Source organism: Mytilus trossulus, chromosome 2 (assembly GCF_036588685.1).
Source record: "Mytilus trossulus isolate FHL-02 chromosome 2, PNRI_Mtr1.1.1.hap1, whole genome shotgun sequence".
In the NCBI taxonomy this organism is placed as follows: domain Eukaryota; kingdom Metazoa; phylum Mollusca; class Bivalvia; order Mytilida; family Mytilidae; genus Mytilus; species Mytilus trossulus.
In genome coordinates, this window is record NC_086374.1 from 65497705 (window position 1) to 65553262 (window position 55558).

At 31.0% G+C, this 55558-nt stretch overlaps 2 protein-coding genes and 1 pseudogene across 4 annotated transcripts; 1 reads left to right on the top strand and 2 right to left on the bottom strand.

The window, feature by feature from the left end:
* Positions 1 to 1481: 1481 nt before the first annotated feature.
* LOC134707808 (uncharacterized) lies at positions 1482 to 17368 on the bottom strand. 3 transcript variants are annotated; one of them, XM_063567855.1, is made up of 17 exons: positions 17143 to 17368; positions 15136 to 15497; positions 13894 to 14126; positions 13208 to 13316; positions 12343 to 12575; positions 11786 to 11911; positions 10971 to 11132; positions 10118 to 10254; positions 9820 to 9925; positions 8910 to 8993; positions 8226 to 8406; positions 7444 to 7533; positions 6527 to 6622; positions 6246 to 6303; positions 5480 to 5509; positions 4954 to 5138; positions 1482 to 4550 (listed from the first exon to the last, which is right to left on the bottom strand). In XM_063567855.1, exons 2-17 carry the CDS (start codon positions 15395 to 15397, stop codon positions 3925 to 3927), a joined length of 2718 nt encoding a protein of 905 aa, XP_063423925.1. In that variant the 5' UTR covers positions 15398 to 15497; positions 17143 to 17368; the 3' UTR covers positions 1482 to 3924. The 3 variants fall into 3 exon arrangements, with proteins under 3 accessions (XP_063423925.1, XP_063423926.1, XP_063423924.1); XM_063567856.1 differs by having other exon boundaries at positions 16979 to 17368; XM_063567854.1 differs by having other exon boundaries at positions 15136 to 17368.
* Positions 17369 to 19334: 1966 nt separating this feature from the next.
* On the bottom strand, positions 19335 to 32983 carry LOC134707810 (uncharacterized). The gene is made up of 13 exons (XM_063567857.1): positions 32755 to 32983; positions 31642 to 31743; positions 30885 to 31022; positions 30344 to 30439; positions 28936 to 29079; positions 28045 to 28140; positions 26090 to 26238; positions 24958 to 25056; positions 23480 to 23607; positions 23196 to 23326; positions 22439 to 22486; positions 21333 to 21529; positions 19335 to 20204 (listed from the first exon to the last, which is right to left on the bottom strand). Exons 1-13 carry the CDS (start codon positions 32899 to 32901, stop codon positions 19970 to 19972), a joined length of 1710 nt encoding a protein of 569 aa, XP_063423927.1. The 5' UTR covers positions 32902 to 32983; the 3' UTR covers positions 19335 to 19969.
* Positions 32984 to 37607: 4624 nt separating this feature from the next.
* On the top strand, positions 37608 to 50986 carry LOC134707811 (nose resistant to fluoxetine protein 6-like; annotated as a pseudogene).
* Positions 50987 to 55558: the final 4572 nt, after the last annotated feature.

Here is a 55558-nt window from a genome sequence, read left to right on the forward strand (position 1 = left end):
CATGGTATTTTTTACCAATTTCTATGTATTGAGAATTTCTTTTCTCTGCCGGGGTATTTGTCATTAGGGAATTCCATGTGCCGGGGTATTTGCTAGCAAATACCATGGCAGATGGGGAATACCCTAGCAAATACCATGGCAGATGGGGAACACCGTGTCTAAAAATAACTCAATGAATTATTTCGATTCTAATATGCCAAATTCATGGTCATTTTAAATATACGGTTCCAGATGAAATATTTTAAGGATAAAAAACATCATTTGAAAGAGGTTGAACATTCGGTGGAATTAAACAATTATATCATGCTTACAAGGGGTATTTGCCAAAAATACGGTTTCGAGGTAATCAAATTTCACTCGCCTATCGGCTCTGGAAATTTGTACCTCTCAACCGGTATTTTTGGCAAATACCCCTTGTAAGCATGATATATTTGTATAATAACCTACTTTCATGAGACACAATTAAATGACAATTCGTCTATGAAATGTCTTTATACACACAAAATATAGCCTCCTTGCAACAGGACAAAGTTGATCTTATTCATAAGCTAAATATTGTCTTTATACATAGAAAATTCCACAATGAAATTTTGTCCTTCTCTGGACAAATGACTAGTAAAAATATTTCATGATACATAGTCAATATTATGGACAGTATTTGGCTTTATAATTTGTACTTGCAGATTAAGATATTTGAATGCACTCAGATAAGCATCAAAATCTGTTTACATGAAAGTCCTGTAGAGGTATATAACACATTGAAGGAAAAGTTCATTGTCATGTTACTTTGTACATCAACTTATTATATTTACTGAGTTCTGAACTTGTGGCCATGTAGGATGGCTTATCAGCATGAAGCAACAATTTATAGTTGGGAGTCAACCGAGTGTAAAGTCCCTTCTTACACGCCTTATAGAAATAATTTTCCAAACAGTTTCTGCCATGAATTTTTGTATCAGCGTCACTGATGAGTACAAGTCTTTTGTAGTCTGAAGACAAAATGCAAAATTTTTAATCCTGTACTTTATCATCCCGCAAATGTGCTGTGCCTTGATCATTTTTGCTAATGTGCATTGTCTATATGCCATTTTTTTCTTCCTTGTTTATTTTGATCATTTTTACCAATTATGTCTGATTTACACATTCTTGTCAATATAATGTAATTCTAAGGTACTGTCATTAAAGTAAGAGGTTAGACCATCTATAAAACCAGGTTTTATAATGTATCTCTCTCGTTGTAAGCAAGGAAAAGGAATGCCTGTACCCAGTTAGGAATTTGAGTTGTTTTCCATTAACTTGATGTGTTTTATCTTTTGATATTACAACCATTTGTAACTTTTAGTTGTTGAACTCGCAATATGATAGTTTCTAGGTGAATTTCAGACTTCCAGTAACTCAATTATGTACTACTCTTTTTTTCACTCACCTGACAGTTTTATACAACAAATCAAATCAAATCAAATCTATTTTATTGTCAATTAAAGACGCCCATAACAGGCAGAATAATCACAAGTTAAATTTGGTACAATGATAACAATTATTTGAATACAATTAAATCAATGATTACAATGAAAAGACAATTGAAAATGACAAGAAACACATACTAATGTGTATTTATAAAATGTATCATGTTTCAACTTTGACAAATACAGTGATCCTAAAAAATATAGGAGACTGAAATTCAATATTCTGTTTTTTTCCCCTGGTGCTTTCATGATCCTACATTTACAAAAAGAAGCTTTACAAATATCTTAATTTGTACAAATATATAAAATATATAAACTCATTAAGTTTCTAATAGTTGTTTTCGAACAACATTTAAATTATTAATTAAATTGCTTACTTGATTAAAAATGTGACTATCTTCATTGGACATAAGCCAAATAAATGGTGATTGATAATCTAAATCGTGAAAGTTTTTGTAACAAGAATAGAATAGAATATAATATTTTAATTTGCCAGATCACAGGGCCTGTTAAGGGTACAAGATTTTATAACAATTTATATATATTTGATAAATAATACAGCAATAAACATCACAGTGTACAAATGTAGAAGAATCAATTAAGAACTATCAACCAGGGACTTTCTATACTGACAGGACTCATCTCTATTGATTTTAATTAATAATAATAAAGCCACCAGTGTAAAGATACCACCAAATCATAAAATAAGTTTCAAATCTCTGATATATGAAGCTAAAAGTTATTTCAGTATTTCACTCAATTGAAATTATACTGGAGATTCATTTATTTTCCTGGGTACCAATTTTTGTGGATTGAGGAAAACTTGCATTTTCGTGGAGATTTGATATCATGGTTTTGACAAATTCTGTATATATTCCTATAGAAAATTCTTAATTCGTTGAACAATTTAATTCGTGGTGCCCCTCTACCCACGAAATCAACGAAAATTGGTATCAAACGAATAATAATGAATCCACAGTATATAACTTTTTTTTTGTTAAAACATAATCTGAATACAAGCCAATCATTATGACTAAAAAAATAAGATCTATCTTTAAAGGGACATTAGCTACGAGATAGATGAGAAATCTTAAGTATGATTTGTTTTTGTTCAATCAATAATAGAACTGAAAAAATTATTCGTTTTAAGGGTACCATACATTTACAGGAGAGGTAATGACGTTGCTAACATAAATTGTTAATTTCGCTACGTTAAACTATGACTTGTAGGGAAAAGATTCAATTTTTGACAGATTTTTATCATTCAAACTTATTTAACTTGAAAACAAGTTCATGCACTGTTTTAAAATGCCTATTTTCATGAAAATGTAAATAGTACTATTTTTATAAATTTAATAAATATATAGCAAGTTGTTATGTCTTTCTTTTAAAAGCAAAAATACGGCCACAAATCTGATTTTTGAGCAGATAAACAAAATTTCAACCTCATTTTACTCAAAAATTAGCGCATAACATTGTATTTTTCATTACATATTTGATTTAATCAGGTAAAAAATAGTCCATATGGATTTTTTTATTTATCAAAATGTAAATACATGATCATACAGGATCAAACCTGTATAAAATGAGTCAATTTTGACAAATGAAGCTAAATAACATTGATTATGAATTATTCACTTGCAATTTCCACCTCATTAAATCTATTCATGAGAACTTCAATTTAACCCCTAAACTAGTAATAGACAACACATGCATTGTATGTGTACTGGTTATTAAAAGGAAAAGAATGTCAACATTGAAAGTGAAACAAAGGTGAATCAATTGATGAGTGATTTGACCTACCATTTATTTTAAACAGGTAAAAATGATAAGAAAAATATATTTTTAATCTATATAATAAAATTAAACAGACCTTTAAAAATCTAAGAAAAAGAGTTGGCTTAATATATTTGTATCTATATTTATGTTAACATCGCTTATATGGTCATCTAAGGTCAACTTGATAGTTTATTAGATGTAGTCTTGACTAAGATATTCACAAAATTAAACTACACATTATTGACCCTATGCTCTGTAAAGTGTTGACTTAAAATTTTTGATAGTTTTGATAAATGAAGTACATTGTTATAAAAAAAATATGAGAATTTGAGTTAAATCGGTGACCATGAATTTGACAAACTCTTTAAAGTTTTTTCCAATAAATTCTTAAAAGGCTTATTCTCAATTTCAAAGTTAGACATCTTTAACAAATACTGTAGTTTATATATTTCTTTATTTAAACAATAATTTACAGACAAATAACTAATTCCTTTTTTCTTGAGTTTATCGTTTGATACTTCAGTTTATACCAAAATGTTAAATAACTTTCTCATATTGAACATTAGGTATCAGCTATGTTGAATCAATTAGCAAAAAATCTGTTGAAAATTATGAGTTTATAAAGCAAATTTTTAATTATATATCATAAACCAAAAAAAAAGGATTTAAAATGTACTTTTTAAGCTAATTCGGTCTCACAGTCACTCTCATCTTCACTGTCACTTTCTATATCACTGTCACTATCTCCATCTACTAATAAATCTTCAACAGATGCCAGGTAAGCCAACATTTCAGACATTTTTTTGTGGTCATCTGACATTACATTTTCTGTTAAAATTAAAGGTAGAGGAGTAAATGTATCCCCAATGTATTCTTGGAAAAGATTACTCAAATGAGTAATTAACATTTCCAAGTACATTCCTTCTCGTATAAGATGTGAGAAACTCCCAGAAGTATCAAGCTCTCCCAACCTTCTCCTTAATTTCACAAGTTGATCCTGGTACCAATTCAAAGTCGAGGACATTTCTTGTTTCAGGAGTTCTTTCTCTTCCTGACATCTGGTGACAAGGCATTTCAACTGGACAATTTCCTGTTTCAATACTGATGGTATCCTGGAGCTTCCTTCATTCTGTCCTAGGCAATTGAAAATCTCGCTCTCAACAGTATTTACATCATCAGAGCAAATAATCAGAGGCATGTTAAAACAGGGCTCTCCTATTTTGTTGTATCCGTCAATTGACTTCTTTTCTTTTTTAATGACACACTTAAGCTGTTTCGAAAGTCGATGGTAAATTGCTTGCCCCTCTAAATAAAAAAATAATAATTTAGTTAACAAGGATTAGAATGAAAATAGAAATGAAGATATTTAAACACTGCTTATTATGAGTTATTAAATCTCAATTATTGCCAAGTACAGTAAATATAAAAAAAAAAAATAAACACACTCTCTTTTAATATAATAATTATTAACTACAAGACATATATTTCTTTTAGCCTATTGCTTGAAAAGTAAAACATGATATATATGTTTTTTAGATACCAGTGGTGGGAAGGAACCAGTCATAATTAAATGTAGGATTTTCCTTTTTTAACAAATCTGTATACTAAATAGATTAAAATCAAATGCAAATGGGTTTAATAATTAGCACCTTTCAAAACCCCTTAAACAACGCTGCAATAGCCTAAACAACATTTAATTGATCCTTACTTGCATATTTCCTTATTAGTTTCAACAGATACTGTTTCTCTGAAACCTGCTGGCGAATTGTAGTCAGTGCTAGCTTCTTTTCCTTGGTCTTTGCTACTTTCAAACAAGATATGAAAGTCTCACCGTCTTTATCAATTCTTTTCATCTTGTTCTTATTTTCATAAGCAGATAACTTCTTTTCCAACCTGAAAAAATAGATTAATATTTCACATAAATCCTCTGTTCCATTAAAACATATATGGTACGCATGAAAGGCAATTTAAACCCCTAAATATATTCTTAAATCAAACAAACATACCATAAAGTTTAATTAGTAATGGTAATCAGAATTAATGTTTTAAATACATCAAAGTTATGTTTATTTCTGCTTCCGCTAAAATCGAAAAAAAAAGAACAAACTTTCGTTTTAATTAAAATATTTCTTTGATGAGTGAATTTAAAAAAAATATATGGTTGCGATTTTGTAGTATGTTTCCTATGTCTTTTTATAAAAAAAAACACAATTTACTATATTCAATTGCTATACCTTGAGAGATCTTCCTCATTTCCATCACATCTACAAATACAAAATAATTTTACTGAAGAGAATTTTCAGCTTAGCAAGAAGAGACTATAGCATGTTCACAAAGGAAAATACAAATTTACAAACAAAAACATGAAAAAAATATAGTATAAATTTTATCTGTTGCCAACACTTAAGTTTCCGCATTGAAAATAATGCCGAGGCTATGATTTCAAAATGTGCAGTTTTTTTATCAGAAAGTTCATATATATATACTGAAACATTACTTTCAACAACTTGCGATCTTGAGAAAACTCAAGATCATAAAATGTTCATATGTGAAGTCAATCTCTGTTTTGACAATATTAAATACAAAAAGAAACATCAATGTATTGCCACCATTTGTTTGGAAAATGGGATAAATAGGTGTCAGATCGCATATTTCTCTCTCCAATTTAGAACAAATGTAAAAGTAACCCTACTCTGACACAATATAGTGCTTTGATGTCATTGTTTACTTAAACTAACCAACAAATTTGCAGAAATGAAACTTTTGATGAAAGAGAAATATATTTATACCATGCGAGTTGGCTTTAGGGTTAATGCACTCCACAGTTTAAATAAATGAAGATTTAAAAAAAAAACAGACATTATTTTAGGAGTACATCTATTCCATGGTCAGTTTTATTTTTATTACAAACTATCCTATTTCCCTCAAGGACCACCCGAGAAAATGATATCAAGAACTCTCCTCTATGACAGTTCATGGTCCTTTATGTTATGATAGTACCTTATTCTATAATATTTCTGCAGATCCAAAGCATAAATATCTGTCTTGCTAAGAACATCTGAAAAAAAGAAACACTAGACTGAACATTCAATTTTTTAGTTGAATAAATGAAAGATCATATATATACTTTTTAGAAATCTCTTACAATCAACAAGATGTAAAAGTGAATTATAATCGTGTCTAAAAAAACATCTTTAACCCGTAACATTTTATTTTAAGGATGATATAATGAAACTGGTATTCACTAATAATTATCATTATATGAAAAATGGGATATTTACATTCAGATTCATTTGAACTGTTCTGCAATCTGGACAAGATAGATGTCTTTTCTTCATTCACCCATTCCTCAACTATGTCCATGTCAGCTTCACCATCTATAATAAGAAATTGCTTATATCAAGTTTAAAGAAACCACTTAGCACTATCACTATCTTAAAGGAACTTTTAAAATCAGGCCTAATGGAAGATGGTTTGCAATAGCCCTAAACGTCCAATCTTAAAAGAAAATATTTCTATGCATTTGATCTTTAATAATCTCATAATTGTCTTCATTTTTTCCCAACAACTTTAAAGAGTAAGTGGTAGATGGTGTTACTGATCCCCTGATTCAATGTGAAAAGTTGAATTGGGAAAGTTAATTTTATATTTTTTTTTAAAGCCAATGATATTATCATTACAGCAGCACAATAATTGAACAAAATCAATCAACAAAAAGATAAAGAATTTTTTTTTGGTTAAAACTGTTTTCCACTCCTGTTATCATATGAATACTACAATCTACTCCTAGAAAAGACTCTCATAAGCATAATTGTAAGCCAAAATGATGACTGGAACAAAATATGAAGAATGTACAAACTATTATTAACACATCATAATGACACAATTAAGTATTGATGCCATACATCCTTCAAAATAGCCAATTGCATGCTTCAATTAACTAAATATTCTTTTATCAAATAGTTTTTCATGGTTTAGAAATTTAAAAGGTTAATGCATGCACTCAATTTGACCATAACTAAAAATACATTTTCTGGGCCCATTATAGATAGCTGTTGGGTGCCTTAAAGTGTTGAAGATGTACTTTGACGTATTATGGTTTTCTCTTACAAATTGTGACTTGGATGGAGATTTGTCGAATTGGCACTCATACCACATCTTCTTATATCTAGATTAATCTTTTACCCATAAACTTTACCTGGAAATGAAGATAACATTTCTAGCAATGAAGTGTTACTGTTCTCCTCTAATTTTGATGCTCTTTTATACTTTGATACAAGAGTGTCACCTAAAAAACACAATATAAACAAGCATTCTGAGAAAACTGCATAGAAATACATAGTCCTGTGCCAGTTAAAAATTAATTGTATTGGAACACAACCTGATCTATTACTTGTATGGTTGAACTATTTCACAAAAATATAAAGTCAAGCCTTACAAAAAAGTGTGGAAAACTGATTACTTGCCTATATTTAAAATTTTGACAAAACATTGGGTTCTAACATTTACCTATTATGGTCCAATAATAACACAGTTAGATTTACCCATTATGGTCCAATAATAACACAGTTAGATTTAGCATATCACAGAAGTTAAGAATAAAAGACTTGTCAATGGACACAGATGATGACCACATTATAAAGGGACATGACTCAACAATGGTAAAAATGAGGCAACCAAAATACCAACGAATTCAATTTTTTTTTTAATCTGTATTAGTGGTCATGAGCATTATGTTAAAAAACTTTTGGTTGAGGCATACTAAAGTTTGGATGTACATAAAGACAAGGGTAACACTTAACGCCCTCTCCATTGCAGCATGGCTGTAAAAAAAACTGTACGAGTTTAATCACCTAACTAATTGCTGGGCACATACATACACCTTTCAGAAGCAACACATTACATGTTTTGCTTTTTTCCACATTTGAGTTTTAATGTTCTTTCGGTCTATCTGATTCGAGATCAACTATTAGAAATTACCTAACTTGTCTTTAATCTTCTGTCCATAATAAATCAAGCCATCTGTCAATAAATCAGTTCGGTTTTCTGGGGACATCTCTTTAGTTATAGATGAAAACTTGCCAAGATATGACCAAAGCCTCTCTATCCCTTCTCCATCTGTCAACCCAAGATTTTTAGTTCTTCTGGGTCCATACAAAATCTGTAAAAAAAAATGCATTTATCTAAATTATACTCTCGCTGGAATTCCCAAGTTTTATGATTTTTTTGGTCTGATAAACATAGGCCACAAGATCTACTGTTCATCTGTTGATATATTTGTTTAAAATATCTTTTATCCTCATCCCATTACTTTAATAATTGCTTCATCAGCATCCCTATTAATAGTTATTCTGTTAAGGGACCAAAATTAACATACAAATACAGTAATTAATCATAATTGAAGGAAATCAAGACCCTTTTTTTGCTGACAACAAACACCAGTAATTTTCATTTTTTTTTTATTGATTAATAACGATTGAACATGAAAATACAATTAGAACAGAATCATATTGAGTGAAATTTCTTCCAGATCAAACTTTATTGAAAATTTAAATTTGTTAAAAAGGAAAGACACCACAAATATTTTCTTTCTAAAACATTAAAGTGAATTTTTCATCTGCCTTTCTCACCTTGAAAATAGAAGTAAATGATATGACAAATTACCTGACATGGAACACCATGCCCATAACAGTGGAATATTGGTATAGAAAATGATACTTTCTTCAGAATATCTTCATGACCATTTTTCTGAAACACAAATTTAGTAAATAATTTGATTTGTTTTCCCCCCAACAACCTATTATAAAAAATAACATTGCATAATCACTACAAACAAAAGCATTTTTTTGAAGTAATATTAATTGTTCTTTTTTACTTGTAAAGTTTGAAAAAAAAACCTTGCAACTTTCAAAAACTACATGTATATTTAAAGGAGTAAATAAGGTGAAGTGCAACATTATATATAATAGAGCTCCTAGTCCATATTTGAGAATGTGAGCTGGAAAAGTAAATGCAGGCACATAGACCATAACAGAATGAACGCTTGCCATATTTTGGAATTTCTGGTTTTATCCATTTGAATGACTTGAATTTTTTTTAACTATTTTTCTTTTCATAAATCTTTAACATATATCTAATAATAAGTCATCTGTAAAAGTTATATAAAATCTTTGATTTTTTTTAATAGTTTTTGAGAACTTAAACTTCTAAATGTTAAAAGCTATGAATGATCAAGAGAGAACATTTTTACCCCCCCCCCCCCCCCCCCCCCCACAAAATTTCAATTTCATCTCAAAAACAAGAACATGTATATTTTTTTGCTCTCTTGGTTCCTTCGTTAATCACCTACCAATATCTAATAATGTTATGTAAAGCTTGTTATTTTGAAACTGAATAGCGATCGTTCTTAACAATTCTTTAAAATATTTCAGCATTGGTAATAATCTATGACCTATAATGGTATATTTTTTTTACACATTGTGACTTGGATAGAGAGATATCTCATTGGCACTTGTATCACATCTTCTTATACATGTATCTATAAGTTTCATACATGTTAATGGCTCAATATTACCTGCAAATGCTTCTTCAATAGGCAAGCTATATCATAGGAGACATGCATCTTCTGTCCATTGTTCTCACTGAGAAGCAACTTCATCAAATACACTGCATATCCAAGTCTAAAAAACAAAATACAAATATCTAAATACATATAACATATTGTCTGCAGCTCAAAACCTTATTAATGGTATTTTTTAAAGACAACTTATGTATAACTTTTCTACTTAGTGCATTAGCAAAGGTTTAAAAAATAAAATTGAAGACTTAAAAGTATAGATATGTAGGATAACTGAGAGATGATAGTTAAATACCGTTCTCCATGTTTTAGACTAAAGAACTTCTGTGGATAATCGTGTCTACATGTTGCTCCAAACACAGCTGTCTCTGAAAGCTTTTTATTCTTTGCTTTTGATCTAATGTTGCTTCCGGCTTGAAAATCACTGCAGTCCTAATGCCAAGAAATAAAAAATAATGAAAATAAAAATCCTTCTATATCAATTAAATTATCATCAAAAAGAGGCATAAGCTTCGATTTAATTCTTTTTTTTTCAAGTGTTAATAAAAGCTGATTTTTCCCCCATTTGGCACCCCAACCCTAAACATAAGTAAGGATTTACATATTGTTTTAACCTATATTATAAAAAAAAATAAGAGGGGAAAAATCCATTTGTGATTGCTTGAAATCTATTCTTATCTATACTTATGTTTACATTCAGATATATGACTGTCAGCAATCTTTAGAGGTTGTTCCATTGTTTAATAATTGTTTTTTTTTTCTAGACAAAAATACACATAAAATACTAATACTTATGCATTTTTAATTGTTACCTCCGACTCTTTTTAATTTGATTCACTTAGAATGTTGAGAATTTGAGTCAAATGGTGAACATGAACTTGACACCTAATTCCCTTTAATGTTATACTTCAAACAATAAAAAAAAGGAAAACAATCTTCACAACATCAGCAAATATATAATTTGCGGGTTTGAAAGTGAAGACATAAAGTTTGTATACCTACTTCTTGATTGTACATCAAGGAAAGCAATTTGATATTCTGGATGTCCAATATAAAAATTCATAATATGAACATTATGGAAATGCAAGCCACATATCTGACTTTTTGGTACACTGAACAATTGATATAAGGTTTACAGTTGTACTTACATTATCAACAGGTGAGTTGTTATATGTACACATAAAGCTGTCCACCTCTTTCTGGTCTAAAAAAAACCGCTCTTGGTGCTTTGGGGACAACCATTGCTGACCAGATGATGTCTTTCTTACCAATTGAAAGTCAGCATCAAAACAAAAGATCTTGGTCTCACACTAAAAATAAATACTACTGAAATCAATAATACAATTTTTGAAAAATAATTCATTTAAATTTTGGAATGCTGTGGTATACAAAAAAAAAATCCAAGATTTCCTTCAAAGGGCAGTAAAATGACAGACAAATATAGATTCTACCATTGCATCGAGTTTAATACGATATTTATCCACTGGAAACAGTTAAATTTTCAAATTTAAAACTCGAGGCTTGGCCAAGCGTTTTAATATTTATAATTTAACTGTCAAGAGTGGATAAATATGGTATTACACAAGATTTGGTGGTGGAATCTGTTTCTCTAATGAATTTCTAACATTATGCAGGCAAACTTATTTCTTCTTTATGAATTGTCTGGAAAAAAATGTGTTCTTTCTATGTGACGTCATCAAGCATGGTCACCTTTTTTGGTGCTGTCGCAATAGGAAATTCAAAAGAATGCAAGAAAATTCAACGTCATAATCAGATTTTAACTAATGAAGTACTGATATCAAACGAACTACATGTTGATTATTTTTATTTTATACAAAATAGGTGCAGAAAGGGATAAATTGACCAAGAATTAGAGAAAAGTTCTTAAAGTATCATTTTTACAAATGTATAAAAAATATATCACCAATTCTTGCTTGAAGTTCAGAATTTTCTGAAAAATTACCTGAAAGCATGCTGGACAGGTACATCCATTATCAAGGGTTGGATCTGATGGATAATCCATACAATACAAAAACTGCCGAAATTGATGGATGGTTTCATTAATTAGCAGTTTGTATATTTCCTTTCCCTATTAATAAAAAAAGGAATATTATATGTATTAGTTTTTTTTTAATTAAATATTAACTACTTGAATGTATTATGTAGACATAACTGTTTTAAAATTATTTTTTAATCATCATCTAATGCTGTGTCCTTTTAACTCATTTTTAGAACATATCATGTTATCATTAAAATGCTGTGGCTTCATTTGATTTTGTGTGGATCAAGGAAAACTAACAAATTCGTAGAGATTAAATTTCGTGATTTTTGTAAGATTGGTTACAAATCTATAGAAAATTTGTCATTCATTGTACATTTGATCTAGTGGTCAACCTTCGCCTACAAAATCCACAAAAATTGGTACCCACAGTATGCAATTGGCAAAAACACTGTGGGTGAACTAAGATATGATCAATTTACTATTCTATTCCTCTATTCCGTAAAATAAGAGTAACTTACTTCCTTAGTCACAAGGAACTTATACAGCTTAGGTTGTCTAGCCTTCAGTGCTTCACAGAAGCCTTTGGCTGAAACCTGACACTCAAGTAATAGACCATTCAGCCATCTTAAAAGATCGATATGAAAGGCTAGACGTGGATGCTTTGGTGAAGATGGCCACAAATCGTACTGTAATAAAGTAACAGCCTCATCTTCACAGGCACAGAACTCTAGAGTCCTCATGTGTTGTCTACCTGTAAAAGAAGAGACTACAATGAAGTAACAGAAATTTCCCATCTTGCAGTCTGTAATAAATAAGTTAAATTAATTGAAAATATATCTTAAATGCTGGGTTAGAATATATATATGTATTCATGAAGAAAATTCAGACTGACAGAGATGTCTCATATGACAAAATGTATGACAACAATGTACAAATGATGTATGAACAATGATCATGATGATGATTGCAATAAAACAATTGTGATACCCAAATATAAACTTTCATATATATACTGAATATCCAATTTGTTTTCTATTTAATGTTTCAATGTTATGAACATAAACCATACTGCTCGTTTGTTTTATCATGTAATTGTTTTACATTTGTCAATTTGTGGCCTTTTAATGTTGGCTGTGCAGTATGGGGGTTTGCTCATTGTTAAAGGCTGTATAGTGACCTGTAGTTGTTAACGTGTTTTTTGGTATCTGGTGGAGAGTTGTAAGAATTGGCTACCATTCCACATCTTCTTGAGTTCATATTTGCATTAAATATTCAAAAAAGTATCCTTTTCATCCTAATCATTATGTACTCCATCCATTTTTGACAATATTCACCTATAAGAATAGTACATGTAAGTTACAATTCTATTCCCATGTATCATACCTTTATCATCAACAACAACTATGTCCTTCTGGTAAGATGTTGAACACTCCTGATGACTACCATCTTCCCAAACGGGAGTTGAACAGGAAAATCCAATAAATGTACCATGCTAGAAAAATTATGTAAGGCAAATTAAATGGCAGCAGGTATCATCATAACAAGGAGATGCTTCCATCTCTTTTAAAGGATCCTTCTGTTACAAATAACATCAAATGAGATTCAATGAAAACCTACTCGTTAAAGACCTGGATCTTTGAGGGACAAAATTAAATTAAGTTAGTAACATCTTCTTATAGTGGTTAAAAGTTATGCAATAATTTATCCTGCCATTATAACTGGTCCTCAATGCATGTTGGTGGCCTTCAGCTGTTGTCTCTTTGACACATTCCCCATTTCCATTCTCAATTTAAAAAATTTATGAAAAGGGAATGTGTTTCAAATAGCTGTGTTGAGAACTGTAGTGGTCACTATAAATGAGGGCAGAGATGGCTGAAAATTTAGAACCTAATTTCAAATCAGAAAATGTCAGTCACTATATAATTAAGTTGAACTCTGACCCAAAGATAAAGTCTGTAGGCTAAGGTGTATGATGAAAAAAATCATCAGCTTAATGATAAAGGTTGTAATTCATCAAGAAATAAAGACCAAAATCTCTGTGCATGGGATTAAAGCAGACAAACACTTACCATCCACTTCTCAAAAATATGAAGATGAGGGAATTCATGGCGGTTTTTCAAACATGGCAGACAGGTAGCATGGTAATTTATGCAATCAATGCATCTATAAAGGTCGGTTGTATCAATGTTGCACTGTTTGCAGGTAGAGCCAGTTAAAAATTGCTTTTGAAGACCTTTCTTATACAGCTTCTTGCTCACTTCTGCCCAATTTTCCAGTCTCTTGTACTTTGCCTTCTCATATTCTGTCAAAATAAATGATGCATGACTTAAGCATTGAATATAATACAAGAAAAAACATACAAGGAAATGACATTAATTTAAGCATTGGATTATAATTTTGACCTACATGCACTCTCAATTTAACTTAAAGAGTGAAATGGTTATTTTTTCCTTTTCCTTATAAATTTAGTTTAACTTGAATGTGAGTAATTAGCAACTTAAATTAAGCCTACATGTACCATTAAAGTGTTTGAACCCGCTGCAATTATTTGCACCTGTTTTAAGTCAGGATTCTGATGTTAGTAGTTGTGCATTGATGTTGTTCAAGTGTTTCTTGTTTCTTTTTTGATAGTTTTCCTGTCTGAATGGTTTTACAATATTTATTTTTAGGGCCCTTCAATGCTTGCTGTTCAGCGTGAGCCAAAGTGCCATTTTGAAGACTGAACTTAGACCTATACTAGTTTACTTTTTATAAATTGTGACTTGAAAAGAAAGAAATAGAGAGTTGTTTATTTGGCACTCATACCATATCTTCTTATATTTATCTCAAAATTCATTGTGAACATATGTAGGATCCATTTCCTGTAATGAAAATTCTGCCTCACTTGCAAATTCATATTTTTTATGATATTCATGCGAGTTTCATAAAAATTTGCAAAGATTGTAGAAATGAGTGCCTTCATGATGCAATTTTTTAAAATTAATGTTTCAAAGAGGCATAACTCTCTTTAAAGGAAATGATCAGCAATGATTTTCAAAATTCATCTAATAAATTGCTGATGTTAACCTGTGATATACATGTACATTGTAAAATACATAAAAATTGTTTAGGTACAGCATTAATATGTTGAAGGCCATACCTTGACCTACATGTATAATGGTTTATCTTTTATAAATTGTTACTTGGATGGAGATTTGTCTCAATGGCACTCATAACCACATCTTCCTATTTATCTATGTATACATGAATATATGATACCCATGAAAAACTAAATTATTTGGAGTGGTTACTGGTAAAAGGGGATGTCTTACTTTTTTGGTCACATGAAGATACATGTTCTTCTTCTAATTTTGCAGAACAACTGCTGGCATTATCCTCCTGTGCTCGTATTTGGACACCATCAATACTTAAATCATTATTTGCTGTACATGTAGTTTCACCTCTCTGGTCAGTATCAGTTGAGACACCTGCAGATTCACGTTTAAAGGATTTTGTCACCTTTTGACTCTTTCCATCTTTGTGAACAATGTAAGTAAACTGTGATTTTCTTTTCTTTATATATCTATGAGACATATATTGATATTAAAAGATAAAAAAAATCACTTCAGGATATTCATCTTCATGTATATGTAGCTTCTTCTGATAAAAGTCTTCACCAAAATAATATTAAATCCTGAAAAAAATAATGAAAGAATACATGTATATAGCTCAGACCAACATGTCCAATAAAATATCAGGTCACATAAAGTTATAAAATTGGCAGAACAATAAAATTCAAAGGACAAAAAGTCACAATATCTAATTATGATTTTACAATTATTGCACAATAAAATGCTTTATTGGATGCAGCTTAAGAGAGGGTTGTTGCCCACAAGGAAGCTATTAAATCACGAGTTCCAAATGGTGAAGTTGAAATCATCTATTTGTAAATTTTACGGATGCCATCACGAGTTAGTTGACTCATGTAAGTCCAAAAATTCAGTATTTTTTTTTCATTTCTAATACGAGCATAACTCTAGAACGATTAGTGACCCAACAAAAACTCAGACATAACCTCCAGGCATTATATGTGTTTTGAGGTAATCAACATTGTGTATACTAGAAGTTTCATAGTATTTGTTTGAGGCGAACTGAAGTTAGTCTGTTAAAGAATGGAAACCAACTTTAGGACGTAGAGTCATATCCATGAACAGACTTACATTTGTATTGAAACTTTAGGACATAGAGTCATATGGATGGACAGACTTACATTTGTATGGACTTAAAACTTAATGGCTTAAGCATAAAATGCAAAAGATGATCTATTTCTTTTCAACAGCAAAATGAATATTGCACCTTTATCGCTAATCCAGGATGCCTCAACTTTTGACACATACAACAATCACTTTACTTTTGTGGCATCAAATATTTTGTTTTATTACATTAAAATTTAACATTTAACTGGAACCTGTGTAATATCCAGTAATGGCGGTAAGTTTTATTGTCTGGGGATACATGTAGTCCAAATAATTATGACAACTAGGAAAGCTATTCTATATTTTTGCTCAGAAGCCTTCCTGCAACATACATGTAAGGCGTCAAGCTCAAATGAAAAAAAAAAATTAATAGGCTTTCAAGATGTCATAATTATTTGGACTAGTCTGGGGACAGTCCCTCATTTGTGGGATATCCCCCATGTGCATACCCCCCCTTGAAAACAAATAAGCACTATTAAAGTCAATGTTCTGTTCGAATTGTGACTGTTAAAGTCGAGTTTTTGAGTCAAACGAACCCCCCTTTTGAAATTCCTGGCTACGGGCCTGATGTGGGAGCTTCAATTTAGCTTTTAACTGTTCAATGACTATTGCACAATATTGTATAATTCAATGCTTTTTAAAATATAGTATTGAAAAAAAAACCAAGTCAAAATAAATATGACGTCTGGTAAGGCTATATTCGAAGGAAGGCGTCCCAGAAAAAAAAAACCTTGCCAGACGTCATAATTATTTGGACTAAAAAGCTAGTCCAAATTTGTCATTGTAAGTATGTCGTTTTAGTAAGGCTTTTTGATATATTTCCTTTTTCAACGTTTAACAGCAATATCAAAAATAGCCTTCCTAGACGGCATAATTATTTGGACTAGAAAAAAGCATGCTTCATAAAATTTGTACATACCGTCTTGCCCTTGCCTTTAAAATATACAATATATAGGCCAGAAACACACTTAAAACGTAAAAACGTGTTACATTAGACTGACACATACAACTTTCACAAGGAGGGCAAACGACCAAAGACTACATAGCAGTGGATAAAATCAGATAAACTAAATAACATTTTACCTTTTCAACTTCAGCAGTCAACCAATATGGCGTCGCATGTACAGCCTCTCTCTGATACATAACGTTACCGTTCCGAACGTGTTTAGGACCGAAGTGCATCTTTCTAATTCAAGCTAATAATGTACCGTAGCGTACTGTGCGGTCTATACAGTATACTTTGTTATAGCTTGAAGAAGACTAACAACATTAACAATTTTCTTCTTCAAGAAGCTAATAAGTATTGTATCGGGTGAACCAAAAGACTAATGATTTTGTGCATATCTACTGGACGTACCGAACTCCAAGATGAATTCAAAACGGTAAGTTCATAAAACAGACACAACCTGATCATATTCCTGTATTGATATAGGCATATTCTGTGGATTAGTAGCTTTGAACAGCCGCACAGACACCCTTGTAAGTTTGATTACGATTGCACGTGAAGAGTGAATAAACTTATCATAGATACCAGGATGAAATTTTGTATTGACGCCATATAAACCCATGGCAGCATCTTTACTTTAACTTCAAAGTACCTTAACAGATAGTTCAAATGTATCAAATATCCACAATCTTACATTTAAACCCTTTATTTAGTTTTTTATTCCATGTCGCTATGCTTATTTTGAAAATAGTTAATAATTTAAATAGATGTTTCATGCAAATTTTTTTATAGGGTAAGAGGTTTCTGTTTCCTACTTCGATAACACCACCATTCGAATCGAATATTGTTGGTCCTTTTATAATAGAGAAAATATAACTAAGTGTTACCAGAGACTTCAATTTCACTACAAAATACTTATGTCCTATAACTGTATGATAATCCGTAAGATGGTGAATACTTACATTTTCTTTTGTGAACATTAGTTTTATAGTAACCCAAACAATACAAACTAACCCTAACTGGTATATATCATATGCAAAATCTTTGAGAGCATCAAAATAAAATTAGCCCAAGTAAAAAAGTCACATTCATAATTGCCTTTGGAACCTGTAACTTATTATTAAAAAAGACTTAGTACATTATTTTCAAATTAACACATTCTAACTGCATCGTTTTAATCATGTCAAAGTGAAAAGTTACCATGTGATAAACATGTAAAACCATCAGTGGTGTCATCAAATCTGTGTTTTGATATGAGCTAATGGAACCGATTTCCGTGCGAATAGGTTTTGTTTCTTGTGATAATCTTCATCAAGTACACTGGATGAAACAGTGACATATAGGTTAAACGTTAAGAGTAAAAAAACAAACTGGGCCTATATAGAACATTCAAACTTATCTTAATAAAGGCAACAGTAGTATACCGCTATATGAAAGTCACAAATCGATTGAGAACAAATCCGGCTTATACACTAACACCGAGGTTAAACACATCACCTATAAGAGGGAAACAACAGAAAAACTGAACTGCCAAAAAAAACCAACCAAAAACGACAATGCAACACACATATAAATGAATTATAAAATTACAACTGCCATTTTCCTGACTTGGAAATAGGAAATCTAAAAAAAAGATTGGTGGGTTGTTTTGTGCCTAGCCAAACCTCGCTCTTTTATGACAATGTTAAATATAACACTAAAATGACAACATTACATGACAGGAATACATTACAAATAAATGTGAGAACATTCAGGACAGAGAAATACACATTTTGGTCATATTGAATACTATATCGTTTCATTCGTCTTTTAGTTCGTACACAGGTTAGTCAAGTAGCCTGCAGTCATGTGCTTCCAAGGAATATTGATTCGGTTATAAAACTTGTTTCGGTCTTCAAACTGCGTTGATTTGAGCGATACTGGGGAGTACTGTGAAGACAACACGCGCGTCTAGCGTACTGACGTATTGGCGTACCGGCCATCTTAGCTAGCGATCCACTCCCGCTCTAATGTATACGAGATATTATTAAATTTCACCAAACCATTTTTATTAAGATAAGTCAAATAAGTGTGATTGACTCATACTTTTACTATTTTTTTTTCATTGGTATCGATCCACTCCCGCTCTAATGTATACGAGATATTATTAAATTTCACCAAACCATTTTTATTAAGATAAGTCAAATAAGTGTGATTGACTCATACTTTTACTAATTTTTTTTCATTGGTATATATGATGTACAGACAAAACATTATCTTATAAATATTTTATTTTCGTATTGTATAACTTTGAAATAACAAATGGTTTAATTTGTATTAACAAATGATATATTTATAAAACATTATGCTAGGCAAACATATATAATATAATATTTAACAATAAAGTAGTCTATGACTCATAATTCACAAGAACTGTTAACAAATGTCTACTTTCTGTTTCCATTACGTACAGAAAGTTTGACTTATAACATAGATAAATATATATAAACATCTTCGTTTAGATTTAACATTAAACCAATCATCTTTGTTTTCCTTTTTATGTTTTACGTACTGCTATAACCCATATTAACTAAATAATGCCCCGTAATAGACTTTTCATAATGATTCATTTTAATTTTACCGTTCAACCATCTAGGTTAATAATCGACAAATTTTATTTATAAATTTTTGTAATATGTTAAGAATACAAGTTTTGATCTACTTTTGAATATTATTTCTGATATTTTTTTGATACTTGAATTGTGTATGTGTTCGATTCATAACCTATCCGCATAACAATTTGGAAGAGAAATCCATTAACCTATAAATTACAAAAAAATATACGTTATGGTATGCAGACAAATACGGAATGAATATCCAGACGTGATGTGTGTAGAATTCAATCTTGAAACACCCTTCACAAAAGCTTACTGTTGTAGATCTAGATCTTCAAATTTATTGCACACATCAATAGATTTTGGCAATCTACTCAAGACGACTGTATCTGTTATTTGTTTCAACAACTGCCTCAACGGAAAATGAATATCCTCTTTGATCAGCTGTTAAAACATTACTATTCACTATGTTTTGTGAGACTTGATTGGCTGATTGATGTGCTGGGGTAAAAATTGTTTGGATATCTGGTGTTTTATTTCCTTGTATTCGTATTGTTGATAGTCGCCCTCTTTTGTAACATACACCAAGACTTGTTGCTAAAAACCTTTACAAAAAGGAAATTTAGATACACAGTGAGAGGTTAAGCTAGCTATTAACCGATGTTTTATATAACATTTTTTACATAAGGAATATCCGTACCAACTCAAGATTTATGAAAGTTGTTTTCCATTCGTTTGATGTGTTTGAGATTTTGATATTGCCATTTGCTGAGAGATTTTCCGTATTTTTGTTATTTTAATGTTTATCTAGTTGATTTATGTGCATTTATCAGTTGATTGCAAATTGTTCTGCGTAAGGTACCAGTATGTCAAATACGATTCATTGTAACACAGAACTTCTATTTGTTAGTTTGTGGTCTGCGTTTAATGTATATGCATATTAATTCAAATGACACAACATTCAGTCATATTTTATGTGCACAATGTTGATTGCTGTACCCCTACTTATAGCATTTTAACCTATTATGTTTGTTTGTTTGTTCAGCCATTGTTGTCAAAATAATATAAATTTTATGCCGCTGTCATGTATGTGAGAGGTTTTGCTAGGTATAAGAAAAAAAAACAAAGTTTACTCCACCTTTTTCTACACAAGAAAATGCCTATAGCAAGTGAGGAATACGGATTTTGTTATCCATTTGTTTTAATGGGTTTGAGTTTTTGATTTTGCCATTTTATTAGGGACTTTCTGTTTTGACAATTCATCGGAGTTCGGTGTATTTTTTATTTAACTAGTTACCAAAGTTTCACTTTGTTGCTCTTTTTGTTTGTATACTTGTTGAATATATTTGAAGTGTTGTTCAGGGAATCGTTATTCCTGAAAAATGCAATTTTCAGTGTTTTCATCACAAATTTTTTTGTATACAACGGATGGTCATCTGTGTTGACTTGAGTTATCATTAATGTGTTCACAATAATAAATTAACTGTTTACAAAACTTTGAATTTTTGAAATACTAAGGCTTTTCTACTGAGGAATAGATTTCCTTAGCTATATTTGGCATTACTCTTATGTATTTTTTGTCATCAATGCTCTTCAACTTCGTACTTTAATTGTCCTTTTAAACATTTTTTTATTCGAGCATCACTGATGTGTCTTTTGTAGAAGAAACGCACGTCTGGCGTATGCATACAAGTTTAATCCTGGTATCTAGGATGAATTAAACATTATCTTACCTTAAACAGCCTAATTCAACCAAAATACACAATCCAATTGTCAGAACATCTATGTATGTTGCAGTTGTTACCGAATGAATCAGCGTGTATGCTCCAAATGGACTACCAACCATGATAACAAGTGACAGGAAAGTTTGTAACCAATGACGTGTCTTGATATAACGTGGAACAAACGTCCAGGTCTCCTTCAGTTGATACTTGAATGATTATGAAAAAAATAGAAATAAAGTTTACTGGTGTTAATCATAATACTGATCATAGATAAATTGATGATTTGGAGATCTTTTTATTACTGCAGATTGTTTGAACTATTTTGCTTGGTCGGCCGGTCAAGAAAGTGAAATGTAATACTATAAACAATAGATTTGTGTTATACTCTGTATAACGGTCGCATGTGTACACTCACAATTCTTCATGAAGTAAAACAATTTATTGTGGGAATTAAGGTATCAGTTTTGCATGAAATAAGAAATTATATAATAAAACAGGTAAATATGCACTTGTAACTGAGATTGCTAAATACGTCCAAACGTTCAATACGTTTACTTTTCACACAGACGTAGGTACGTTTCTTTTTTTTTTAATTATATGCTTGTTTCGGAGTTGTAACTATCAACTTTTTTTTTAAATTTTGATATTTTTAAACCCTCCAAATTTACCTGAGCCGTATTTACCAAACCTTTCGGAATTTTTGGTTTGCAATGGTCTTCAAGTTTGTACATTATTTAGCTTTTTCTTTTTTTTTTAATTTTAAACTTTTTGAAGTGTCACAAATGTGTATTTTGTAGACAAAACACGCGTCTTGCATACACAATTTGGACAATGATATCTTTGGTGAGTTTATTGTAAGTTCCAAAGCACAAGCAATGATTGATTGATTTGAAATGAACTTGTATGTGTGCTGTCTTCACATTGGAAATACCTGTTCCAAGTTAGGAATATAAGCACTTCGTTTGGTTTGTCTGATATTTTGATTTTGTCATTTGATGAGGAACTTTGCGCTTGAATTTTCTTGAAATTCGGTATTTTTGTTATTTTACTTTTTATAATGTGAGTAAAACTTTTAAAATTGAAAATAAACCAGATAAACTTGTAAATACAATTACTTTGTTCTTGCAAACTTTACATCTAAAGCCATCTTCATCAGCTGAACACTGAAACAAAGAAAGCACAATTTTAATGTTCTATTTGTTTTATTTTACATTCTACTGTTACCAATTAAATCGAAATACAACAAACTGATTTTTTGAAGCAAGTTTTATGTGCTACTTTCATTTTTTAATGTTTGTGTTGTTTCTTCTTGAAAACAAATTTATATTTCATCCTAGAAACTATTTTTTTTCATTTCAAACATTCACTTTCGATTACAAAATAAGCATTCAAGAAAACTATATGCATTGTGTTATTATAACACTTACATAGGTAGTTATTTGTATCGTTTTTCATTTTTATGTAAAAATGTTTGTTCGAATACACGGGAAAGTGATCTAGTGTACAATCCGAAAGATCTTGCTATAGAATATATTTTTTCATTCTTGTGTAATTTATGTGTCATATGTGTATGATGAGTATCGAATTCTTTGCTCTGATATAAACTCCGGTTCAACTGTTTTTATGGGTTAAGGTGTGGAACAGGGTTAACCCAATTTAAACGGGGTATCAAAAGATATTGACGTTTGGATATGAAAACAATACATTTAAAGGCTGGCGTGATCAGTTGTTAATAAGACACCATGATTCCAAACTAGGAAAGGAAATGAAAACAGCTTATATTTGCACCCTATACCGTCTGGTTTTTTTTATAAAGATAAACAGCCTTTAAACGGCAATATACTTGTTGAATTAAAAAGCTCGTATAAATACCTCCATTAGCCATTTTCGGAGACATTCGTGATGGACTGATGCAACGTCCCCTTTACACTGGCACGGTTGTATCAAATCTCCAGCATCAATTCTTTCTGGATCATAGCATATCCAACAATCTTGCTTTGTACCTGATAAACATATTAGGACTTTAAATGAAATACAAACTACGGTGATGTTATCAAAATAGTAACATTTCAAACTTTAAAATTGAAATTCAATTGAATTGAAAAAGTTATAACTGTATAGTATAGAACGATTCGGTTCCATTGATAAATAATTACCATTATCTGTAGATATTGTCCCATAATTTGTATGAACCGTTGGCTCCGTGTTTTCCTCTTGCGTGCAACTGTCAATTTTCAACGTTTTAAAGAGTTTCTGTGGATTTAGTACCCATAAACTTTCTGGACTGAAATATATAAAAAGAGGAAGTAATATAAATAATGATTTTGTTAATATGCTTCCGTCTCCAAAGTACAAACTATTTTTGTCGCTCTTCCTGATGGTATTAGGAAGTGTTGGGTGTGATGATTATTTATATACTATAACAAACACCAATGACGTATTAAATCGGTGAGAAAAAAGGAACACCTTAATAAGAGTTCGTAAATTTCGTTGAATCTGATTGTGTGCCCTAAGATTGGTCCAAACTATTTTCACTAACCTTAGAAAGCTTTAGACTTTTCTGGTAACCTTTAATTTTTTCCAAAAATTCGGCTATATAACTCGGGTGCTGAAAGCTCATTTATAATACCAGGCTAATGCATATGAACCCACGACCCTTGTTGTAGCTATATATTATACCTGAAGAAGTACAAATTAGTATTTCGAATGATTTCAAAGTTTTTAACAGTACTTATTTTGAAAATCAGGGAACGTGGTAGTTCTTGAAGTTTGTAGATATTAAATGTTTGAAGCAAAATGTATTTAACTGTCTAAAATTTCATTCTATGTTTTTTTCACTTGTAAAAACTGTCTAAGGATCACCACTTGGTGAAACGAACTTGATAGATTACCAGTATTGCCAATAATATATAGATATGATAAAAATTAAATGTATGATTCAAAAAATTCCTTTTCTAGATAATATCGATGTTAAACCTATTGTTCGAAAACAAATACAAAAACATTGTTAGGCATCATAACCGACCCAATTCGAAATTAAAGCTGTCAAAACTGCCTTTCTACTCAGGAGAAAACTTTCTGACTCAGTATTAGTTGAATTGCATCATATTTATTAACATCTAAAGTATTATACCAAATGCTATTCCTATCCTGTTAATCAAGGAATAAACGTAAAATTATTGCATCCGATTGCAATGAGTGTGTAGGTAAAGGTAATATATTTGGTAAGCTTGCTTGCTAGCAGAACCGATAAATCATTTTTAGGTTAGGTAAACTACCCTCCTTTCAGAGTAGACAAGTCCGACAGATCACCAATCTATCTGTCTGTAGGACTATGCTACTTCGAAAGGAGGGTAGTATACTTTACCTAATAATGACTTCACGGTTCATCTAGGAAGCAAGGTAAACAAAGACATAACCTTTACATACACACTCAATGAAATCGGCTGAAAAATGCAAACAGTATACATTGTAGTAACAATATCGAATTCATACGGAATAAAAGAAGGCGCTTAAAAGAGAAAGCATCTTTTTAATCATCACGTGATAAAAAAAAAATCATGTCACAAGAAATTGATAAATTCACAGGTATCTAACTTTTAGGAATTAAGTAATATATTATTTTAAAACATACCTTTTGCAGTTCCAAAGGACACAAGGAAACCATAAAACAACACCAAATTCGGCAATTCTGAATCCAATGTCATAAAAATTTTGATCAAACACTGGAAGGCTGAAATAAATACTAAACAATTGATCAGTCTTACAAGTCACTAGTTTGTAGGTTTGAGCTTTTAATTTTACCATTTGATAAGGGAATCTCTCATTTGGAATTTCCTTGGAGATTGATATTTTGTTATTTTTGTTTTATAATTCATTCGAAATCATATGCCTCTGATTTGTTATTTTCCTTTTTTCAATACAAACCTTTTTTCATTTTCTGATTGTAAAGGAAGTTCTAAGAACTTATCACCCCGTTGATCTAAGTATACTATAGGCGCATATTTTGAAAAAAAAAATGTTACCAGTAACATCGTTTAGTTATAACAACAATTGGAAAAAGGCACAAGTTTGCGAGTGAATTGAAATTCTAGACAGTGGATTTACAGGAAGTATTACTCTTACGCGTGTTGTGAGGTGACGTCTGTCGCTGACAGAAGATGTTCGTGTGTTGTTCTGCGGTTTGCAAGTTGTTTCGACTTTTATATTCTTTGATTGTGCGTTTCTTTCTCTATGATGAGTATTTTTCGTGTGTTTGTGCTGTATTTCTGTCACGTAGTGTTGTCATTTTAGATTTATATGTTTTAACATTTCCATATGAGCGCGATATTTGGCTAGCCAATAAATCAGGTTCAACCCATCATTTTTTCTTTAAATGTCCTGTACCATGTCAGGAATATGGTAGTTGTTATTTAATAGTTCGTTAATAAGTATATTACTCTGTCGTTTTTTTGGAACTTCAGTGTTTTTGCTGTTTTGTTAATTTCCACTTAAAGTTGACGTGTTTCCCTCGGTTTTAGTTTCCAACCAGGATTTGTTTTCTAACAATCTCTTTATTGTTTTTGAACAAATATATTCTACTTTTGCCTTTATTTAAAATCAATAAAAAAAAAATCTACCTCTGTTTTCTTTCAATTTGTTGAAATAAGATCTGGAATGGTGTTTAATTTTTTTTCCCTCTATTTCATATTGTGAAAGAACATGCATGCTATAATAAACTTAACTAGTTGAATTAAAACTATGGAAAAGTTATGACAGGTGTGTACCTTTTCTTCCAATTATCCCTGAAAGCATCTGATATGAGAAAAAGACCAGTTAGTAGTTGGAGACATGCTTGTGCTATCAAACCTAGTCTTGACATATGTAACTGCCAGGGATCCACATTACTTTGGGTTTTATTAAAAGCCCCTCGCACCTGTTTAAGAAAGAAAGCATCAAATGAAAAGAATAAAATTGCGTATCGAACATTAGTTCATATTAACTGTTTATCTGAATTTTCATTTGAACTTATCACAAAATTTCAATTTCACAAGGGTTACTTATTAACGAAAAGAAAAATCATTACTCGGATATCATTTCTTGTAGTTACGATCACGAATATTACCACGACCATTGATTCATATAGATTGCACTCTTGTTGTTCTGTATGTACTTTTAGGTCTGTGGTTTTCGCCGTTATTCTTCTTTATTTGAACGTTTGTTTTCTCAGCGAATTGGGGTTTTATGGGCAAGAGTGGTTTATTGTATTAAATCTGTGGTAGTTACTGTATGTATTATTAATCAAAAAGTATAACACACTTCATGTTTATGTGTTTGTGCTTTTCGAAACAATGAGGTGCAGTGTTGCAGTGATTTTCAGTGCCACAACTATCGTTTTAATATTGTACGAAAAATATTCAACAAATAAGTCACTTGACAAACATGTAGATATAGAAAGATATGGTATGAGTGTCAATGAGACAACTCTCCATCCAAATAACAATTCATAAAAGTAAACCATTATAGGTCAATGTACGGCCTTCAACACGGAGCCTTGGCTCACACCGAACAACAAGCTTTAAAGGGCCCCAACATTACTAGTGTAAAACCATTATTTATATGAAACGTTTGATCTGTTTTAAATCATTGAGGTGCATTTTTATATGTTAAGCCAGAAATGTTTCGAAATATAAAATTCAAATCTTTATAAGAACCCGGCCACGTCCAATTTTATATTTTGTCTATCGGATGAGTTAAGCCTTTTTCAACTGATTTTTATAGTTCGTTCTAATGTTGTACTGTTATACCACTGTCCCAGGTTAGGGGGAGGGTTGGGATCCCGCTAACATGTTTAACCCCGCCACATTATTTATGTATGTGCCTGTCCCAAGTCAGGAGTCTGTAATTCAGTGGTTGTCGTTTGTTTATGTTTTACATATTTGTTTTTCGTTCATTTTTTTTACATAAATAAGGCCGTTTGTTTTCTCATTTGAATTGCTTTACATTGTCCTATCGGGGCCTTTTATAGCTGACTATGCGATATGGGCTTTGCTCATTGTTGAAGGCCGTACGGTGACCTATAGTTGTTAATGTTTGTGTCAATTTTGGTCTTTTGTGGATAGTTGTCTCATTGGCATTCATACCACACCTTCTTTTTTATATTTATTAACAACTATGTTCTGTCACTATGTGGGTGAAAAAACCAAAATGACTGATTTTTTGATTTTTTATTAAAGAGAATTGGATCTTATTTTGACACAGTCTGTTTAGATCTCGATTTATTGATCATGAACTTAACTTTTGATATATAAACTGAATAGTAGTACACTACTTTAATTATTTTAAAAGCAGATGTTATGATATCGAAGTGAAAGTCAAATGAAATGATTAATATCAATATTTTTGTCTGCATTATTATTTTTATTTTAATTCGGAGATTTTCATTTGGATTTGGGCGTTCCTGGTGGAGGAAATTATAAAATGTTGGGTTTTTTTTCAATTTCACAGCGAGACGTACAGTTTGTAAAATTTGAATAAAAACAAAGGCTGATTACTAGTTCAATGAAATTGACAACTAAGGTATAATAAATGAGTGCAAACATATGGTCTTTAACCTTCCAGAAAATCATTTTTATTCTAGGGACAAAACAAATGATTTTACGTTCCTTCGGCACTTATAGATAGAAAAAAAACCTTCAGTTACTTTAAAAAGATAATTTTATAAATGGAAAACAAAAATTACCTTAAAATACACTTCAACTCCATAGACCAGGAAAAATACAACAGCAATTATGAGCAACAAACCAACGCAGCCATTGCAAATTCTGTATATTTTATCCTGTGAAGAAAAAATTGAATGACCTGTTACCATCAATATTTAGCAACCTTTTTATTTGATATGTTTAAAGATCTGTGTCTCTCTTTGTCTATTCAATACTTATAGATTATCGTTGATCATCTCAACGAGATTGATTTTCTCGCTTGAGCTGGTACAGCGAAAGTGAGAAAAGCAATCGAGTTGAGATGACCAATGATAATCTATATATCGCTATTTTACCTATGACGACGTTGTCAATTTCATGTCAATTTCGTTAGCAACGCCACGTGGCCTCCTTAGTTACTAGTGATAATTTTTCCATCTCAAGCGAGAAGCATGATATGAAAATTATCACAAAAAAAAAATCAAAAGAAAAATGCACAAAATAGCGATAATTATTTTTATCACATATAAAATGAATAAAATTTTCAATCCTTGTCGACCTCAATTTTGGAGTTTGTTAATATTATTTCTTTTGTGTTGTCCTATTTTCGCATATGATGTTTGTAGTAAGGTATGCAGCATATACGTCATTTGTTTCATGCGCCTCTTGTTCTCAATACGACACTTTCAATTTAATTCACTACTGTTCTAGTCTTTTCATTTAATAAAATGACATAAACAGTGAGGTCAAGCTATTCCAACCTTTATAAATCCATCTACTCTATTTTGTTACTTTTACATTGATGCTAGAACAAACTTAAATGAATATAACACTATGTATCAGTCATGCATATTATTCAGTAATTTCATAATTCACCAGACAGAGTTTTCTATTTTTTAGTTTGTTTCTCGCTTTATATTTAACATACTTACAGAAATGACAGGGTCTTCTATATCTGTAGCCACTAGCTGTGTGATAAGTAATCCTGATATGACGACATTAATTACCACAAATCCTATAATAGATTTACTCAGGAATCTTGGTTTATCACAGTCAATACCCTCCAAATGAAATGCCTGGAGTAAAATACAACATAGTTTAAATGTATAGATATAGGAAGATGTGGTGTGAGTGCCAATGAGACAACTCTCCATCCAAATAACAATTTAAAAATTAAACCATTATAGGTTAAAGTACGGCCTTCAACACGGAGCCTTGGTATGCTTATTTTTTTAGCTTTATGTATAACAAATATAAAAACTGTCTTTTGTGGATCACATTTGTTTTCAATATGCCGCAAGGCTTTAGTGGATATAATAAACTATCAAAAATACTATTATGTAAAAACAATTCTATGCAACTGTAAGACATTTTACTTGCAGTTTCTGAAGAACCACAATAATTTTTTTTAAGATGTCCAGCAATATTTTAATCTTGAAGTACGATTCAACGTGCAATCGTTCAAACTGCTTCGCATTTTTGATGACTGGGCCTTTTTATACTTTTGTGGTATAAGTTTTTTTGTAAGAATTTTTTGATAGCTTATGCTTCCTTCAAATAATGATTATCACATTCCTCGATACAAATGTTCAGCATAAGTATAGAATCATTTCCATAAAAGTTTAGCAAGACCATGTCTTGATGCGCTCAGGTTATCAATTGACTGGGTCAGATTATGTGAACGTTCATCTGTAACTCTCACTTTTCATATCGTATATGATATAGACATTTAAATTATAGGGTCGCCATAGGTTCTGATCGCCTAAATCAAATCATATGAATAACTAGCAGAGGATTAAACATTTTGTTTTCATTTTAAAGTTGAATACTTAAACCTTTTTTTCTCGTGCTCCTACATGCTATTTTTCTTTTATCCTATTTAAATTCTCATTTGAAAGCTTCTTACAGTCTGAGGTAGTGTAAAATCAGTGTTATCGATACCCTAACAAGTTAAAGGTCAATTATTCAGTATTATTACCAACATATGCATTGCGGTTGTACACGCTGTTATGAAAGTTATTCTATATCGTGTACCCATATATTGTTCTAATATAATGAGAACCGTGTGGTTACTCTTTGAAATTCAGATTACTTATACTTATCTTATTTGTTAGGATTTGAATTTCCAGCATCTACTGTGTATTTACACATTTTTAGATTGTGATAACTGTCTTATTCAGAATTGTATCATATATATCATATATCACATTTGGCTTAATTAAATATAGATGTTTTAAAGTTTGTTTTTAATTTAGAATACCTCTCCATGAAAATAGTTATTAACCTTCCCTTCATTATAAATATTAAACAAATAATTTATTTTTTGTTCTGCATAATTACCTCAGCCCAGAAACATACGATTAAAGATGAACCAGATAACAATATAGGATAGTAAGCACTCCACAAGTGTATTGATGCTTGATCTGATATGTGCATCTGAAATACATTTTCATTAATTATCAACTTAATAAGATGATGCATTAATTTATTGATGACTTCGTAATAGCCATTGTGCAAATGTTATTTGGAAATTCGGGCAGTTAAAAGCAAAATGTCTTTCATATCAGTTCAGCTTTATAAACTTTAGAACCGTATTTTTGTAGGTTTTTAACAAGCCGATTAACACGTTACAAGTGAACCGCATTGTTTGATATGTAAGCGACGCTATAATCAGGGGAAAATTAATTGAAGAAGCACCTTTTTTGTATGAGGCGAATGTTACAACCGGCTATTGAGATACACAATGCAAATGTGAACATTGTGTTTAGATTCAATCAATATTCATTTTCTTTTTGCAGTACACATCCATTAAATATTGCCATCTACTGTACAAAGTATACTAAACTTTTTGAATGTTTTGCAGCAGACATATTATACATACCTTAGTAAAGAAATAAACACCTCTGATAGCTGTTGCAAGTATCGTCAATATGTACAACAGTTTAGGACCTGTCATTTTAAAAACTGTTTTCCAAGATTTTGTCTTTTGCTTTTGATATTCGTTGCTTATACATAAAAACTGGAATAAAACAAACATGGACAATCAACTTTTTTCTAATTTTGTGAATTGATGTTTTCCTTGTTTTGTCTCTCGCGTATCATTTCGAAATCTATTGTTTGTAGATAAAATGGTTGTTAGAATTTGAAATCGTCAGTTCCTGAAGAAAATAGTGACAACAAAATAATCAAAAAGAGCAAGGAAACACAGTGGAAGAAGAAAACACAATATAGAGAGTTTAGAGAGATTGAAAAGGTAATGAAAGAACAATTTTTGACGAAGTCAAACTTGCTACTCTGTTTTTGAAGATATATCTGTCCTTTTTATTTGTAACTTCGTGTTGTGCTTCGGAAAATCAAATCATTCGTTTTATTCTCAATGAGGAGATATAGGAAATGTTTGTTCTTTTCGATCTTTTTTACTTTGGTATTGTCTGCTTTTATTAAACTTTTTGATTATCCTCTGTGCATCTTTTCTATCTCTTTTCGTTAGACTGCATCATGTAACATTAAAAAAAGTCGGAAAATAAATCTATTTGGAATAAAAATTATAGAATAAAGTTTTTTAATGCCTAGATACAACCATGAAATGTTGACCTTTAACATTCATTGCTAACATAATCTAAAATTATTAAACATACCAGTTGGACAAATGCTACTAGACATAGAAAAACAAATATTGTACCAAACGCCATAAAATATCCGAGGTTTGCATCTTGGCATGAACCACCAGTAAACTGGATCTGAAATTCGAATATTCATAAAATTATAAATTGCATTGAGATGAAATTCTAGTTAATAAGTATTGCAAAGTCACTCAGAGTTTCCATTATGTATCAAATTGTGTAGTGCATACGTTTTTACGTTATCATGGCTTCTAACTGTTTTGCTTTGACTCCCACTGACGAGTCATATGTACATGTAGACGAACTACGCGTTTGGCGTTCTTATCTTCAAGTCTACTCTTACCAAAGCATATCAATGAGTATGCAACAATCTTTTCGGGTTAAGATAGGGACATCATCTGTTTATTTTATTTTATTCAATAATGGTTAGAAGTAAATTAATTATGACATAACTAGTAAACCAGTTTTGATTTGAAACCATTATTTCGATCTGGAAAAGCTCTGAAAAGAATGTTCAGTTGTTTTGTTTTTTCCTGTACATAAACATATAATGCTTAATCATCTGAGAATACATTAAACAGTACAGGATTGACTGCAAGCCAAAAGTCTTGGACGACACTGACTTTACTGTAGTTTATAAATTCTTTAAACTTAGGCGTGCGTTTCGTCTACAATAAAATCAGTGACGCTCGAATCTTAAAATTTAAATAGTCCAAATAAAGTAAGAAGTTGATCAGGATACATCTGAAAACTGACAGAAAGAGAGAACAAGATTGGTTAATTTCTTGTTCATACTTTTCTGATGATTTTAAGATCAAAAAGACGATTTATAACTTAAATATTTACAAGTGTAGACACTTGCAACTACAAATTGATAACCTTTGATAAAAAAAAACCCAGAGATTGTATTATTAATGCCCCAAACTAAAAACCTGTCAATATATAAGTTTCTTTATTACAGTACAGAATGGAATATATCTGTAAAAGTAGGTTCATTGTTTCGTTTTCGCTGTGTGTAATATTGTATGTTTTTCACACTGACTAATTCAGTCATTTTCATGTCATGACGGAGTCGTGGTATGTATAATTAGATGTCAATTTTAACCAATCAGACAATGTCATACATACCAAACATATACACTGACCATCTTGACAAAATCCATTCCCCGAGCAATTTTTATGAACACATATATCGTCTTCCATAGATTCAGTTAATCCGAGAGCATATTTAGCATAAGCGGTGACTGCCATTTTAAAAGAAACTGTCGATGTCATTATCAAATACTGATATATCCAAGTCTATTTGAAGTAAATTTCATTTAATACAATAAGTAACAACAAATATCCATGAATGTATCTGAAAGGAAACATAAAATGTTTACTTTTCAAATCCATGTATAAACAAAAATAATGGAAAATATGATGATTAATTACATACAGTCTAAAACGGTTAGGTGTTATTTAGACATAAAAGATAGATTGTCAAAAAATGGTAAAATTACAAAAAATATAGGTATTTACAGATATCCTGCATTGATTAATGTGTTTCAAGTCTCATGTGGTATCTGCCTTTGATAATCTTGAACTATGTTTTAAAAAGTGTAAATGACACAGCTCTTCTGTCCAGTGTTTTCTTTAAACCTTGTTTGTTTTATAATCGAAGGTCAATATTGTCTCAATTAAAAAAAGTAAGTATAGATCGGTTGAACAAATGAAACGAACTTTGATCAAATCTTTTTATAACACAAAATACCAACTGTTCATTTCAATTTTCTAAACCTGAGCGTTTATTTATTAACATTAATTTGGTGTCCTTATACATCTTCAAAATAATTGATAAATATCAACGTAGATAACAACAATTAGAAAGCAAGTTGCATTGATATTTTGATGTAAGTAATAAGAATGTAATAAACTTACAATGTCATTTGAAATCCTATGTAAAATTGTCATTGTGTTGATTAGATACTGAAATATGTCGGACCATTTGTAAACATTCATCGTTGTTATCTCAATTTTATTGATTAAGTTGATAATACGTCTAGGGTAGACCACGAATATATATTTACAATAGAATCAGGATTACTCAAACTTTCTTTGAAAAAACCCACTTTCCCAGTTTAGCATTTCTGAAAAGGACAGTAACGAGACTTAGCATTATTAGCATTCCTGCCAATATGTAAATATAGAAAAAGTTTAGCTGCCATTTTAAAGTATTTTCGCCGTACTGATATTAATATCAATTTGTGGGTTATCCTTGAATCCCTGATAATAGTTAAGTCATACAACTTGTTTTGATTGCACTGTAATCCGACAAAATAGACAAAACGATATCACACCACTAATATTCAATATTTAAGTCATGGTGTCGTCCAGCTTAGTTCATTTCTATTTATATCTTATCTTTTCGACAAGGCTACGAAATACCTGTGATATGTCAACCTTGAGTAGAAATTTTTTTTCTTTTTTTTTCTCTCTCTCTTTATGTCTTTTAAATTCTTGGTTTCGTTGGTTTTACCGTTTGGATGGTTTTTATGTTTCTTTGTTACATATATGACGTGGCTCTGTACTTATACATCCCGTCATTGTCTTCTGTACTATGGTAAATTTGTGTATGCTTGTCTTTTATTTTGCTAAAATGCTTGGTCTATATGCCATTTTGGGCTTCTTTGTTACATATTTGTTTTTTTAGGTGATTTAGATTATAACACAATGTTGACTGCTGTATTTTTGACATTTTTACCTATCATATCTGTTTGTTTTGTTCATGCTTCGTTGACTATATAATGGAATTCTTACGACTGTTATACAAGTGAGAGGTTAATCTAGCTATGAAACCTGGTTCAAACCATCATTTTCTACATAAAAAAAATGCCTGTTCAAAGTCAGGAATATGACAGTTGTTATCCGTTCGTTTGATGAGTTTGGGTTTTTCATTTTGCCATCCGATAAGCGACTTTCCGTTTTGAATTTCACCGGAGTTCAGTATTTTTGTGACTTTACTTTTTACACTAGTTATTTTTCATGTCGATTCCTTTAAAGATGACTGTTCGGTGTACGCCGTGTTGAAGACAGTACATTGACCTATAATGGTTTTCTTTTACAAAATGATACTTGAATGGAGATTTGTCTCATTGGCACTAATATCACACCTTCTAATGACTATATATGATTTTCGGAATATGTATAAAGATTTATCTTTTTACATTATAACACAAAATGTTTATTGTTCAGTGCTTAAATTTTAAAAAAGAGAGTAAAACTGTTTCTTACATCTCCCTTTCTGAGGATAAAAGTAAAACGACTTATTGTTGGCATATTGATTATTTTTTTTATAGTGATTTAGATTATAACACAATGTTGACTGCTGCATTAACCCCTATTCTTATCATTTTTTGACCTATTTTGTCTGTTTGTTTTATTCACACATTGTTGTCAACATGATGGAGTTGTATGCTACTATCATACAAATGAGTGGCTTAGCTAGCTAAAAAAGCTGATTTAATCCACTATTGTCTACATAACGAAATGCCCGTTCAAAGTCAGAAATAAAGCAGTTGTTCTTTTCGTTTGAACTAGTGGTTTTTTTTTCATTCGGCAAGGGGCCTTCTGATTTGGATTTTTCTTGGAATTTGTAAATTTTGTTTTTTACTTTTTATAGTATACTATTGTAGTTTGTGTTTTCACTTGTTCTAAAGAACTCTTTTGGATATAATAAAAACCGAGACTATTCAAAATGGTAAATGTCCTTCATGGGTCCTCTTATGGATTATCAAGAAGTTATTCTATTTTTAGCATCTATTTTGATTTTGATGAGTATTGACCCTGCTCATAGAAAGTAGTTCATATTTATCTATAGTATGAACGATAACATTTTGTCATCCGTTATATAACTATTGTTTGGGATGTATGATTGATGTTGGAATTTTTTAACGACCTTGACTGGATATATGGTCCTCATACGGTCAGCTGATGTATGGTTTAAAACAAACATTGACCTTTATGTGTGCGTGGGAGAACATTCGTAATTAACCCAAAAAAAAACAATAATTATATAACATGTATGTTTTATAAAATCCGTACTTTTGATTGGCTAACAACAATCGAAAGACTGTACAAAGTAATATTTAATTTCCAAGTATGATGCGACATTTTATAAATTATGACAGTACGTGCTTCCCGTGACAACGTGACAGCAATACAGAGGGAAAATGGAAAAAAAAAAAAAAAAAACGGGAACATTGACATAAGTCGTAATATCATGGTTGTAGCATAAGAAAAGTTATTATAATATTTGATTAATTTTTTTTTTTGGGTAAATTTACGAACCTTAAAACATTTTGATTGTTATTAAATTTTTGTATAAGCGCCTTTGTCTGGTACCTTTGATAACTATTTGCGATTTATTCAGTGTGTCAGATAGATTTCAATTGTCGACAATATAAAATAAAAGTATCAAGAGTGATTTGTTTGCATTAACATGTACCAATAACTCGCTTGTGTCTCTGTACTCCAAAAACATCTAAAATTATTTAGTACAATGAGAAAATTTACTTAAGGTAGCTACGAAGATGGAAGTTTTTAACGACATTGACTGGCTATACAGCCCTTGCACGGTCGGTCGTTAAGGTATGTGATGGTGATGGAAGTTTTTAACGACCTTGACTGCCTCAACATCCCTCTCCCGGTCGGTATTTAGGGTAGCTACGGTGTCATCCTTTATTTTGGGTTTTGAAGTAGCAGATGATATTTGGCGTAGATTTTTAAGGAAATCTGCTAATTTTGAGAATGGTATGTAATTCATGTGTAAGACGTTTAATATCAATATAGAAAATTATGTGTTTTATCATATTTGCGACTGTATTTTCTGAAAATCACAATATTTTTGTGTGTATTTTCCTCAAATACTATGGTATAGTTTCCTTTTATCACACAAAACTGGATTTTCCAAGAATAATCTATACATAATCTGATAATTCTGCTTAACCTGTAGCGTAAAAAAAATGTCTGGTGACCCATACTTTTTATTATATTTTTGAAAAAAGTATGATAAAAACTTCATTTTGGCAAATAATTAAAAAAAATCACTATTGATTATAATTAAGACAACCAAGCCACCTTAAGAAAACATGCACATATTGCAGTTTTAGTAGTCAGCACTTCTGTTATCATTGATATGTTTATAATTATATAATTTAACTGTTAACAAAACTTTGAATTTTGGAAAATACTTAGGCTTTTCCACCTCAGGAAAAGATTACCTTAGCTGTATTTGGCAAAAATTTTAGGAATTCTTGGTCTTCAATGCTCTTAAACTTCGTACTTTATTTGGCCTGTATAACATTTTTGATTCGAGCGTCACTGATGAGTCTTTTGTAGACGAAACACGCGTCTGGCGTAAATATTAAATTTTATTCCTGGTATCTATGATGAGTTTATTTGTAACTACTGGGTCGATACCACTGTTGGTGGAGATTTATTTCCCCGAGGGTATCACCAGCCCAGTAGTCAGCACTTCTGTGTTGACTTGAGTTATCATTGATATGTTTATAATTATAAAATTAACTGTTAACAAAACTTGGAAACACTAAGGCTTTTCTACCTCAGGAAAAAGATTACCTTCGCTGTATTTGGCAAAACTTTTAGGAATTTTGGTCCTCAATGCTCTTCAACTTCGTACTTTATTTGGCCTTTATAACATTTTTGAATCGAGCGTCACTGATGAGTCTTTTGTAGATGAAACGCGCGTCTGGCGTAAATATTAAATTTTATTCCTGGTATATATGATTAGTTTATTTATAGTATGAACACTCCATTTCTTATTAGTGTTTCGTAAGTGTTTGCACTTAATCACGTGTATTCGATGTTTGATTAAATGTTGACCATAACATATCAAAGGTTGATACTTTATCAACATATCCCTGCATGAGTGATAAATTTGATGCTACTTTAAATTAGCAATAAATAAAACTTTCATTTATTAATAATTCTTGGCTGTTAGTTGTTACCATAGTGGATAGATATGCAGAATTCAATAATATGTATTTTAATACTTATAGGAAGTGTACTATGTCTAGAAAACGAAAACGATTACAGTAATATGTTAGATGAAATAAATTATTCAAAATTACGTGTAAACTTGATTAAAAATCGTCCTCATGAATTTGTGAATATTGTTAAAGCCGTCGGCACTACAAGTGATATCAATAATGTACTTCGTAAAATTAAAAAAGATTCCATTAGATATGGCCGACCGTACAATTCTTATATATCTAGTGAGAACAGCAACTTGCTTGAAGTAACAACAGAATCACCGCCAACCTTTCAGATTTCTGAGGTATGTCTAAACCACAGCGCAGCAGTAGAGGAAGGATATGGACTGCAAGTGCCTTGGGCCTTGTCAAGTGAGTTTTTTTATCTTGTTATATAACAACATTTTACAAAAATGTTATCATGGCAAATGAATAAATTTGTTTATATCACTTTTTTAAGACCTTATTTGGGAATTTATAGATTTTCGGTCCAAAACTTGTCACTTTGTATTAAAGAAAAGTAATAAAACGTTTCTTTTGCTTTTAAAGTGACGAGCGATGATAATCTAAATAATCTGTATAATTTAAACTATAAAACCATAACTTATTCAAAATAACTTAAGGGATTACTTTCGAAATTGTCTAATTCTAGACATAACTGCAAAAATCATCAGCTAAAATTTACGACAAATGAACGATTTCAACCTTGCTTATGCAAACTTCACTTTTTAAGATGGCAATATTACTTTGCCGCATCTGTGGCGTGTACGTTCCACAACGTGTCCTGTTTGCGCGAATATGCTCTAAGGGGACGACCATTTGATATTCTGGGGGGGGGGGGGACAGGAGGATTTTGGAAATAAATAACTCAGCCTTGATAATCACAAAAACAAATGGTTTGTTCTTTGGTAGTTTAAGAATAAGCGTACTATTGCGTTAACGCAAAACGAGGCAGAGGAAACCAAAGGGATATTACAACTCGGAAGTCGTCTGAAAGAAAAACTTACAACGCCATAGCAAAAAACTAAAAAGGATAAAAAGACAATCTTAGATAAACAAAAGTTACTTATTTGTTTGAATATTTTCAAAAAAATTACAGTCTGTTATGAAAATCTTTTCTGTAGATTTAACAAATCTAAAAAAAATCTAACAATAGAAATATTTCTCCCCCTTCCTTCCGTTGCAACGTCGTAAATAGAACTAAAGCATTGAGTGTAATGAAAAAGTGAGTTCTGATTCGAGGAAGATTTGTCATTGTTAAATAGTTATCAAAAGTACCAGGATTATAATTTTATACGCCAGACGCGCGTTTCGTCTACATAAGACTCATCATTGACGCTCAGATCAAAATAGTTAAAAAGCCAAATAAATACAAAGTTGAAGAGCATTGAGGATCCAAAATTCCAAAAAGTTGTGCCAAATACGGCTTAGGTAATCTACTCCTGGGGTAAGACAATCCTTAGTTTTTCGAAAAATTCAAAGTTTTGTAAACCGAAAATTTATAAAAATGACCATATAATTTATATCCATGTCAACACCGAAGTGCTAACTACTGGGCTGGTGATACCTTCGGGGACGAAACGTCCACCAGCAGTGGCATCGACCCAGTGGTGTAAATAGTTATCAAAAGTACCAGGATTATTATTTTAAAAAATTGCTTTTAGTACTAGTAATTGAAATAGGACTATTAAATTTAGCGCTTTGGATAAAATTGATAGGTCTCAATTTTCTTTTCAATAATTCACACAAGTGTACATCACTATTTTTTCAAACCTTCAATCACTTAATCAAAATATCATTCACTTATTTTCAGTCATAGACGCTGCAGGCAAACCCTCATCAAACATACTAGGAGGAAGTACTAAATGGTTAGGTGCCTATGACGAATGTCTGGCTGTTACTACTGCACAACCAGTGAACGGTATCACTTACAATTTTAAAGGACAATACTGTAAAGCATCCATATCAATCACAGGAGATATGGCAAAGTTCTTACGACGTGTAAGTAAAAAGTACCAAGTGTTGAAAAGGTTTATATAGCCACAAAACCAGGTTCAACACAGCATTTTTTCTTAAAATGTCCTGTTCCAAATTAGAAAAAAATGCATTTGTTATCATATAGTTCGTTTCTGTGTGCGTTGCATTGATGTTTTTTTTTTTTGTTGCACTTCAGTGATTCTGTTGTTTCGTTTGTTCCCTCTTATAGATGATGTGTTGCCCTCAGCTTTAGTTTGTTTTCTCTTAATCAATGTATGACTTTCGAACAGCGGTATACTACTGTTGCCTTTAGTTGACAAGTGTATTAGGACCCTCCAATCTCTAGTGTATATACTTCATATAAGAGCACTCAGATTTTATTTTGGATTCTGTGAAACAAAAAATACTCAATGCAGACATGCAACAGGAATAAGAAAAAAATCGGAAAATTAGGCAATACATGAGTGAAATAATATTAAGCCTGGCAACTTTCCTCTGTCTCAAATTGTTTTCACCATTGTTTATTCCAGAGTATTGTTATGTTTTAGATTACTGTTGGAATATGTGTTCCAAGCAGTTGTAATGAAGCAGATGTCAAATATCTCATAAATACAGGTAGGTTTGTAAAGTGTCAATATGGTTTAATTAACTTTCCTTTTGCTGATGAGGAAATCGTGTCCTTTAGATTTTGTTAATAATATTTGTTTTCATAAAATAAGACAATTTCAAAACAATGCAGGAGAAACTAATTAAAATGATTTACGTTTAAATGTTAGAAGTTGAAAGAAAAAGCAGCCTACAAATAACTTTTTTATTGAGCATACGGGTTGCTTACCATTGATAATATATTTCAGGTATAACATATAAATATCATAAATGACGTGAACAAACGATATGACTTTATTATCAAATCATTTTTCACGGTTGAAAGAATTTTATCATTTTCCAATTTGGAGATGTAAAACATTATTATTACTTCTCTAAACCAAAACCACTGTTAAATAAAAATATGATGATGTGGTATTATCATATTATAACATAAGACAATGATGTTAAAGCACAACACACAAATCCGTCGATAAAGACTCAGCTCATCTGATCAGTAAAAAACTGAGAAAAAAAAACATCTAACAAAAACCCAGATTAGACGTGGTAGGGTTTTTACAAAATTAAACACTAATTCTAGATCTGAGAGTACTCGCAGATACTGACAGCTAGATGAATGCAAATAACGTCAAACATCCATTAGATTTAGTGTAGAGACGTCATTTACAATTAGATAAATAAAAAAACACGTTACATGCAATGTTTATATATGCAAAAGCAATGTTTTAAGATGGCATTTATTTATATTTTTATTTTATTTTAGCCAATAATACGTTTAAAGCTTCATCTATCGAATGTCAGGAACCAGACAAACCCCTTGACGATAGGGCAATTATTGTTTTGTGAGTATATTACTAACAATTACAGTTATCCATTGGTACTTTAGCTATATCACTAAGGAAGCAGTGCTTTCTTGATATTTTTGTATGTGTGGGGAGGGGGTTGGGCAGTGGTATGCATATTTTTATTTTACTTTTCTATATATTTACATGCTGTTGTCAACCATTTAGGCCATTATCACAAATTCCAGTTAAGGTTTTATGTTTCTCCATGTTTATCATAATAGTCTCTGTTTTGGTGATCTCGGTCTTGTATAATCCTTTAGTCTTTAACTTTTTCTTTTTCTTTTGGAACAATAATTACTCCTTGTATAAAATGTAATTGCGTGTTAATTTACAATATAGCTCTAAATAGTTAAACACCAAGCCCTTCCTTCACAAACTTCGTCAAAGCAAATATTCAGCTGACATAAGACTTTGGAACCTTTTGAACTTTTCTAATTTTATGTTTCTATTTACTTAAAGGGTGGTTGTATGTTTATTCATAGCAGTAATGGTACTAGGGACATTGTACGACATTGTTTTTATACAACGGCCAAAGTGGGAAACTGAGGATGAAATAAAGTCTTCTGAGTATGAGGTCAAATACTCTAAGAAGGGAGAAAAGACCTCACTCCTGGACAATGCTGATTCTAAAATTCTTCATGAACCAGGTAAGGAAATGCTTTCTATCCTTTAAATGAAAAAATACATTACTGAATTATAAAATCTAGTTAATAAACATTTGATTTTCTATGCCATATTTTTAAAATTTGTATGCACAACTTTTAAAATCTTGGATTAAAAAAACAAGACTAGTTATAAGTTATCACTGTTTGTATACATTTTTCGTGGCTGTTATATTTATGTGTCACTTTTAATTGACTTTCTCCGGGATATATATCTTGCATGTTTCTCACCTACTTCCCTTTAATCATTATTGATTTGGTATTTTGCATATTCAGTATGAAACCGTGGTAGCTTTGACCTACAAATTCTCTGCAGTGACAAATCTACAAATTTACTGATGTCAGAGTTCATACAGTCACTGAAAAATACATTAGAGTTAAATTTCCAACCGTAAAATTTGATATTTGTTTTACTTGATTGAAATATTCAACCAGTACAGCTTTAGACTCATTTAGTATGAACATAAAAATATATTATAAAGTGTGCATGCCACAACTGGATGTAAGATTTCTTAAAAAAAAAAAAGAGGTTGTACTGACATAGATCTTAAAATATTTATATTCATTTGATTTGTGATTTTTTTACTGGCGAATGTTACACAAACAAACTTTGTCAGAAGTATGATAGTGTTTCTTACTAGTTACGCGTGTTAAGATACATATTCTAATACCTGCTGCTTTCTGTTTTAAGGACTCATTGGAAAGATTCTTCTGTCGTTTTCGGTATATACAAATGGAGCCTCTATCCTTAGGACAGAGCAAAGTAAAGATACAATAACGTGTATTAATGGTATACGTTTTATATCCATGACTTGGGTGTGTCTTGGGCATGGTTACCTGTCATCTTTTAGCATTGCAGGTAAATTTTATAAGTTGTATTGTCACAGAGATTCCTTATGTATCTTTAAATGCTGAAACAATCTCCCAAAAGAAAAACATAAAAATCTGGAAAACTGACACCTTCCTGACAATTATATAGTTTAATTAGAGAGCTTGGTGTGTGAGTGGCTATAACTCAGCAAATCAAGTAACCATCAAAATATATAGGAAGAAGTGGTATGAGTGCCTATGAGACGATTCTCCATTAACAATCAATGAATGTTCTGATAAATATCAGCTCTAACTACGGGTTTGAGCTGTTGAAATAATCAATTGACGCGAAAGCAGAATAAAATCAATTCAGTAAAATATTTTTATATGTAATTATACGGAAAAACAATCTATGTTACTAAAAATAAAGGGAACATGTTTTTATTGCAAATTAAAGTTTCAATATAGCCATTATAGACATGCTTTATTTATTATTTATTATGTTTTCAATTCAGATAATATTGCTACAGCATTACCTAAATATAAAGAGAGAATCTCATTTAGTATCATAACCAACTCGTTTGTATCAGTAGACTCGTTCTTTACTCTGAGGTAGGTTTATTTCATTTTGTTATATTACGGGAGATTGTATAATTTCTCGTAAAATTAAAATTTCAAACCAAAAAATCAAGTATGAATTGTTTGACCAAACAAATTCGTAATTTTATCAAACAATTTTAAAATATTTCCTGATGGCACTTACAACAACAACAACAACAAAAACAACAATATTAATACTCAAAATTAATGCGAGCTGTCCTATGGCTGTTTAAATGCATTGCATAATTTCTGAACTGCAATAAGTTTATCGGGCTCGTTATTATTGCATTTGTTTATTTCTTTGCCCCTCCCCTCTTTATATTTTTTTTTAAATTTGTTGATAATCTTCAGTCGTTGTTTATGCTATGTCGCAGTAACGGTAATAAGCAAACAATCTGCGTAAACAGTTAGTGGAATTTTTGTTAGCATAAACTTATCATCGATACCTGGTTGACAATAGTGTACATCAATCTCGCCTTTCGTCTACAAAAGGCTAATCCAGTACGAATAAAAAAAAAGATAGTTGTTTTAAAGGTAGAAATCAGAAACCACAAGTCGAAGAAATAAAGGCAACAATAGTATACCGCTATTCAAAAGTCAAAAGCAGACAATAGCATGACCACAAAAAAACGACAAATAATCGACTAGAACATAAAACAGAAAATGCAAATATAGAAAAGCATGAACAACACCTCAAATAAATTTTGATAACATTATGCATACTCAACTCCATGATTTTTCACAGTGGACTATTGTTGACATATCTTGTCATGAAGAATTTAAAGAAAAATGAAGGAAAGATTAACTGGGGGATGTTTTATTTTCACAGATTTTGGAGGTAATGCATATTTCATATAATTTAAGAATTTTATAATTTTAAGACACTTTCCTTAAGTGCTCTTTTTGTAGTGTTATCCTTCTCGTTCATACTTTACTCTTCGGTCAATTGAAAAGGAAAGAAAAAGGAATTACATTCAAATAATGACTCTATTCATTACTTGCCCGTTTCTTGTTTGTTTCTCTTTATTTTGTAATTTTAAATCTTAGAATATATGATGTGTGACTATGATTATTTATAACCGTACACTTTTCATCATAGATTAACACCTCCATATATGTTGATTTTGATGGTATACGTGTCTTTGTTTCCATACATCGGAAGTGGTCCCCTCTGGGAAAAGGATGGCCCAGAACCAAATTACTGCAAAGACGCCTGGTACTACAATATATTGTATATCAACAATTTGGTAGATGATCCAAAAAAGCAAGTTAGTTAAATATGGATTTAAGTTTTATTCCTGGGACAGCTTAGTCAGTCTACCAATGTGTCGACTTTTTCAGTTGCTCGAAAATTTGTTCACATATTTTTCTCAACTTCAAATTCGAAACTTGTTGGATATACTTCTAAATACATGACTTCTAAGGAAAACCTTTCCTTTTGTTTTTTGGTATCCTTTTTGATGATAAAAACATATTTCGTCATTATTTCATATGAATAGTGTGGCAAACATTATAAATTATTGACGCTTCTTTCATACAACATAAATATGTCTATCAATCTTTTTCTTTTCTTTACAGTGTATGGTATGGACATGGTATCTTGCTAATGACATGCAGTTTTTCATATTGAGTCCCCTTATTCTTCTACCATTGTTTTAGTAAGTTTTTCGTTCAATTCAGCCCATAACTAGATAAGCTTTAATCAAATCGTGAAAAAATGTGGTATTGAATCATCAGTGCAGTTGAATAAAATTCAAGCTCAAAATCTGTTGAAAAATACGTCAAAAGGTGTAAAAATTAGAAACACAAATGTGTCAACAAAATGATTTTTATCTTGAGAATTTTATTTTTTTATGATTTTACAAACAAACAATATAGAATGAATATCTATGAAAATAGAGATATAGAAAACACTGAGAAGAATAAAAGTATTTCGGTCATTCTTATCATTGGGAAAAACCTATGTGTGTTAACATTTTGTATTTCATTGAAACGTTAATATGCCCTCTGCGGTTTGAAGCACTGATTTCTCTCAAATACTGGTCGTAATGTTTAATCGTTTTATAGACATCTTATTTTTTTCCGAAGACATGTTTTTACAATTAATTAATTGGATTGGTCACTGACTTTGAAGTTGTATTCTTGATGAAATTTCCCTCATTGTCAGATACCAAATATGTTTTCTTTACCACCATTACTTGTTCTTTTATATGTAGATATATCAATTATACCCGTTAAATGTTATAAGAGGCCAACTTTCTGCAGATTTGACCTCTTCTCCTATTAAAAAAAATATATCCACTGTTGTTTTCAATCCTGTAATAATCGTTGAAATAATATTTTTTAAACCTTTTCATGCAAAACGTTTACTGTTGAACCCCAAATGATAAAAATTGGATCAAAGATAATAAGATTTCAAATAACTAAATCTTTTGATACAATTTTTGCTTTCCTTATTAAACCGTATCTTTTTTAGTTCACATTTAGCAGGGGTTGGAGTGTTATTTGTGTTTTTGCTGGGAACTTGGATTTCTACAGGAGTAGTCTCTTCTTATTATGAAATACCAGCGGGCGGATTTGCTCAGTACGTAATAATCTTCACTAGTTTTGATATATCTTTCTTATAAAAAAAAATTAGTATTCTAAATTGTGAAAAGTTTTTTTTTTGGTTTTTTTTGTTGACTTTTGCTTAACAGACTATTTGTATACAACTTACATAAAGAATATAATATGAAAAAGATATATATATATAGAAAATCTATTAAAATGCAAAAATGTGATGAGATTTGGTTAAAAAATGAAAAAATATCGAGAGGCAATCACAAAGCATAAGTTAATGAAAATCGACAACATCATCGATGGTCAGAAGGCATAGAAACGTAATGCAAAGATAAACAGAAGTAAACATGGTAGTAGTATTGGCAAATACAAAAATATGTACAATTCAACGTTAAGTTAAAACAACATAAGAAAGGAACACCATAAGACTAACTCATTGAGTTTTTCAAATCATATTACTTTTTTAAAATGTAGAATTCATATAAATGTAAAGGAAAAAAAGCTTGTTGACACCCAGGTTGTTTTATTTTCTATGATTTCACAAACAAATAGTACAAAAATACAAGTTACATGTAATTTTATAGAACCGAACATCGCAGTAAAATATACGACAGACCATACGCAAGAATGGGTCCATATCTAGTAGGAATGTATACAGGATATCTCTTATATAAAAATGGCTGTAAGTAGAGGGTTAACAAAGTAAGTAACAATCCATTAAAAAAGGAAAGCTAATATATGCATAAAGAAATAAATTTGTCATGTGCTTGTATAAAAGAGTAGGATACAGACAAATGCATAGATTCATTTTTTTCAACTGGTAAATTCATATAAAAAGTATGATATATATGGCAGTTGTTATCATATAATTCGTTTGTATGAATGTTGCATTGTTGATTGTTATTTGTTGCACTTACGTGTGCTGTTGTTTCGTTGTTTTCCTCTTATAGTTTATGTCTTTCCCTCTGTTTTAGTTTATCACCTGGATTTGGTTCCGTTCAATCGATTTATGACTTTTGAACAGCAGTACAGTGATCGGGAAGGACGTGCGCCCTGCGCCTATAGCGCATATTCACCAGAAATGGCGCATATAGTGACAAATGTAAGCGCCCACGTGGCGCACGATATTTTTCACATCGTTTCGAAACGTTTAGATATCGTCAAATAGTTTTCCGATCGTGTTCCGTGCCGCCATGTGTGTGTACACAACTGTAAAATGTTCCTCCAATCATAGGAGCACCTATATATTTTGGGATGTCTCGGGTGTTTTCCTATGGTAATAGAACCATGCGGTTTAACGTCTCGGGTGTTTTCCTATAGAATATTAGAACCATGCGGTTTAACAGATAACCCAAAAAACGCAATTAACCATCATTCATGATATAATTTTTTATAAACAACTTTACATTTGTGAATTTGGCTATTACAGACGAGATTTAACTCTAATAATAATCTTTTAATTTAGTTTAGCTTGCTATTATTTCGTTTGAAAACCCCTGAAGCCTTTTTATGAATATAGTTTTTGTCTCCATAAAACGCGCTTAACTGTCCTTGTCATTTTTTGGTCTTCGGCTCGTTTTGACATTTTGTAAACATGACTTCTGCGAATTATTGTTTTGTTCTATCAATTAATGGTACTCTCTACTGTTATTCTTGTCATCTTGATGAAGTATTAATAATAACACAAGAAGTGCAGAGGACGTTCCTGAATGTCCTCTAAAACTGAACGTCTAGAATGAGTATGAAATCGACGAAGACCCAAATTTAATGTTAAAAAGAACATAAACATGAACAAGCCAAGGCAACAGTAACAGTTTAAACATTGTAAATAAAGGTTTATCTTAAATATTGTCCGTTTTGGAAGAAGTTATTGTTTATTCGTTGAAATTACATAATCACAGGAACAATATTATTTAAAATCATAAAGGTAAACTTGTACCAACACCTCTTTTCCAAAACATGAGAAAATAATGATACTTTTTATTTTTTTACAGAAGTCGAATGGCCCACTCATTTGACAACATGGCCCATTATTTTTTAAAATGGCCCATTGAATTTATTTTTGAGGGGCCCTGGGCCCATAGTGAAAAAAACCTTCCAGATCACTGCAGTATACTATTGTTTCCTTTATTTAAGTCTCAACATATTTGGATGTTGTGCGTTACTGGCGTTTACTACTTTGATGTTCAGTCAAATTGAATTTCTAACCGGAGAGGATGAATTTCATTACAAAATTTGCGTGTCTCCATCGGGGTTCTTTCAAGCTATCTTCTATAAAATGTGAAAAAGTTATCTTGGAATCAAAATATTGTTATACAGACCGAAGAATACATTCGGGTGCGATAATTTCTCGCTGCATTGAAGGCCTGTTGGTGACCTTCTGCTGTTTTCTGTTCTATGGTCGGGTTGTTGTCTCTTGAACACATTCCCAATTTCCATTCTCAATTTTATAAAAAAAAAAATCGAATAACCAAAATTATTGGACATCATTACATGTAATGTTGAAATTCATAAGCTTATACGGAATTTATATTGTATAAAATACACAGAAAGGGTACCCTGGATGAGAAAAAGCACAGAATGCTTTTTTTTTAAATTATAATGCTTACGCTATTATTAGTTAGAGTAAGTTTTGCTTATTGAAAGTGCACAAAGGAAATGTTGTTTTATATATATTTTATAAATACTTTTCAGTGGCTTAACTTGATATTGTGGGCTGTATTCGCTGCCTTAGCATGTTTAATTCTTTATGGGTTACATGGCGATGACAATGGAAGTGTCACCTTGTCCAATGACGTAGCAGCACTATACAATACTGTACATAGAACGATATGGGGAGTTTGCATCTCCTGGGTTATTTTTTCATGTGCAACAGGCAATGGAGGTAATATTTTCTATCACAATTTAAGACTTTTGTTTTGTAAAAAATGTAAATCTATAATATAAAAAAGAAGATGTGGTATGAGTCCATAAGTCTATTAGTCATAAGTCTATAAGTCCATTCGATTTTTGTGATTTTGCCATGTGATTAGCGACTTTCCGATTGAGTTTTCCTCGGAGTTAAGTATTTTTGTGATTTTACTTTTTCGACTTTCAAGCAACTCCATATACAATAATTTATCCTTGTTTTGATGAAGGTGATAAATATTGTATTAAAGAAAACAATTTGAAAATGTATATCTGTAGTAAAAACTTTTTAATACTTCTGTCTTGAATCTTTTGGTGAGCAAGGATTCACACTATGAACAAACGCAAAAGGTCAAACAACAATGAAAATACCATCAGAATCGACTTATTACGATTTGCCTTATAACCTTTATTCTTCCTAATGTAATGCTAAATAAACTCATAGTATATACAATTTGGTTCACAATACGCGAAACATTTACAGAAGACTTATTAGTGACGCTCCGATCAAAACATGTAAAAGGCTAAAACAGTGAATTGGAAATAATTCAGTATCTGAAGATCTATGTCTGGAATACATTCTTTCGTGGTTGTCTTTGCTTTTAAAACGCAATGCAAAGACAATGTTGTTTGGTCAAAATGCATAAAATTGTTACTTTGGTATGTCATAGTAACTATAATTATATGATTTCAGTCAAAGCAAATTTTGATTTGAACTCTTTTTAGTGTGAGAGAAACTACACATGTCTTTCATTATCTTAAAGACTGTAAGGACAATAAGACCAACATAACTAAATCAATTTGATTTTACGAATGTTTATAAACAACTTGATGCTTTCAAGTTTCTGAAATTAAATATGTCGCACAAATAGAAGGGAATACAGCGTCTACTCTACACCATTAAGTTATATGTCCTTAAATTAGTATAAATGAAACTATTCTGATTTAATAAAGTAACTTTTTATCAATTTTAGGTTTTATCAACACAATTTTATCGTGGAAAGCCTTTGTGCCATTAAGTCGTTTAACATATATGGCATATATGACTCATATGATTGTACAGAGCTATTTTAGATTGACTAAACAGAGACTTGTCTTTTTAAATGATATGGAAACAGTAAGTTCAATATACAATTCAATAAATGCAAAGTTATTTTCTATAAAAAAAAAAAGAGGGTTGAATATACCTGCAGAGAGACATTCAAACTCATAAATCGAAAAATAAACAGACAACGCCATGGCTAAAAAAGAAAAAGGCAAACAGACAAACAATAGTACACAAAACACAAAATAGAGAAATAATGATTAAGCAATACGCACCCCAGGTGCTCCTTCTCCACCTGACGCAACGTACTCGTTTTGCAGTTGTCTTCAGAGAGAATAAAAATAGACAACCACTTTGTCAATTAAATACCTTAATGTGGGGTTAACCAAATTACATCTACTTTTTTTCCTGTACGTTTACTTAAGATCCAGACAAAAGTTTCCACACCGTGTTCATTTTGTAGAAGTATCCTTCTTTACCATAAAGTTCAAATAATTTAATTCTGAATCCATATTGATTCGTAGTGAAATGTGTTTGACTGAACCGACCTAAAAAAATTCATGCTTAAATTCGCATCCATTGATATCGAATAACTGAACAGTGTTACTCTACTTTAATCTATTATTTCGAAATACAGATGTTGTGATATCGAAAGAAAAATCAAAAGATTTTTTTTCAATTAAAGCATTTCTTGTCTCATTTTTTGTTAATTTGTTCACTGTTTAAAAGGCTTTCCTTTTATGTTTGAGTGTTCCCGGTTGAGTTAAATCAAGAAAAGCGCGTTAGACTAACGAAATTTGCAAAGAATTTTTTTTATAAAACATAAGTCACTTTAAAATGTATTCTTCTTCCTTTTCTTTATGAACAAATACTCATCAAGACAACCATGATTATAGTTGTGTACGCTAGACACTCATTTCTGTAAAGACGAATCAAAAACGACGTTGAAGAGCTGAAAAATCCAAAAAGTTGGGCCAATGTTATTATCATTGATTTATTTTTGCACTTTTAATTACAGATATATGAATTCCTTGGACATATATGTTTGACATTTGCTGTATCATTTGTGTTGTCACTAGCTTTTGAGCTACCAATGATGGGATTGGAGAAAATCATTTTCAAAAGAGAACCGAGAAAGAGATAACCTATTTTGAAATTCAGAAAAATAAATATCATGCGGAAATAATATCTCCATGAAGGTCAAAGAAACATTGACATGATTCAATAATACAAATAAAACTCCACATTCACGTTATGATGATATCTGAGTCGACCTGATGCATATAAATGCTCAATTTTTGTATTCTCAGTTCCTAGTTGAAGTTAAGATGATTTTTAAAAAGATGTTGTTTGTCTTTCAAAGATACAGAAATAATATTTTTGTGATGCAAACAATACATTCCAGCAACATTGTTTTCCTCTAACCATAGTCTCCTCAACTCGTTTTTAATTTTTCTTTTTTGTGAAATTAGAAATTCAGTCTTTTTAAATACTCAACAAAGATGTCAGACTTATAATTCTTTATACCAGAGGTGTGTTTATTTTAGATTATAAGAGATGCAAAATACTAAAGGGACAGTTATAAGCCAAAGACAAACTGACTATACCATATATAAAAAAATCTAACAAAATAACAGTCTACAAAATACTAAATGATAAAAACAAATAGGACTGATCAACACGAACCCAGAAAGGATACTTGGCTGATATCCAAGGGATAAAACAAAAACCAGCATCATTCGAAACTTGTGAAAACTCCCCATAGATGCCAGACTTTTAATCAAGGTTTTCGAATAGTTCATCGTTTTATAAACGGAACGTTCAAAGTGGCAAAATGTCTAAAAATCAGGCAGTGGTGATAATATGACAAGCAAAAACCCGTCCAACTTCACGTTGAATTATGTTCTGATTGAATAGTGATGCCCAAATATAACACTCGCTTACTTTTCCTTTTCTGGAATTTCAAAATGTAATTTGGTTGATATGCATTGGAAATTGACATTTAACGGGAGAGAGCTCCGTAATTTTCCTTCATTCTAGTGGAAAATTGTCTTGCTATTTCTAGAATTACAAGACGCACAAAACTGTTAAACCTGCTATTTCTAACTCGGGGTGAAGGTAACTTAAAATTAGGATGGTTAGGTCGGTGTGTTTTTTTCGGTATTTTTAAACATCTCTTTGCTAAATTAAATATGTATCAACTATCTATTGGGAAAACTGCAATAGATTAATGATGTTTTAGATATTAGTAGTTTACTGATATTCAACTCTGATAAATGAAATAAGAAGATACAAACAATGGTATATAAAAACATAAACTGTACGAATCGGAGGAACTCCAAAAAGAAGCAAGACAGGATATTTCGACAGGATAACTTATATCCTGCTATGGTTGCATCGTTCACCATGCGAATCCATACTCTGTCTTAATGTTGTAATTGATCGGTAAAGTTACAGTTAAGACGACTATCCTGTTAACTCAATGACCCTAAGGAGAAGAGACAAAGACACATTATATCGGTCAACCTGTTTTCTAATCCTAAGTTCTAAGGGACATTATGCATCTCTGAATCTAATAGCAAAAAGTAAAATAACAAAAATACCTAAGTCTGAGAAAAATCAAAACGGAAATTCACTAATTATAAAAAATAAAAGGCTGACACACATCAAACGAATAGATAACAACCTTCATATTTCTTTTACCTTAGCTGTATTTGGCACATTTTTTTTGGAATTTTGGGTCCTCAATGCTCTTCAACTTAATACTTGTTTGGCTTTTTAACTATTTGGATCTGAGCGTCACTGATGGGTCTTGTGTAGAATAAATGCGCGTCTGACGTATCGAATCATAAGCCTAGTACCTTTGGTAACTATTGACTATGTTGAATTGTTTAAGATCTTTTCTTGGTCGTCATGTTCGCCTCAATCAAGGGCAATAACTTCTCAAAAGAGTCAACTGACAATTTCAGCTTTATTGACAATTTTGTAGATATGGCCTTTTTATTTAAGGGCAACCTGCGCTAAGGAGTTAATTTACCAATTTTGACATGTTACAGCACATTTCAGTCAGTATGTAGCTAGTGGTAATATCATTGGTTAGCTTGCTTGTTAGCTGAACCGTGAAGTCATTGTTAGGTAAGATAAACTTTCCTCCTTTAATAGTAGCTTAGTCCTACAGAGAGATAGATTTTTTATCTGTTGGGCTAGTCTACTTTTAAAGGAGGGAAGTTTACCTTACCTAACAATGACTTCACGGTTCAGCTAACAAGCAAGCTAACCAAAGATATTACCATTAGCTACATACTGACTGAAATGTGCTGTAACTTATTTGTAGATCTTGTCTTGTTAGTAGTTATTTACTATTTTTAAAGTTTCTTTCTATCTATTATAGCGTATACAAGATAATTAGCAAAATGAAAAAGTTTTAAAAAAAAGTGTCACACAAGGGCAATAACTCCTGTAATGTACAGAAGATCAGTAGTTGTCATTTGCTTGTGTATACCTTATCTGTTTTTCTTTCATTGTCTGAAACATAAATCTGGCCATTCTCTTGTTTAAATTGTTTTACACTTGTCATTTCAAGACCCTTTACAACTGACTATAGGGTATGGGTTTTGCTAATTTTTGAAAGCACGGTACAATGTCCTTACTGGCCTATAGTTGTAAAATTCTATTTCATGTGGTCTCTGGTTGGGAGCTGTGTTATTGGCAGTCATACAACACATCTTAAACTTATCTATATTCTGAAAAGTATTTGCCTGTGTTTAATGGTTTAAAAACAAAAGACAAAACTTGCATTTGTTACTTTAATAAAGTTTTAACCTTGGAAGCCATGTTGGATGGTTTACCAGATCATCGTACACATTTTTTCAACTTTAAAGTATGAGTATATGTTTTCCCATTTATTTGTATTGTTGTCATTTTAGTGTTATATTTAACATTGCCATAAAAAGGAGGTTTGGCATGCCACAAAACCAGGTTTAACCCACCATTTTTTTTTTATTAAAATGTCCTGTACCAAGTCAGGAAAATGACCATTGTTTTATTGTAGTTCCTTTCTCTGTGTTACGTTTTAATGTAGTGTTTATGTTGTGTCATAGTTCTCCTCTTATATTTGATGTGTGAAATATTATCGTGATTATGAAGGGTAGTGAACCAAACTCAATGTTTAAATAACAATTTGGCAAAAAATGATACAGTTGCATAACACAAAAAAAACCAATTGAGATTAGATGCAACAGCAGGGTAAGCACCACAAGGAAAATACATTTAAGGTGACTGTAATATTTTTTCTGTCTATGAAGAAATAACATAATAAAATGGGCAGGTTATTTAACAGTGTGCACCACATTTTTTATGCTAGTTCAAATAGACAGAAAAATATTACAGTCACCTCTTATAATTTAATTCTAAATTCAATTTTAAACCGTAGGATACCATGAAAAAAACATTGATGACGTCACAGTCACATGACTAAATTATGTCTATTGGCTAATACCAAAATAATGTCAGCCAATCAGAATATGCGTTACATCGTAAATTAAATTATTACCTTTTATAAAATTCCACAGTCATCTCATGAAGAAAGGGATAAAGACATGAACATGATAAAAGAAATAATAATATCTAATTGATAACTGAGATTTCTCTTAAACCATACTAAATAGTCCATTTGCCAATTACCAATTTGATTCTGTAATTACACACTTTTTAAACAAATTACTTCAATTTGTCAATCGTAGACTGGTTCAATACCAGACAAAAATGGCTTTTGCCAATGCAAAACATGTTGAATTGAAAGTGATGTCAAAAGTATTTAGCTGTACTACAAATTAATCATGTAAATAATAGATTTGAAAAACTTAAAGATTACTCACATTACTCACAGGTACATTTGCTCTTTCTGGTAGCTCTCCATTGAAAATTAAAAAAAGTATGTCCTTCATAAGGGAGACAACTTAAAAAAGGGATCTCTAATTACAGGAATTGGCAAATAGCCTATTGCTCAATATTAACGTCTATATGGTTACTTATACTTATACTTACCTTGAGGGCCTCAGGGAAGATTAGCTTTATAGCTAACTGTGTAACCCTCTTTAAATAAAGAATTATTATTATTATTATTATTATTATATTATAGTTGTTAACTTATACCTTATTTGGTTTAGGGTGGAGAATTGCCTCATTGGCAATCATACCACATCTTCTTCTCTGTATTTCTTACCGCTTAATTGAAGGATAAGAGTTATATATCATAATTCCTTGTCCTACATATATAATTAAAACATTCTGTGGAGAAAAAAAGTTTATTTTTTATTTGTATCTGGAAGAACAAAAGTCAAACAAATTAAATAAATCAATCATTTTTATATCAATTTATTTTTAAGAAACTATACAGAAACAAATAACTAACAAACTTATACAACAAATGATACATATAGAACTTGCTGTTCTGAAAACTAACTAAACAATTTAACAATGCTTTAAAACATTTTGTGTAAATGTAAAGTACATATCTCCCATCAAAATTCTTCACATTCAAAGATTGAACTATGCAAATACCTGCAATTTAAAGGAGAATTTCTTGAAAGTGGTTTTACATAATCTTCTTCGCAAAGAAGCTTATAGTTGTTTTAAAAAATTTGAATACATTTGTGTATTTACATAAAGTGTTTGGGCAGATGGATTTCAACATGAAAACGAAAGCAAACAATGAAACAAAATGAAGTTGAATTATGACTGCATACTTCTTTGATTATAAAAACGTACTAGTATATTGAAATTAATTTAATCTCAACGAAAGACATTTTAAAAGTCATAATCAATATTTAAAATGTGTCTAAATAAGGGTCATATAAATGCTAGATACATATTCAAAATGTACTCCAT

Bases quoted from the DNA above. Each gene is read 5' to 3' on its own strand.
- LOC134707810 (XM_063567857.1), bottom strand. From the start codon at position 32,901: ATGACATCGACAGTTTCTTTTAAAATGGCAGTCACCGCTTATGCTAAA. The intron at 30,440-30,884 runs GTATGTATAATA...AATGTATTTCAG, and splicing joins GTGTTTATTTCTTTACTAAG to ATGCACATATCAGATCAAGC. The intron at 20,205-21,332 runs GTAAGATAATGT...CTTTTTGTAAAG, and splicing joins GTTGAATTAGGCTGTTTAAG to GTTTTTAGCAACAAGTCTTG.
- LOC134707808 (XM_063567855.1), bottom strand. From the start codon at position 15,397: ATGTCTCATAGATATATAAAGAAAAGAAAATCACAGTTTACTTACATT. The intron at 10,255-10,970 runs GTAAGTACAACT...TCTTGGCATTAG, and splicing joins ACAACTCACCTGTTGATAAT to GACTGCAGTGATTTTCAAGC. The intron at 5,139-5,479 runs GTATAGCAATTG...CTATTTTTTCAG, and splicing joins AATGAGGAAGATCTCTCAAG to GTTGGAAAAGAAGTTATCTG.